At 41.8% G+C, this 72,089-nt stretch overlaps 2 protein-coding genes across 2 annotated transcripts in view; both read right to left on the minus strand.

Moving 5' to 3' along the window:
* Positions 1–10,665: 10,665 nt before the first annotated feature.
* On the minus strand, positions 10,666–56,869 carry prrc1 (proline-rich coiled-coil 1). The gene is made up of 9 exons (XM_014143911.3): positions 56,575–56,869; positions 55,444–55,556; positions 53,950–54,360; positions 37,463–37,611; positions 25,928–26,030; positions 19,938–20,101; positions 17,625–17,728; positions 13,411–13,513; positions 10,666–12,738 (listed from the first exon to the last, which is right to left on the minus strand). The coding sequence occupies exons 2-9, from the start codon at positions 55,538–55,540 to the stop codon at positions 12,529–12,531; spliced, it is 1,341 nt and encodes a 446-aa protein (XP_013999386.3). The 5' UTR covers positions 55,541–55,556; positions 56,575–56,869; the 3' UTR covers positions 10,666–12,528.
* A 6,319-nt stretch (positions 56,870–63,188) lies between these two features.
* The window catches only part of megf10 (multiple EGF-like-domains 10), a 116,864-nt gene continuing 107,963 nt past the window's right edge, over positions 63,189–72,089 (minus strand). The window contains exons 15-25 of the mRNA XM_045693502.2: positions 71,715–71,849; positions 71,228–71,356; positions 69,475–69,603; positions 69,169–69,297; positions 68,740–68,868; positions 68,139–68,366; positions 67,685–67,824; positions 66,725–66,848; positions 66,514–66,558; positions 66,205–66,408; positions 63,189–65,999 (exon numbers count right to left, since the gene is read on the minus strand). Of these exons, the coding sequence (XP_045549458.1) occupies positions 65,833–65,999; positions 66,205–66,408; positions 66,514–66,558; positions 66,725–66,848; positions 67,685–67,824; positions 68,139–68,366; positions 68,740–68,868; positions 69,169–69,297; positions 69,475–69,603; positions 71,228–71,356; positions 71,715–71,849 (1,559 nt within the window). The 3' untranslated portion in view covers positions 63,189–65,832. The remainder of the gene's footprint in view (positions 66,000–66,204; positions 66,409–66,513; positions 66,559–66,724; positions 66,849–67,684; positions 67,825–68,138; positions 68,367–68,739; positions 68,869–69,168; positions 69,298–69,474; positions 69,604–71,227; positions 71,357–71,714; positions 71,850–72,089) is intronic.

Genomic DNA, 72,089 nt, shown 5'->3' on the forward strand with positions numbered 1-72,089 from the left:
CACGGTGGCTAGGAAAAACTCCCTAGAAAGGCCAGAACCTAGGAAGAAACCTAGAGAGGAATCAGGCTCTGAGGGGTGGCCAGTCCTCTTCTGGCTGTGCCGGGTGGAGATTATAACAGAACATGGCCAAGATGTTAAAATGTTCATAGATGACCAGCAGGGTCAAATAATAATAATCACAGTGGTTGTCGAGGGTGCAACAGGTCAGCACCTCAGGAGTAAATGTCAGTTGGCTTTTCATAGTCGATCAATACATACATCTAGCGACCGCAATGGAAATAAGGGACAGGGTTCATACACATTTTGACAGATGGAATTTCATGACTTTTCCATGACTTTTAACCAGATTTCCATGGCCAACCATTAGCAGCGTCGTAATGTACGTATAAAAAGGTATGCATAATGTGGTATTGACACTGGGATGCTGCTCTCTGATCCCATGTTTCATGTCCTGTTGTTGTGCTAGGCACTTACCCCCCCCCACAAAGTAAAATACCTGTTAGGGCAACTGTGTAAAACATTAACCCTCAGTCTGGAAAGTGGGTGTGGAGGCTTTTGTTCAAGCTCTGCTCAAATACAGGTAAACTTCCATTTGTTATTCATTTTCAAGAGAAGAAGACATTTGAAACCCAATAGATCAGCACAACCCTCTCAATTAGCACACCAGTTTATTAGTGCCCAAAATCACTAGCTAGTTCCATCTCTGTTTGTCAATTAAGCTAGTAGCTAGCAGGCACGTTGAGCAGGCAGGCCACGTTAGCTAAATCATCTTATCACTGGCGAGTGGCTAAGTGCTTCTGTGCCGTTTTGTTTTTACACCATTCTCACTATCTATTAGTGGACTATTTTGGAATATTGACAAGTGGCAGTTGGGATGCAAGTGCACATCGTCTCAATTCAAATCTTTCCCAAAACAGGCAGACTCAAGTGATCACTATCAAACACATCAGCAAGTGGTCACTTGATAAAGGGCTTAGGGGCAAGGTGTTATCTCAACATAACATTGGCGACTTGTCTTATGTAAACAAGTCCATAAGCTCTGTACGACTGGATAGAGCCTAATCAGTGCAGCTGTTTCTCCATGCATGAAAATTCTCCCCAGGTGTTACCAGGTGTTAGTGGGCATGATCAAAATGAAAGCCAAACCCTCAAATATCCAATTGATATAGGAACGTAATAGCTTCCATAAGTCTCGCAAATCTCTGTTTTGGAAGATACTGACTTTATGACCAATGTCAATGTTTCTGATTAATATCGATGACATTTTTTTATTTATTTTACCAGATAATTTTTTTTGGGGGGGTGAGCTGGTCTTTAACAAAACCCACTACCATTGGTCTTAAACCAGAAAGTGAACTTATTCATTTTCAACAGAAGACTTTTGAAATCGAATCGATTAGCCCACTTGTTAACAAAACACCTCTCATTGGTCTCAAACCAGAAAGTGAACGTATTATTAATTTTCAAGAGAAGAAGACTTTTGAAATCAAATCGATTAGCCCACTTGTTAACAAAACTCCTCCCATTGGTCTCAAACCAGCAAGTACATTTCCCATCGTGTTTACATCTCCACTTGGGTTTCAGTTCCTATTCCACAGCTTTCACTCAGACTCCCGCACAGCTGTTAAAAGAGAATAAGAAGTGATCTATTTATTTTTAACAGAGTGTGTTCAGCGCGAGGTGTGTGTGTATTTGCTTAATGTTGAGGCCTCGCTGCAGTAGATTGTTACATAAATCTTCCAGGAGGGCCCAAGCAGTTTCTACTGAGCCTGTATCCTGCAATATTCCGTGCTCGGAATATTGCTAAATGTCACTGTATCTCCGAGGTCCTGGCACTTGAACAGATACATAGAGAAACATTTGAAGGGTATCTCAGTAAATAAAAAGGAAAATGTCTACACATCAACGTGATAGGCAAAAATTACCCCGGACAATATCGTAACAGCATAATATCCTGATGAAAAGATTCTGCTACATAAAGACTTTATAAATTAGTGTCTCCAATGTCTTCAAGTGCTGCTAAGGAACTCCCTGAGTTGATTTCAAGAAATAGAAGTTAATACTGTAACAGCATAATTCCAACACCCTGATAAAAATATACTGCTGCATCATAAAGACTTTAACAACAAATGATTTGAACCCAAGTAATGCCTCCAAGTGCTGGCACTCCCTGAGTGGATATTGAAAAATAGAACTTGGGGAACAATAAGGGGCCTAAGGAGGAGGAATGAAATAGTTAATTTGACATGCCTTGTTCCACAATGGTGTAGTAATTGGTTTTCTGTCTTACAGCGGGAGCTACACTGAAATCAGCCAGGCAATTAAGACCACTCGACAATAGGTGAGGAATCCCCATTGCCTTAGACAAGGGGGATCTTCTATTCTGCAACTTCTTTAGTATACTTAATATATTCAACCTTGAGAGAACATAAACTGAGCCAAGAAATCTGTTGCACTGGGGTTTAGTTGAATAGGGATTATATTGCAGTATGACTGTTATTCACTGTAGAGAGATGAGGGTGGAATCTCATTCTTATGAACTGCAGAGCCAATGACTGGCAATAAGCGCAATAGACTCTGGGTTGTTGCCATGGCAATGTTAATCACAGGTCCCTCCATGCTCTGCCACACGCACCACTCGTGAAATTGTAATATTTCATCCACATCTTTAAGAGGCCGATCCTATCACACACCTGGTGTAGAATGTAATTACAGTGGACAGTGTACACAGTTGAAATCTGAAGTTTACATACACCTTAGACAAATACATTTAAACTCAGTTTTTCACAATTCCTGACATTTAATCCTAGTAAGAATTCCCTGTCTTAGGTCAGTTAGGATCACCACGTTATTTTAGGAATGGGAAATGTCAGAATAATAGTAGAGAGAATGATTTATTTCAGCTTTTATTTCTTTCATCACATTCCCAGTGGGTCAGAAGATTACATACACTCAATTTGTATTTGGTAGCATTGCTTTTAAATTGCTTATCTTGGGTCAAACGTTTCGAGTAGCCTTCCACAAGCTTCCCACAATAAGTTGGGTGATTTTTGGCCCATTCCTCCTGACAGAGCTGGTTTAACTGAGTCAGGTTTGTAGGCCTCCTTGCTCGCACACGCTTTTTCAGTTCTGCCCACAAATTTTCTATATGATTGAGGTCAGCGCTTTGTGATGGCCACTCCAATACCTTTACTTTGTTGTCATTAAGCCATTTTGCCACAACTTTGGAAGTATGCTTGGGGTCATTTGTGACCAAGCTTTAACTTCCTGACTGATGTCTTGAGATGTTGCTTCAATATATCCACATAATTTTCCTCCTTCATGATGCCATCTATTTTGTGAAGTGCACCAGACCCTCCTGCAGCAAAGGACCCCCACAACATGATGCTGCCACCCCCGCACTTCAAAGTTGGGATGGTGTTCTTCGGCTTGCAAGCCTCCCCCTTTTTCCTCCAAACATAACGATGGTCATTATGGCCAAACAGTTCTATTTTTGTTTCATCAGAACAGAGGACATTTCTCCAAAAAGTACGATCTTTGTCCCCAAGTGCAGTTGCAAACCGTAGTCTGGCTTTTTTATGGCGGTTTTGGAGCAGTGGCTTCTTCCTTGCTGAGCGGCCTTTCAGGTTATGTCGATATAGGACTCGTTTTACTGTGGATATAGATACTTTTGTACCTGTTTCCTCCAGCATCTTCACAAGGTCCTTTGCTGTTGTTCTGGGATTGATTTGCACTTTTTGCACCTAAGTACGTTCATCTCTAGGAGACAGAACGTGCCTCCTTCCTGAGTGGAATGACGGCTGCGTGGTCCCATGGTGTTTATACTTGTGCACTATTGTTTGTACAGATGAACATGGTACCTTCATGCGTTTGTAAATTGCTCCCAAGGATGAACCAGACTTGTGGAGGTCTACAATTTTTTTCTTAGGTCTTGGCTGATTTCTTTTGATTTTCCCATGATGTCAAGCGAAAAGGCACTGAGTTTGAAGCTAGGCCTTGAAATACATCCACAGGTACCAAGATGGCATAGCAGTCAGATGTCTTTGTCCTTCGTCTTGTCGTTTCCCATGTATATATCCTTTTATATCTTTTTCTTCGCATATCTTTTTTATATTTTTCTAAACCTCAACTTCAAAATACTCTCCTGCAACCCGCCTCACCCAATGTGGTGTGGATCTGTTTTTTCTAAAGTATTTTTTATTTACCTCAGAACCGGAATCCCCCAACAGTAGCTAGCCAGCTCACTAGCTACTAGCTAGTAGTCAGCTAACCACTGCTAGCGGTCAGCAGCTAAACTTTAGCTCGGAAAGCTCTCGCCAGTTTGTACACCGCGACTCAAACCAGAGAATACCGGACCTATTTTCTCTCCATATTCCCGGATTCCTATCGCAAGCTCTGGACCTTTTCACCTGGATCATCGCAGCTAGCTAGCTGCTATCCGAGTGACTACTCCTGGCTAACATCTGTCTCGAAGCAAGCACAAAGTAGCCTGGAGCTAGCCCATGCTAGGCCCATTCTCCTGGCTAGCTGAAGAGGCTCATCAGCCACTCCTGGGCTACAATACCCGGACCACTTCTACTGCCGGTACAGGGCACGGAATCCCGCCGATCATTCACGACTGGACTAGGAAATAATCTGCTCGAGGGGGTACTCAACTGGCCACTACATCGCAACGTCCCCTGAATGCCCATCTGCTAGCCTGCTAGCCGCGGCCCGCTAGCTGCAGCCCGCTAACTGTCTAGAGCAGAGCATATTGGACTGTTAGCTGAATAGATCCATCGGCCAATTTCTTGGGCCACTATACCTATTTTGCCAATTGGACTTGGACCCCTCTGCTACTCGGGACCCTACTAATCCATCACAACTGGTCTATCGACGTCACCGCACGTGGAGGCTAAAACAGACTTTCCTCGAGAAGTCGAGAAGTCCCTCTAAGGCCCTTGTGCTAGCTTGCTAGCCCCGGCCTGCTAGCTGTCTGAATCGCCGTGTCTCCAGCCAGCCCAACCACTCACTGGACCCCTATGATCACCCGGCTACGCATGCCTCTCCCTAATATCAATATGCCTTGTCCATTACTGTCCTGGTTAGTGATTATTGTCTTATTTCACTGTAGAGCCTCTAGCCCTGCTCAATATGCCTTAACCAACCATTTAGTTCCACCTCCCACATATGCGGTGACATGACCTGGTTTAAATGTCTCAAGAGACAATATCTCTCTCATCATTACTCAATGCCTAGGTTTACCTCCAATGTACTCATATCCTACCATACCTTTGTCTGTACGTTATGCCTGGAAACTATTCTATAGAGCCCAGAAACCTGCTCCTTTTACGCTCTGTTCGGAACGTACTAGACGACCAGTTCTGATAGCCTTTAGCCGTACCCTTATCCTACTCCTCCTCTGTTCCTCTGGTGATGTAGAGGTTAATCCAGGCCCCACAGTGCCTAGCTCCACTCTTACTCCCAGGTGCTCTCATTTGTTGACTTCTGTAACCGTAAAAGCCTTGGTTTCATGCATGTTAACATTAGAAGCCTCCTCCCTAAGTTTGTTTTATTCACTGCTTTAGCACACTCTGCAAACCCGGATGTCCTAGCCGTGTCTGAATCCTGGTTTAGGAAGACCACAAAAAACCCTGAAATTTCCATCCCTAACTATAACATTTTCCAACAAGATAGAACTGCCAAAGGGGGCAGTGTTGCAATCTACTGCAGAGATAGCCTGCAGAGTTATGTCTTACTATCCAGGTCTGTACCCAAACAATTCAAGCTTCTACTTTAAAAATCCACCTTTCCAGAAACAAGTCTCTCACCGTTGCCGCTTGCAATAGATCACCCTCTGCCCCCAGCTGTGCCCTGGACACCATATGTGAATTGATTGCTCCCCATCTATCTTCAGAGCTTGTTCTGCTAGGTGACCTAAACTGGGACATGCTTAACACCCCGGCCATCCTACAATATAAGCTTGATGCCCTCAATCTAACACAAGTTATCAATGAACCCACCAGGTACAACCCCAAATCCGCACACATGGGCACCCTCATAGATATCATCCTAACCAACTTGCCCTCCAAATACACCTCTGCTGTTTTCAACCAAGATCTCAGCGATCACTGCCTCATTCCCTGCATCCGTAATGGGTCTGCGGTCAAACGACCACCCCTCATCACAGTCAAACGCTCCCTAAAACACTTCAGCGAGCAGGCCTTTCTAATCGACCTGGCCCGGGTATCCTGGAAGGATATTGACCTCATCCCGTAGAGGATACATGATTATTCTTTAAAAGTTCCTTCCTCACCATCTTAAATAAGCATGCCCCATTCCAAAAATGTAGAACCAGGAACAGATATAGCCCTTGGTTCTCTCCAGACCTGACTGCCCACATCCTGTGGCGTTCTGCATTAGCATCGAATAACCCCCGTGATATGCAACTTTTCAGAGAAGTTAGGAACCAATATACACAGGCAGTTAGGAAAGCTAAGGCTAGATTTTTCAAGCAGAAATTTGCATCTTGTAGCACAAACTCAAAAAAGTTCTGGGATACTGTAAAGTCCATGGAGAATAAGAGCACCTCCTCCCAGCTGCCCACTGCACTGAGGCTAGGAAACACTGTCACAATCGATAAATCCACTATAATTGGGAATTTCAATAAGCATTTTTCTACGGCTGGCCATGCTTTCCACCTGGCTACCCCTACCCCGATCAACAGCCCTCTACCCCCCCACAGCAACTCACCCAAGCCTCCCCCATTTCTTCTTCACCCAAATCCAGATAGCTGATGTTCTGAAAGAGCTGCAAAACCTGGACCCCTACAAATCAGCCGGGCTAGACAATCTGGACCCTCTCTTTCTAAAATTATCTGCCGAAATTGTTGCGTCCCCTATTACTAGCCTGTTCAACCTCTCTTTCGTATCGTCTGAGATTCCCAAAGATTGAAAAACTGCCGCGGTCAGGGGAGACACTCTAGACCCAAACTGCTACAGACCTATATCTATTCTACCCTGCCTTTCTAAGGTCTTCAAAAGCCAAGTTAACAAACAGATTACCGACCATTTCGAATCACACCGTACCTTCTCCGCCTGGCAATCTGGTTTCAGAGCTGGTCATGGGTGCACCTCAGCCACGCTCAAGGTCCTAAACGATATCATAACCGCCATCAATAAGAGACATTACTGTGCAGCCGTATTCATCGACCTGGCCAAGGCTTTCGACTCTGTCAATCACCACATTCTTATCGGCAGACTCAACGGCCTTGGTTTCTCAAATGATTGCCTCGCCTGGTTCAACAACTACTTATCTGATAGAGTTCAGTGTGTCAAATCGGAGGGCCTGTTGTCCAGACCTCTGGCAGTCTATATGGAGGTGCAACAGGGTTCAATTCTCAGGCCGACTCCCTTCTCTGTATACATCAATGATGTCGCTCTAGTTGCTGGTGATTCTCTGATCCACCTCTACGCAGACGACACCATTCTGTATACCTCTGGCCCTTCTTTGGACAGTGTTAACTAACCTCCAGACGAGCTTCAATGCCATACAACTCTCCTTCCGTGGCCTCCAACTGCTCTTAAATGCAAGTAAAACTAAATGCATGCTCTTTAACAGATCGCTGCCCGCACCTGCCCACCCATCCAGCATCACTACTCTGGACGGTTCTGACTTAGAATATGTAGACAACTACAAATACCTAGGTGTCTGGCTAGACTGTAAACTCTCCTTCCAGACTCACATTATGCATCTCCAATCCAAAATTAAATCTAGAATTGGCTTCCTATTTCACAACAAAGCATCCTTCACTCATGCTGCCAAACATACCCTCGTAAAACTGACCATCCTACCGATCCTTCACTTCGGTGAGGTCATTTACAAAATAGCCTCCAACACTCTACTCAACAAATTGGATGCAGTCTATCACCGTGCCATCCGTTTTGTCACCAAAGCCCCATATACTACCCACCACTGCAACCTGTACGCTCTCGTTGGCTGGCCCTCGCTTCATACTGGTCACCAAACTCACTGGCTCCAGGTCATGTACAAGTCTACGCTAGGTAATGCCCCGCCTTATCTCAGCTCACTGGTCACCATAGCAGCAACCACCTGTAGCACGCACTCCAGCAGGTATATTTCACTGGTCACCCCCAAACCAATTCTTCCTTTGGCTGCCTTTCCTTCCAGTTCTCTGCTGCCAATGACTGGAACGAACTGCAAAAATCACTGAAGCTGGAGACTCATATCTCCCTCACTAGCTTTAAGCACCAGCTGTCAGAGCAGCTCACAGATCACTGCACCTGTACATAGCCCATCTGTAAATAGCCCATCCAACTACCTCATCCCCATACTGTATTTATATATTTATCTTGCTCCTTTGCACCCCAGTATCTCTACTTGCACATTCATCTTCTGCACATCTACCATTCCAGTGTTTAATTGCTATATTGTAATTACTTTGCCACTATGGCCTATTTATTGCCTTACCTCCCTTATCCTACCTCATTTGCACATACTGTATATAGACTTTTCTACTGTATTATTGACTGTATGTTTGTTTATTCCATGTGTAACTCTGTGTTGTTTTATGTGTCGAACTGCTTTGCTTTATCTTGGCCAGGTCGCAGTTGCAAATGAGAACTTGTTCTCAACTAGCCTACCTGGTTAAATAAAGGTGAAATAAGTTAAAAAAAATAAAAAGGTACACCTCCAATTGACTCATATGATGTCAATTAGCCTAACAGAAGCTTCTAAAGCCATGACATCATTTTCTGGAATATTCCAAGCTGTTTAAAGGCACAGTCAACTTAGTGTATGTAAACTTCTGACCCACTGGAATTGGGATACAGTTAATTAGGAGTGAAATAATGTCTGTAAACAATTGTTGGAAAAATGATTTGTGTCGTGCACAAAGTAGATGTCCTAACCGACTTGCCAAAACTATAGTTTGTTAACAAGACATTTGTGGAGTGGTTGAAAAACAAGTTTTAATGACTCCGACCTAAGTGTATGTAAACTTCCGACTTCAACTGTACATCTATTTACTTGGACACATTAAAAACCTATGGTTATTATTTATAATATCATGTGTCAGGATAATACAATAATCCAAAACAGAACATTTCATTGGAACCATTATTTTCATTGTTTCATCTCCGACATAAAATAACACTGTACACTACATGGCCTCAGCAGTAAGTCGAGAGTTCATTGGAAGTGAACACACTACCACTAAATCACTGCGAACAAGTACAGTCAGTGAACTTGCTTTCATAAAGCAATTATCCTTTTGACTTCTGTCATTTTGTCCTCTGTGTTCACCCTCTGAGGTCATCTCTCCTGATAGTTGTCTCTTCACCAGCGTCCCAAATGGCACCCTATCACCTATTTAGTGCACTACTTTTGACCAGGGCTGGTCATAAGTAGTGCACTATATAGAGAATAGGTTGTCATTTAGGACATAACCTAAGATGTGTCCAGTACTTTGTACTGTCTCCCCAGGCTGATGACAGAGCTGAACGTTTTCACTGTTTTCTGACACTCCGGGACGTACCTTGTTCTCTGTAATTACATTTTAAGGGGAAACGTTCATTTATGCAGTGTGAATAACTAATGAGTGTAAATGTCTAATCATTTATTGAAAGTGTAAGAGAAGTTGAGAAGATACAGCCGGTGTTTTGAAAGATTGTGAAAGTTATTGTTTTGAAAGGGACTCTTAAAGGTCTCGAGGTCTGTAAAGGAAGTCTTAGAATTGGATCCTTATTAGTTTAACATATGTACTGTAGTACCATATCAATATTAGTATCTTGGTGATGCCATTGGTGAATATATGCATTTCTCAATGAATCATTAAAATACATTTAACTGAACTTAACACTATTTACTTTCTGACCTGCTAGCTACTTCATTCCAAGGCCACCTTATGTTCTACATTGAAATTTCTTAGTCATAAAATTCAAATTTTTGCTTTTCATACCCCTTGAAATCCAACATAAGGACAAGGGCCTTAAGCAAGGAAGCAGAGAGGAGCGTGGAAAACATGTCTTATTCTAATGTTCATAACGAAAGCCTTTAACTACAACCAGGGTTCATAACCATAATATTTTTCACAACCTTAAGCGAATTCTCCTAACCTGCGACGAAAAGTCAAATCTAACGTTAATTTGACAAGCTGGATTCTTTCTTGCCGAGAAACAGCCCAATCGTCTCGCACACATGCAGGTGATCCGCGCGAACGCAGATGTCACCCCGATCCTGGCTGATATGTTAATTTAGTTGATCAAATATTTTAAAACAGTACCTGAATACATTACACTAAAAAATTACTTAATTTCCATGACTTTTCAAATTTGATCATTTTCCAAAACTTTTCCAGGCCTGGAAAACACCATTTCAAAATTCCATGACTTTCACAGGATTTTCTTGACCTTACCAACCATGTACAATAAGCAGAGCGAATCCAGCGATGGTGCATCGATCCGTAGGTTAATTGTGTCTCTGGAGCCCGATTCAGCGCAGAGTTGCTGTCAATATCTTTATATCTTACCCTGAGGCATACACACATCTCTGCCCTTCACAACCAGTGTATGTATGTGTGGTGTGAGTTTCTTAAATATTGACAGTGACATTGACTATGTGGCAGTTCTTACCGAAGCCAAATAACCAGGCAAACCAGAGACAAACCATTATGAAAAAAAAGTGATATTTACTCTCCCCATGAAGGCACATTTAGGAATCAAGAAAAGCCCAACACAGAAAATCACTATGTTTTGTACATAAAACCAGTTAAAAAGCAAAGAGTTTAGACAAAGTCCTAGTATTTCTCTGGTATAGTTGAATAACTATCTGAGAAAAGTTGTTTACTGACCTCTTGATCTAGTAGTGTTCCATCCCACTACCATGGGACTTCCATGTTTTGGACAACAGAATGTACTACGGCCTCAGACAGCAGCAACGAATAACAAATGGATTGCCTTCCAAACAAAACCCCAGAGGTCATATACAGCTTTGTGTTTTGTTGTTGCACTACTGTTAATACTCGAGTAAAAAATACAAATAAATGTTTTTCTTGCAAGGGGTGCGTTCACACAGTATAGTACAGAATGGTAATGTTGGACAAACTAAAGAATTGACTTACGATAAACTGAGCTCCAATAAATCAGACAAGTAATTTTCAATCAGGAAACACCTTCCAAGGAATCATTCCAATTCGTAGATCAAGGAATGTAATTTCACCCTTCTCCATTTGAAAATCATTGGACTCCACTAACATGTAAAGTATGTGTACATGTAATAACCTATGTAGCGTTAATGTACAGACAACAATTGTTATATTCCACACACACACACACACGAATACAAGTATACATACAACAAAAAAAGTACAAAACATTACAACTAATGGATTTTAAGGCCCTGATATCTTGGTGCACACATTACAGCTCATTCAGTCCAAAGCCTCCATTGAGTTACATAGGCTAAGTGTGAAATTGACTTTTACGTAAATCCCAAGTTGACGTCAATGAGAGATTTGCATAAATATACGTTACATGCAATGATCTCAAGATAGCATTTAGCCTGCAGGTAATTCATACGGAAAAAAACATTTTTCCCCCCCCAAGTGGTAGGGAGAAAGAAATGGAAGGTTGGTGGTTGACATACACCAACTAGCACTGGCTATACTCTCTAAAAACAGGGGTGTCAAACATACAGGGGTCCAATCCGGCCCACAGGTGGTTTGAGTAAATGGCTGTGTTTATACAGGCAGCCCAATTCTGATATTTGCCCAAATATTGGCAAAAGAGCTGTACTGACAAAATCAACACTTTAAAATGACTAATACCAAAAGCGAAAATGTGTAGAAATTATAATTGACCAATAATGGAAATATAACCAATTTTCAGTGATGAACTCCGGACCTGGCAAAATGAGTTAGTCCCCTGCTCTAAAAAGAGACAAAGCACTGTATCGTTCCCCATTTACAAAACGCCTGCGTGTTCATCCAAAAGTAATACAACACCGCATTCTGCATATTTACATGACTTCAATACAATTTGTTGAACAACAAACTAAGTTAACTAGATCTCAGATATTTACCATCAAGGACCACAAATAATACTTTCTCAATAAAAGGGGGACAATCGACAAAATTCAAATAATCAATCATTACTTTAATGAGCTAGTGTGCTACGATATCTCTAAAATGGCATTTCTTTCTGGGCCTAAGCTGGGGAAAAAAAGTTGATTTAGAAATAAATTATGATTTCCTGTTTTTGAAGAAACAATCCATTTCCGTCGTTCTCTCCATCCAGTTGGCACGTGGGAATGTTTCAACCCATAAAACCTTGCTACACACAAATAATAAAACATAACGTGAAAATTGCATTTGGCTTTTTGCCCAATCAGGACGGACAGCTAGAAGCAGAGTTAGAATCCCATTTTGTGAAACGGCTGCCACTTCTGCCCAACCCCCTCTTCCCTCCTCTGGTTCTCCCTCCCCCTAGTTGTCAGTTTAAAGACGTGGTGGCTGGGGGATATGGTGCCACCTCACATTGTCCTGGGTGGAAGCTGCTGCTTGTACATGCCCGCCAGGGCCTTGGCGGTGCTCTGGATCATCTGGCGGCGGGACATGCCCGTGAAGGCCTGGTGCCAGTCCGTGCGCGACACATTGGGTATGTTGCGCTCCAGCACCTCGCCCACCGTCACTAGTAGGCCCGACCAGCGAAGGCTGTAGTCCGGCGGGGTCAGGGACTGGGCCTTTGGGGACAGGTGAAAGATAGTGTTCCTATCACTTGACATTTACATGCATTAATTTCACCAACACCTGTTCATACAACCACTCTCCTTACAGTGTCTAGTCCATATTCTGTAGACTAACAACAATTTACACTCAACTCAATTCACATTTAATAAATAAACATTATTTAATATTTCATGTTTAGAGACTGCTTAAATTATAACAATTCGGAAAGCAATTTGCCTTCAAACCCTTTCACGCTTTTACTTTGAAGCAATGTTCCAATTTCACCAGTGACACAGCATTGACCGAAATACTCATTTTCACAGAGTTTTAAATCAAGGCAATTAAGTTGACATGATGAAATTCTATTTCAATACAACACCACGCTACAGCTTTGACAGGTCGAATTTGAAAAGGGACACTTATGGTACAATGGGTCATTACACTGATGTCTTTTCATCCAGAGGGAAAGACTAAAACTCCCCCCAAAGTTCCATTTGACTTTTTCAATAGACACAAGTGTATGGTATGTGCTAACATTGAGTTCTAACTGCAATCTAACATTGATAACACATGCAACCACATTAAGAGATACGGTAAATACATGTAATTAATTGAGCGTCATTGTGTTGTGGGGCAAACTGTACTGTTAACATGAGGGTGCAGTAGTGGCAGCTGTGAGCTCCTACCTGCTGGACGTGCTCCAAGGCCAGTGGCGTAGCCTGAGTGAAGGTCTCAATGTGAATGCCAGCTCCGGGATCCTCCAGGATTAGACAGCCAATGTCAAACCATCTGGAACGCCACAGAATAACAGCACTGTTAAAGCTGCAATATGCAACTTTTTGGGCAACAGTTTATTAGGTACACCCATCTAGTACTGGGTCGGAACCCCCTTTGCCTCCAGAACAGCCTGAATTCGTCAGGGCATGAAAACGTTGCTCAAATGGTATCAAGGGACCTATCGTGTACCAGGAGAACATTCCACACACAATTACACCACTGCCAGCAGCATGTACCATTGACACCAGGCAAGATGGGGCCATGAACTCATGCTGCTTACGCCAAATCCTGACACTGCCATCAGCACGACACAACAGGAACCCGGGATTCGTCTGACCAGGCAATGTTTTTCCCACACCTCAATTGTCCAGTGTCGGTGATTGCGTGCCCACTGGAGACGCTTCTTGTTTTTCTGATGAAACAGAAAACCGGGTGTGGTCTTCTGCTGCAATAGCACATCCGTGACAAAGACCGACATGTTGTGCGTTCCGAGATGCCGTTCTACACCAGTTGTACTGTGCCATTATTTGCCCGAATGTGGCCCGCCTGTAAGTTTGCACGATTCTTGCTTTTCTCCTTCAACCTCTCATCAACGAGCTGTTTTCAACCACAAGACTGCTGCTGACTGGATGTTGTTTGTTGAACCATTCTCGGTAAACGCTAGACACTGTCATGCGTGAAAAGCCCAGGAGGCCGGCCGTTTCTGAGATACTGGAACCGGCGCGCCAAGCAGACGATCACACCACGCTCAGTCACTTAGAATAGGCAAAACGAGTGACCTAACGTTCAATGGAACAGTAACTGGATGCCTGTCAGCCTGCTTTATATAGCAAGCCACGGCCACGCGACTTAGTGTCTGTAGGAACAAACCATTTGTGTGAACGGGGCGATGTACCTAATAAACTGAGTGTAGATCTGTCATTCTCATTGAAAGCAAGTCTGTATGTGTATTATTTCTATACTTTGTTCTTAAGTGAAGTTTTTGCATCTTTTACACCAGCTTCAAACAGTTGAAAAAAATACTGGAAAATATATTTCACAGAGGTTTAGATGGCACAATGATAATCTACACTACACTTACTTGTTGTGTCACAAACTGAAATTAGACAAACTATTAGAATTCTTGCAACCAGGAAATGGTAGAGCAATTTCTGCACATTGCACCTTTAAGTATGGCGTATGCATCACAATGCAGGCAAGACAGATTATGACAAGAGTGAAACTAAGCAATAAGCAGACAATGAGCAAATCACACTTTTGGATTTAGGTTGACAGGAAGTAGCAGGGAAGGGAGGGGGAACCGTTAACTAAATATTATGGTCCATCAATTGCAACCCTCTGATAAAGCAAAGCAGTGAGCAGCACCAAATACTGGATGCTAGAGAAGATATTCCAGACTAGCAATAACATACCTGATACAACTAACAGCCACACCTTCACCTGCTCGACTGACAACCTGAACACAACCCTGATCTAATTAACTGTCCATGCTCCTCCATATAGTATTCTACCCTTGTGATGACAATCTTATTCGGTTCATTGACCCTAGCGGAGTCTAAAACGACTGGGAGCTGGTCTAAGCTATAAAGGCTGCGTTTACACAGGCAACCCAATTCTGATCTTTTCCCACTAATTGGTCTTTAGACCAATCAGATCAGCTCTTTTGCCAATAATTGGGCAAAATATCTGAATTTGGCTGCCTGTGTAAACACAGCCATTTTATCCTTGGCTTGGCCCGCAACATTCTGGTACTTGGCTTGGAATGCAACATTCTGGTCCTTGGTTTGGCCAGCAACATTCTGTTCATTTGAGGAAGCCCTCTGGGAGATTGAGCCACTCTGCTACTTGGTGATAAAGGTAAAGGCATTCAAGGTCGAGGTCAGAAGAGCTCATCTGTTTTAATGCCCTAAAGCACATTACTGGCCTTGTGGGGAGATCAGCAGTCTAGCTAAACTGCACAGGTCTCACAGTTGATTTTCTGAGGGGGAATGGGAGTTTTGACACATGTAGCAAGGTGAGGTGAGGTATGCTAGATTAGTAGAGCCTTCTGGGGACATTGGGTTGTTTTATCTGATTTCTGAAAAAGTCTCAAGAAGGCTCAGAGTGCACCACACCCTAGCTCAGTATTTTCCAAATGTGGGGCGAGAGAAAAGGGAAGCATGGGTGTTGAAGTCACAATCAGTTGACCGATTATGGCCTGAAAGCAATAGTCTATATCTTAAAATTGCGATTTTGTGGTACTGTATCAAATAGATGCAGACTAATAAAAACAAAAAAAAAATGCATTTTCAAAAATCTATTATTAGAAAAGTTCCAGATTGATAAACATTTTTTAAAATTGCAATACATACGTAGCATAATGTAACCAGCATGCCACGGAATTGTCAAATGCAGTCTGACTACTTTGTTATATAGACTACAGGCTGTTATGATAGTTAAAGCCACATTTCTTAGTCCTTAAAGGGGTACCCTGTTCGACTTTGGCGTCATTGTGGTTCATGTTGTATATAAATGACATTGAATAATACTGTTCACACCTGTAACATTCACCTCAACGCAGAAGAGTTATTTATCCCTGTGCCTCTTCAGTGCAGCAGGCCATTCATGACCTTCAGCATGATTCTGACTCAAACCCCCCCCCCCCCACAAAAAAAAACCACTTACTGAGCTTAAATTACTGTTAACTGCAAATAAAACCAAGTTTATTCAGTTCCCTAGCTCTCGTAATGTTGATCCTGAGGACTTGCTTATTTGCACTTCAAATGGAGCAAGTTTCTCACTAAGTACTTGGGTATCTGGAATGATGATAAATTGTCTTTTGAAACACACATTGAAAACTTTAAAAAGAAGCTGAAATCTATTATTTAACTTTTTATTTTATTATATAGAAATAAATCCTGCCTCTGTTTAAACAACGCTGCTCCCTGTAATAGACTATGGTGACTATATATGCACGCCGCAGCCTCGGTTTTGAAACCATTGGACTCAGTATTCCATTCAGCAATATATTTTATCACTGGGGACAGTTTTAGGACTCATTGTCTTATTTACAAAAATGAGGGATGGACCTCTGTAAGAAGAGAGCTGCACTCTTATTTACTTACAAAGCAGTCTTGCAGAAACTTCCTCTGGACATAACATCATTGATTCAATTTAGACGTACAAATTACCAAACCCGTTCTCAGGGATGGATAACTCCAGAGATCCCTTTAGTCTCCACAGAATTAGGAAAATCTGCTTTTAGTTTTGCCCCTTATGTGTGGAACCTTCAGGCATTTAAAATGATTGATTGGAGACTTACGTTACAGAACGCCATTGCATTTCTTAAATCTGTTTAATGTTGTGTATTGTGTTTTATAGTGTGTTTATTTGGAATGATTATGTAGGGCTGTTGTGTTTTATTTCTAAACGTATACAAGGCTCTCTTGTAAAAGAGTCTTATCTCAATGTGACTCCCTGTTAAAATAAAGGTTCAATTATACACATTTTCTGTAAATCTATCATCTTAAACATAATCTTTGATATTTTAAACAAATGAAATGCTTTTGGAAGAGGTCAGAATCAGCATTTCAGAAAGAAATAAACGATTACAGCTTAATAAAGTAAAGATAATTAATAGGAGGTACACACAGAAAGAATAGTAAAATTCACACATGAAAAATGTATCATTTCCATCTCACTACTCATCGATTGCTATAATCCTTGGCGTAAACATTCATTTCAGACCATTCCAAAATTATAATCCATTTTAAAAGGGATAATGGGAAAGCTTACAAAACAGCATTCATTATCTATGATGAGGTTTTTGGACCCAATGGTACATATGAGGGGAGATAAGCAGGCTGTTTGAGAGAGTTACACAAGTGTGTAACAAGGGAGATTAAAAATAGAAAAAAGCTAATTTGGTCATTCGAACACGTTCTTACATATGAGGCAGCTGGCGATGTGTGTGTGTGGAATGCTGTGAGTGTGTACAGTGAAATGAGTGAGTGCGAGAGGGTGTGTGTGTGTATGCGTGCGTGAATGAGGGTGTATGAAAGTGAGTGTATGAAATGCATGTGTGTGAAATGTGTGTGTACAGGGCTTTTGAGATTTAAGCGGTCTTTTCTCCCGCTGTGCTTACTTGTCGGGGAAAAGCTCGGCGATGAAGTTCTCCACAGAGACCACGGGCTGCTTCTCGTGGATGACGCCTGCCCGCCGCAGGCTGTCGATGCGCTCCTGGGCCCCCTGTGGAAACACACACCTCAGAATCAGGCAGAACTCATTTATCAATAATAAAGACCTTTATTTGAACAACTGCAAGGAAGCTCACAACCTGGAGAGTAACTTCCAGGACATACAGGAAAGAAATTCTCAGGATATACCGGAGTGGATCTCAAAGATTTTACATACTTCATCTACACAAAGAGCTGCATACCCCTCCAAGGGGGAGGAAAGCTTATAAAAGAGAGATATGGGGTAATTGGCTCCACTTCCTTAGAAAAAGAAAACAAATGAGAACAGGTTCTAGCTGGTTCTCACAGCCTATATGTCTAAGATAGTGTGATAGGATCTTTAAAGCCTAACCAGAGGAAACTAGATTTCCACCTGGCTAGGCTTTTAGTGCCCTATAGATAATGAGCCAGTAGTAAATTAGTCCTCTGTGCGGTTTGTAAAGAGGTTACTGGACAGATGTGCAAAATTAGCAGTGAATAACACTACTCAACTCAAGCATTTACATAGCATTAGGCTGTAACAAAACGGTTTTGCGCCAACAAGTGGAAGACACCCATTGCTGGATATGAGCAAGTCAGACCACACACACGTTGCCCGCCACCATTCAGCCTGTTGCCAAACATCTCTCTTGTTGTGAGACATCGAGAATCAAAAGGAAATGCACACACAATCTCTTGAACACACGCATACACACAAAAAACTTCTCTGGATGACTTAACACTGATCAGAGTGTTTATCGCATGCAGTAGAATGAGCTCAAGGCATTTTCAATACAAAGCTTGTTGCTGCAGTATAACAGCATTTGTCAGTCTGGGTCTGCGGTGCTTTACATGGCACTGTTCGTAAAGCAGAGTACCCCTGTGTCTGTTTGTTGATTCTTAAGGAGTTTCCTTCACTGAGAGGATGATGCATTGCTGCCTAAATAGAATTGGACACAAACCCCATCTGCTTCCATAGAGAACAGGTGTGTGAGGATAGCCATTAAGACCAATGGCTACCTGTTTGTTAAAACACACACTAGGGCTGGGAATTGCAAGGGACCTCACGATATAATTATATTGTGATTCAACACTAATTTCATTGTGATTCCATGGACCAAACATATTGCTCACCATATGTCTGCTGCAGAGGGACAAGAGAGAGCCATGAGAAAACAAGTTGATCAGTCATTGAAATAAGGGCTGAAAACAAATAGGCTTCCTATTTAAAAACTAAATGGAGAACAAGCTATGAATTAAAAATACTGGAGTTTTTGGTGCAGGAACAGCCAACTTGCGCAAAAATAATATCCCAAAATGTAACTGCTATTTTCAAAGTATTTCTGCTGTTTTGTTTCATAGCTGGTAAAATTGATCTCACCTAGTCAAATAACTACGAATCCTATAGCCTATCGCACCTCACGCAGCAACCCCGCCTGGCTGGGGGCCGTGCGCACGTGAACACCTGAGTGAAAGATTCGTTTTTAGAAGTGCTAATTTACTTGAAGCAAAAGAGACTTAGTCCTTATGTTTCTTTGACTATTTACATTGTTTTGTTCACAAGCTAGGTTGTTTTTCCATGTTTGAATTTCAACTGCTAGGGAAGACAACACTTTCTACTAGTGAGACTCAAATCTCACAGGCACAAACATGACTAGTCACGTTACTACAACATACCACATCACTTCTTACTAGTAATACATTTATTTTTATAGAAACATTACAAAGCATGCTCACCTTTTTTGTGTTTTGTTGGTTTAATTTTAGCTGGGAAAAATATTTTTTGCTGGTAAAAAAAAAATCTGAGTGGCTGGTAGATTTTAAAATCTACCTGCCAGAATGGCTGGTAGACCAAAAAGTTTATTTTATGGCCGACCCCAGTTGTAGTTGAATACAATCTTATTGCTGTCAGTGACTACTGGTGTCCTATTACATGGCAGCACATTCACAGTCTAAGGGTATCCTTTCTACATGAACACATTTGCTACATTGTTGCTAGAATTTGAGTACTAATGACTTCAGTAAATAGGTGTGACAGAAGTGGGAATTTTTTACATTTCCAAAACCTGAGCAATAACGTATGTTTTAAATACAGTCTACATATACATATATATAAAGAACTGCAATACATACCCAGATCACACTTTAAACAAACTATAAAGGCTTTATATATGTCTTCATTAGCACTAATACATAAATGCACACCAGTGTCTGAGATATTGGAAACGTGATAGACAGCTGACCTTGACTCCGGCTGCGTAGCCAACGGGCTGCGGGGCGATGTTGGACTGGCCGGCCTCCCCGGTCACCATGGCCATGCCAAACACCTCTTGGAAGGCATCTCTCACTGCCCCCACCTTCACCTCTTTGTCTGATGTCACCACGATGTCCAAGTCCCCGCCCGACTCTAAAAAACACACAGACACAGTTAATACAGGAATAATCTCATTACCAGACACTTCCGCCCATATGTGTGAAGTCTGGTGGACCAGACTTTATTTACCAACCAACCAACCAACCCACACAACACCTTCCCCCTAACCCTACCCCGTACAACAAGTTCCTGCCTGGGTCCTGCCTCCATTAAACTCACTCACTTCTCTACATCAATCCTCCCAATCTTTTATTTTTATTCATTCTAATTCATTTTATATATATATATATATATATATATATATATATATATATATATATATATATATATATATATATATATATTCTATGAGCCCTATACCCCTGAAACCACTGATAGTCCAGAGAAATGTTGCCATCAGATTGACAGAGATTCCACTGAGAACTCTATCACTCTGTATTCAACTGCTGAAAATGCAATTGAGTCGCTGATGCCAATGTGTGTAGCCTATATTGTTAAATCATGCCTGTTTGTGTCTCAAGGTTGACTTGCCCGGATCATTGTACCGCTGCCTGTTTGCCAGGACATCTCAATAGAACAAGAGAGCTGGTACATTTTAAAGGCAGTGGTCATCCAATCCTGAACCTGGAGACTCAGTGTGTAGATTTTGGCTTTTGGTGCATCAGAATGAACACCACCTGATTTAACTGACAACCAGGGATGTAGTGCTGCTGTAGCGGGAGGTCCTCACTTTTTTTCAATTTGAGACTACCCAGAGATGCATGGTAAAAATACACTACATGACCAAAAGTATGTGTCCACCTGCTTGTCGAACATCTAATTTCAAAATCATGGGCATTAATATGGAGTTGGTCGCCCATTTGCTACTATAACAGCCTCCACTCTTCAGGGAAGGCTTTCCACTAGATGTTGGAACATTGCTATGTGGATTTGCTTCCATTCAGCCACAAGAGCATTAGTGAGGTCGAGCACTGATGTTGGGCGATTAGGCCTGGCTCGCAGTTGGCATTCCAATTCATTCCAAAGGTGTTCGATGGGGTTGAGGTCAGGGCTGTGTGCAGGCCAGTCAAGTTCTTCCACACCGATCGACAAGCCATTTTTGTATGGACCTCGCTTTGTGCACAGGGGCATTTTCATGCTGAAACAGGAAAGGGCCTTCCCCAAACTGTTGCCACAAAGCTGGAAGCACAGAATCATCTAGAACGTCATTGTATGGCCTAGTGTTAAGATTTCCCTTCACTGGAACTAAGGGGTCTAGCCAGAACCATGAAAAATAAAAGTCCAATGGCGCCAAAATTTACACCACTCCAGCCGACACTTGGCTTTACGCATGGTGATCTTAGGCCTGTGTGCGGCTGCTCGGCCATGGAAACCCATTTCATGAAGCTCCCAATGAACAGTTATTGTGCTGATGTTGCTTCCAGAGGCAGTTTGGAACTTGATAGTGAGTGTTGCAACCGAGGACAGACGATTTTTACGTGCTACACGCTTCAGCACTCGCAGGTCCCGTTCTGTGAGCTTGTGTGGCCTACTACTTCGCGCCTGAGTTGTTGCTCCTAACGTTTCCATTTCACAATAACAGCACTTAGTTGACCGTGGAAGCTCTAGCAGAGGAGAAATTTGACGAACTGACTTTTAAGTCACTGAGCTCTTCAGTGAGGCCATTTTACAGCCAATGTTTGTCTATGGAGATTGCATGACTGTGCTCGATTTTACACGCATCTCAGCAATGGGTGTGACTGAAATAGCAAAATCTACTAATTTGAAGGGGTGTCCACATACTTTTGTATATATAGTGTATTTCTGGAAAATGTATTTTGATAAATTATAATTACCACAAACATTCCATGAAAACAATAGAGTGACAAACTAAATAAATATGTAGGCTATAGCAGCCTAGAGGTAAATAGTGGTTTATTCCCAGTCTTCTCTCACTCTGGTGGTGGAGTGAATGATGAATAACTACAGGCGTGTGCAGACGTAACCAGAACAGCCACAGACCGAAAACTCTATCAGGGGTTGCTCAAACAGCTGTCCTCAAAACAGTTTGTTACGGACTTGGAACTCTTGTACGACGTACCCTACTGTCCGATTGCTTGGCTTACAGAAACACCTCTATTGCATATGCAGACGAACTGATCCATCACATGAACCTTATCACATCCAAATTCACTACGGCTGCCTTGATGTTCATAAAAAAAATACAAAAAAATGAATACAGTTGAACCCAGAACGATGACCACTTGGTTACGTTGCTGTCCTTACAGCACCACGATTAGAAGAGCGCTCAAAACGCATAAAATAACTCAAGATCTGTTGCCTAATAGTCCTACTCATGACTTAATACAAATAGAAGACTTTCACTTCTCACAATGATGCTGGTTTAGTAAAGTTAGATCAAAGCTGAATCAATGTCTTGCAAGATCTCACAGGCTAATGATTAATTTGTATTTTACATAACAGACCCAAATATAATAGCATATAGGCCCTACTGTAGCACAGTAGGCCTATAATATGTTAAACCAAAAACACCACCTAAGTAATTTCTTATCTGAAGTTGAACAGTAATATTTGTTTCCTCATGCGGCCAAAATGCAACAGCACGCTCCGCAGGAAATGCTTTGATTGAAACAGAAAACACTTATAAGAAAGGCTTATAGTTTGCATGCAGTTTGACCGGAAAAACATGAAGAAAAATGTTTTTTTTTTAAATCACGATTGACAGTGATAATGGCCTATTTTGAAATTAGTTAGCGTATGCCCAACGGTGTCTGATGGTATTAAAAATAAACAATTTTCTTGAGATAAGATGTGTGGGCATAGGCAGATGTTGCAATTGAAGGATGCATTTTTATCTATAATAATATTCAATAGGCTACATCTGTGGGTACAACCTGACTGAAACGATAACGTTTCATTGTTAAATGTTAAAGCTGGAACGGAAGAAAAGCCTGCACACCCAGTGGGTTTACAGCAGTGGTGGAAAAAGTACCCAATTGTAAGAGTAAAAGATACCTTAAAAGAAAATTACTAAAGTAAAAGACTACTAGGAGTAAAATTCTAAAAGTATTTGGTTTTAAATATATGCAAGTATCAAAAGTAATTGCAAAAATGTAGTTAAGTATCAAAAGTAAAAGTATACAAAATTTCAAATTCCTTAGATAAAGCAAACAGAAGGGAAAGTTATTTATTTCACAGATAGCCAGGGACACACCAACACTCAGACATCATTTATAAAGGAAGCATGTTTGTTTAGTGAGTCCGCCAGATCAGAGGTAGTCAGGATGACCAGGGATAAGTACGTGAATTGGACCATTTTCCTGTCCTGCTAAGTATTCAAAATGTAACAAGTACTTTTCTGTGTCAGGGAAAATGTATCGAGTAAAAAGTACATTATTTTCTTTAGGAATGTAGTAAAGTAAAAGTAGATACCCCCCAAAAACTAATTCAGTAGTACTTTAAAGTGTTTTAACTTAAGTAATTTACACCACTGGGTTTACAGCACCAGGATTAAAAGAAAAACAGTTTAGTTTTTATTTAATGTAGTACAAGGTCAAAAGAAAGAAAATGTAGTTTAAAACAGTGAAACAATGAGTAAACGAGTCGCTTACCCATTATCGATTTGCTATATCCATGAAGGAGAGTGCATGCTAGACGAGTTTGAAAATAGAGAGACTCAACAAGTGATTTTATCCTGTACATCCCGCAAGGAACGTTTAGACTTAAGTCAGCGGCAAGTTCTTATTTAGAGGAGGCAATTGCGTGTTGAGCTTATCTGTGATTTTAACCTGGCAGTGATTGGGAGTCCCACAGGGCGGTGCACAATTGGCCCAGCGTCATCAGGGTTTGGCCGGTGTAGGATATCATTGTAAATAAGAATTGGTTCTTAACCTGTTAGGGCTAGGGGGCAGCATTTGCACGTCTGGATAAAAAAAATGTACCCGATTTAATCTGGTTACTAATCCTACCCAGTAACTAGAATATGCATATACTTATTATATATGGATAGAAAACACTCTAAAGTTTCTAAAACTGTTTGAATGGTGTCTGTGAGTATAACAGAACTCATTTGGCAGGCAAAACCCTGAGACATTTTCTGACAGGAAGTGGATACCTGATGTGTTGTATTACCTTTAAACCTATCCCATTGAAAAACACAGGGGCTGAGGAATATTTTGGCACTTCCTATTGCTTCCACTAGATGTCACCAGCCTTTACAAAGTGTTTTGAGTCTTCTGGAGGGAGATCTGACCGAACAAGAGCCATGGAACGATGATGTCCCATTAGACACCTGGCGCGCGAGTTCATGTTGGGTACCCTCGTTCCAATACGTTATAAAAGAGTATGCATTCGTCCACCTTGAATATTATTCATGTTCTGGTTAAAAAAGGCCCTAATGATTTATGCTATACAACGTTTGACATGTTTGAACGAACGTAAATATATTTTTTCCCCTCGTTCATGACGAGAAGTCCGGCTGGCTTAGATCATGTGCTAACAAGACGGAGATTTTTGGACATAAATGATGAGCTTTTTTGAACAAAACTACATTCGTTATGGACCTGTGATACCTGGAAGTGACATCTGATGAAGAGAATCAAAGGTAATGGATTATTTACATAGTATTTTCGATTTTAGATCTCCCCAACATGACGTCTAGTCTGTATCGCAACGCGTATTTTTCTGGGCGCAGTGCTCAGATTATTGCAAAGTGTGATTTCCCAGTAAGGTTATTTTTAAATCTGGGAAGTTGATTGCGTTCAAGAGATGTAAATCTATAATTCTTTAAATGACAATATAATATTTTACCAATGTTTTCTAATTTTAATTATTTAATTTGTGACGCTGACTTGACTGCCGGTTATTGGAGGGAAACGATTTCCTCAACATCAATGCCATAGTAAAACGCTGTTTTTGGATATAAATATGAACTTGATAGAACTAAAAATGCATGCATTGTCTAACATAATGTCCTAGGAGTGTCATCTGATGGAGATTGTAAAAGGTTAGTGCATCATTTTAGCTGGTTTTATGGTTTTGGTGACCCTGTCTTTGAATTGACAAAACATTACACACAACTCTTGTAAATGTACTGTCCTAACATACTCTAAATTTATGCTTTCGCCGTAAAACCTTTTTGAAATCGTAAAACGTGGTTAGATTAAGGAGATGTTTATCTTTCAAAGGGTGTAAAATAGTTGTATGTTTGAAAAATTTGAATTTTGACATTTATTTGGATTCAAATTTGCCGCTCTTGAAATGCACCTGCTGTTGATGGAGTGCACCACGGGTGGCACGCTAGCGTCCCACCTAGCCCATAGAGGTTAACTGACTTGACTAGTTAAATAAAGGTTAAATAAAAACATTCTGGCACCAGCACACATTGTTTGCATCCCAAATGGCACCCTATTCCCTACATAGTGCACTACTTTTGTCCAGGGCCCATAGGAATAGGGTGTGACTTGGGACGCACCCATTGGCTTGCAGATATAGGGAGATAATGGATAAGCGGCTATTGGCTTCATCCCAATCCCACACCCTTCTCCCCAAAGTGTGCGCTTGTACACTTCCTGTACTGGATTTCAAAGCAAGGGATTGATGTAAGCATTGGCTAGCTAGAGTGCGTTTTCAACTGGGTTGGGCTCAATTAAAATGTAAGTCTCAATTCAGGAAGTGATTTTTTGGGGGGGAGAAGAAAAAAAAAATGCTTCTCCTTTTCAGTTTATTGAGAAGTCATGGGAAATAAAAGCCCGTTTTTTTCAATTTACTAAATTGGAATTTCAGTTCCTGAATTGATTAACCCCAACCCTAGTTCCACCACTGTTAAATTCATGATAAACGGTGTTGGTGTTAACTTACTGATGTATGGAGCCATGCCCGGGTCCAGAGTGGTGATCATGGATTCCACTGAGTGCTTGGTCTTATCCAGGACCGTCTTTACCATGTGGTTACCTGCCACGCCCTGAGGATTGACACACAGAGTTAAGACATGTTCTAAGACTGGATGTCATTTGCATCCCCTTAACTGACTGGTTAAAAATAAGACATTGTTAATTAGTGTGACAATGAATGCGCTAATGACCCAAGCTAATTAGTGTCATAGCTCATTACTTCTACAGGTGGTACAATGTTCGAAGGAAATTAAGTTAGGCTAAGCGACTGTTTCAAAGTACCTTTTTTACTTTACTCTGTATCTCAGTTGTTTCAAAAGCGTTAAAATGTAACTGAATAAAAACACACCATCACTAACTCATGAGTCCGTACACCAGGGTTGGTTTCGGGACAAAACAAAGTTGAGGGAACCCTGAACAGTTCCAATTTTTGAACCAACAGCTTGTGAGCGTTTGTGCCTGCATGCCCGACTACCTGCCAGCGCGCAATGTGCATGTAATCCTAAACAAGACTGGATGGCAGGGTTTCCGTTAGCCGGTAAAAGCCGGGCATTTGGCCGATAGAAAAAAGCAGATAAATTTGGCAGTGGCCAATTATCCGGGATAATGCTTTTTAGCCTATTCGTTGATGTAAATACCAGTCGATGTAAATACATTTGACTGGTCATGCTTATCGGTCTACAGGTTAATTTGCAAAATTGTGTGGAATTAAATTGGCGTGTGTGTACAATACAGTGCATTCTTGAAGTATTCAGACCCTTTCACTTTATACACATTTTGTTATGTTATAGCTTTATTCTAAAAGGGATTACATTTTTTTTTTTTTAAATACTCAACCTATGCACACAATACCCCATACGGACAAAGCGAAAAAAGGTTTAGCATTTTTTGCTAATTTATTCAAAATAAAAAATAGAAATACCTTACTTACATAGGTATTCAGACCCTGTGCTATGAGACTCGAACTTGAGCTCAGGTGCATCCTGTTTCCATCGATGTTTCCACTTGTGGTAAATTCAATAGATAGGACGTGATTTGGAAAGGCACACACACCTGTCTATATAAAAAAAGGTCCAACAGTTGACAGTTCCGGTCAGAGCAAAAACCAACCCATGAGGTCAAAGGTATTGTCGGTAGAGCTTCGAGACATGATTGTGTCGAGGCACAGATCTGGGGAAGGGTACCAAAAAATGTGGCACAGTTGAACACAGTTGCCTCAATCATTCTTAAATGGAAAAAGTTTGGAACCACCAAGACTCTTCCTAGAGCTGGCCGCCCGGCCAAACTGAGCAATCAGGGGAGAAGGGCCTTGGTCAGGGAGGTGACCAACAACTCGTCACTGACAGAGCTCCGGAGTTCCTCTGTGGAGATGGGAGAACCTTCCAGAATGACAACCATCTCTGCAGCACTCCACAAATCAGGCCTTTATGGTAGAGTGGCCAGACGGAAGCCACTCCTCAGTAAGGAACATGACAGCCTGCTTGGAGTTTGCCAAAAGGCACCTAAAGGACTCTCAGAACATGAGAAACAAGATTCTCTGGTCTGATGAAACCAAGACTGAACTTTTTGGCCTGAATGCCAAGCTTCACCAGGCACCGCTCATCACCTGGCCAATACCATACCTACAGTGAAGTATGGTGGTGGCAGCATCATGCTGTGGGGATGTTTTTCAGCAGCAGGGATTGGGAGATCAGTCAGGATCAAAAACTTGCTCCAGAGTGCTCAGGACCTCAGACAGGGGTGAAGGTTCACCTTGCAACAGGACAACGACCCTAAGCACACAGCCAAGACAACGCAGGAGTGGCTTCGGGACAAGTCTCAATGTCCTTGAGTGGCCCAGCCAGAGCCCAGACTTCAACCCGATCGAACATCTCTGGAGAGACTTGAAAATAGCTGTGCAGAGCTTGAGAGGATCTGCAGAGAAGAATGGGAGAAACTCCCCAAACACTGGTATGCCAAGCTTGTAGCATCATACCCAAGAAGACGCAAGGATGTAGTCACTGCCAAAGGTGCTTCAACAAAGTACTGACTAAAGGATCTGAATACTTACGTAAAATGTTTATTTCAGTGTTAATTTTTAAAATAAATTTGCAAAAATGTCTAAAAACCTGTTTTTACTTTGTCATTATGGGGTATTGTGTGTAGACTGATGAGGGAATAAAAACTATTTAATCCAATTTAGAATAAGGCTGTAACGTAACAAAATGTGGAAAAAGTGAAGGGGTCTGAATACTTTGAATGCACTGTATGAGGCTCGTCTTACCTTGCTTCAAAGTATCCTATTAAACCTCCTCTCTAAATTTCTAATAGATATTTTCATCTCTGTCACATGAAACAGCTCGCATGTGTAGTGCCCTTTCAACAAGTGTTTTTCCGCTAATTGCATTACGGAACGAACATTCGCACGTAGCCTACTGCCTCATAATGTGAGGATAAAGTAATCAAGATTAAGCTAAACATTCTGATCTGTTGCATCAGGACTCATTGCTTTAAAAAAAGCAATATGGAGCCTAGGCCTACTGGTTGGATGACTTTGGGATCCATCTTCCCACAACTGTCCCAGAGGCTGTTTGGAATAGGCTATTTATATATTGACAAGCTGACCAATAGAATAGGGAAACCTTTCTACTATGGGGGATAGTAGATTGACATAGGCTAGTGATTTTGCTGTTCGTTACTCATCTTGTTGGCTGAGGAAAAGTAAACGTGGACAGTTATTCTAACATGTTCAAAGTGCACATCAGAATTCGGTTTGAAGGACTGATCATAATCTTGATGTGATTGGCCTGACTGAAACATGGCTTAAGCCTGATGAATTTACTGTGTTAAATGAGGCCTCACCCCCTGGTTACACTAGTGACCATACCCCCCGCGCATCCCGCAAAGGCGGAGGTGTTGCTAACATTTACGATAGCAAATTTCAATTTACAAAAAAAAAAACAATGACGTTTTCGTCTTTTGAGCTTCTAGTCATGAAATCTATGCAGCCTACTCACTCACTTTTTATTGCTACTGTTTACAGGCCTCCTGGGCCATATGCAGTGTTCCTCACTGAGTTCCCTGAATTCCTATCGGATCTTGTAGTCATAGCAGATAATAATCTAATTTTTGGTGACTTTAAGATTCACATGGAAAAGTCCACAGACCCACTCCAAAAGGCTTTCGGAGCCATCATCGACTCAGTGGGTTTTGTCCAACATGTCTCTGGACCTACTCACTGCCACAGTCATACTCTGGACCTAGTTTTGTCCCATGGAATAAATGTTGTGGATCTAAATGTTTTTCCTCATAATCCTGGATTATCGGACCACCATTTTATTACGTTTGCAATTGCAACAAATAATCTGCTCAGACCCCAACCAAGGAGCATTAAAAGTCGTGCTATAAATTCTCAGACAACCCAAAGATTCCTTGATGCCCTTCCAGACTCGTCAGAGGACAAAAATCAGTTAACCACCTAACCGAGGAACTCAATTTAACCTTGCGCAATACCCTAGATGCAGTTGCACCCCTAAAAATTAAAAACATCTGTCATAAGAAACTAGCTCCCTGGTATACAGAAAATACACGAGCTCTGAAGCAAGCTTCCAGAAAATTGTAACGGAAATGGCGCCACACCAAACTGGAAGTCTTCCGACTAGCTTGGAAAGACAGTACCGTGCAGTATCGAAGAGCCCTCACTGCTGCTCGATCATCCTATTTTTCCAACTTAATTGAGGAAAATAAGAACAATCCTAAATTTATTTTTGATACTATCGCAAAGCTAACTAAAAAGCAGCCTTCGCAAATGGAGGATGGCTTTCACTTCAGCAGTAATACATTTATGAACTTCTTTGAGGAAAAGATCATGATCATTAGAAAGCAAATTACGGACTCCTCTTAAAATCTGGGTATTCCTCCAAAGCTCCATTGTCCCGAGTCTACACAACTCTGCCAGGACCTAGGATCAAGGGAGATACTAAAGTGTTTTAGTACTATATGTCTTGACACAATGATGAAAATAATCATGGCCTCCAAACCCTCAAGCTGCATACTGGACCCTATTCCAACTAAACTACTGAAAGAGCTGCTTCCTGTGCTTGGCCCTCCTATGTTGAACATAATAAACGGCTCTCTATCCACCGGATATGTACCAAGCTCACTAAAAGTGGCAGTAATAAAGCCTCTTGAAAAAAACGAATCTTGACCCAGAAATTATAAAAAACTATCGGCCTATATCGAATCTTCCATTCCTCTCAATTTTTTTTGAAAAAGCTGTTGCACAGCAACTCACTGCCTTCCTGAAGACAAACAATGTATACGAAACGCTTCAGTCTGGTTTTAGACCCCATCATAGCACTGAGACTGCACTTGTGAAGGTGGTAAATTTAATGACGTCAGACCGAGGCCCTGCATCTGTCCTCGTGCTCCTAGATCTTAGTGCCGCTTTTGATACCATCGATCACCACATTCTTTTGGAGAGATTGGAAACTCAAATTGGTCTACATGGACAAGTTCTGGCCTGGTTTAGATCTTATCTGTCGGAAAGATATCAGTTTGTCTCTGTGAATGGTTTGTCCTCTGACAAATCAATTGTAAATTTCGGTGTTCCTCAAGGTTCCGTTTTAGGACCACTATTGTTTTCACTATATATTTTACCTCTTGGGGATGTCAATCGAAAACATAATGTTAAATTTCACTGCTATGCGGACGACACACAGCTGTACATTTCAATGAAACATGGTGAAGCCCCAAAATTGCCCTCGCTAGAAGCCTGTGTTTCAGACATAAAGAAGTGGATGGCTGCAAACTTTCTACTTTTAAACTCGGACAAAACAGAGATGCTTGTTCTAGGTCCCAAGAAACAAAGAGATCTTCTGTTGAATCTGACAATTAATCTGGATGGTTGTACAGTCGTCTCAAATAAAACTGAAGGACCTCGGCGTTACTCTGGACCCTGAGCTCTCTTTTGAAGAACGTATCAAGACTATTTCAAGGACAGCTTTTTTCCATCTACGTAACATTGCAAAAATCAGAAACTTTCTGTCCAAAAATGACGCAGAAAAATTAATCCATGCTTTTGTTACTTCTAGGCTGGACTACTGCAATGCTCTACTTTCCGGCTACCCGGATAAAGCACTAAACAAACTTCAGTTAGTGCTAAATACGGCTGCTAGAATCCTGACTAGAACCAAAAAATTTGATCAAATTACTCCAGTGCTAGCCTCCCTACACTGGCTTCCTGTTAACCTGTTGGGTCTAGGGGGCAGCATTTGCACGTCTGGATAAAAAAAATGTACCCGATTTAATCTGGTTACTAATCCTACCCAGTAACTAGAATATGCATATACTTATTATATATGGATAGAAAACACTCTAAAGTTTCCAAAACTGTTTGAATGGTGTCTGTGAGTATAACAGAACTCATTTGGCAGGCAAAACCCTGAGACATTTTCTGACAGGAAGTGGATACCTGATGTGTTGTATTGACTTTAAACCTATCCCATTGAAAAACACAGGGGTTTAGGAATATTTTGGCACTTCCTATTGCTTCCACTAGATGTCACCAGCCTTTACAAAGTGTTTTGAGTCTTCTGGAGGGAGATCTGACCGAACAAGAGCCATGGAACGATGATGTCCCATTAGACACCTGGCGTGCGAGTTCATGTTGGGTACCCTCGTTCCAATACGTTATAAAAGAGTATGCATTCGTCCACCTTGAATATTATTCATGTTCTGGTTAAAAAAGGCCCTAATGATTTATGCTATACAACGTTTGACATGTTTGAACGAACGGAAATATATTTTTTCCCCTCGTTCATGACGAGAAGTCCGGCTGGCTTACATCATGTGCTAACGAGACGGAGATTTTTGGACATAAATGATGAGCTTTTTTGAACAAAACTACATTCGTTATGGACCTGTGATACCTGGAAGTGACATCTGATGAAGAGAATCAAAGGTAATGGATTATTTACATAGTATTTTCGATTTTAGATCTCCCCAACATGACGTCTAGTCTGTATCGCAACGCGTATTTTTCTGGGCGCAGTGCTCAGATTATTGCAAAGTGTGATTTCCCAGTAAGGTTATTTTTAAATCTGGCAAGTTGATTGAGTTCAAGAGATGTAAATCTATAATTCTTTAAATGACAATATAATATTTTACCAATGTTTTCTAATTTTAATTATTTAATTTGTTACGCTGACTTGACTGCCGGTTATTGGAGGGAAACGATTTCCTCAACATCAATGCCATAGTAAAACGCTGTTTTTGGATATAAATATGAACTTGATAGAACTAAAAATGCATGCATTGTCTAACATAATGTCCTAGGAGTGTCATCTGATGGAGATTGTAAAAGGTTAGTGCATCATTTTAGCTGGTTTTATGGTTTTGGTGACCCTGTCTTTGACTTGACAAAACATTACACACAACTCTTGTAAATGTACTGTCCTAACATACTCTAAATTTATGCTTTCGCCGTAAAACCTTTTTGAAATCGTAAAACGTGGTTAGATTAAGATGTTTATCTTTCAAATGGTGTAAAATAGTTGTATTTTTGAAAAATTTGAATTTTGACATTTATTTGGATTCAAATTTGCCGCTCTTGAAATGCACCTGCTGTTGATGGAGTGCACCACGGGTGGCACGCTAGCGTCCCACCTAGCCCCAAGAGGTTAAGGCAAGGGCTGATTTCAAGGTTTTACTGCTAACCTACAAAGCATTACATGGGCTTGCTCCTACCCATCGTTCCGATTTGGTCCTGCCGTACATACCTACACGTACGCTACGGTCACAAGACGCAGGCCTCCTAATTGTCCCTAGAATTTCTAAGCAAACGGCTGGAGGTAGGGCTTTCTCCTAGAGCTCCATTTTTATGGAATGGTCTGCCTACCAATGTGAAAGACGCAGACTCAGTCTCAACCTTTAAGTCTTTACTGAAGAATTCTCTCTTCAGTAGGTCCTATGATTAAGTATAGTGTGAAGGTGAACGGAAAGGCTGGAGCAACGAACCGCCCTTGCTGTCTCTGCCTTGCCGGTTCCCCTCTTTCCACTGGGATTCTCTGCCTCTAACCCTATTACAGGGGCTGAGTCACTGGCTTACTGGTGTTCTTCCATGCCGTCCATGGGAGGGGTGCGTCACTTGAGTGGGTTGAGTCACTGACGTGGTCTTCCTGTCTGGGTTGGTGCCCCCCCTTGGGTTGTGCCATGGCGGAGATCGTTGTGGGCTATACTCGGCCTTGTCTTAGGACGGTAAGTTGGTGGTTGGAGACATCCCTCTAGTGGTGTGGGGGCTGTGCTTTGGCAAAGTGGGTGGGGTTATATCCTCCCTGTTTGGCCCTGTCCGGGGGTATCATCGGATGGGGCCACAGTGTCTTCTGATCCCTCCTGTCTCAGCCTCCAGTATTTATGCTGCAGTAGTTTGTGTGTCGGGGGGCTAGGGTCAGTCTGTTACATCTGGAGTATTTCTCGTCTTATCCGGTGTCCTGTGTGAATTTAAATATGCTCTCTCTAATTCTCTCTTTCTCTCGGAGGACCTGAGCCCTAGGACCATGTCTCAGGACTACCTGGTATGATGACTCCTTGCTGTCCCCAGTCCACCTGGCCGTGCTGCTGCTCCAGTTTCAACTGTTCTGCCTGCGGCTATGGAACCCTGACCTGTTCACCGGACGTGCTTGTTGCACCCTCGACAACTACTATGATTATTATTATTTGACCATGCTGGTCATTTATGAACATTTTAACATCTTGACCATGTTCTGTTATAATATCCACCCTGCACAGCCAGAAGAGGACTGGCCACCCCTCATAGCCTGGTTCCTCTCTAGGTTTCTTCCTAGGTTTTTGGCCTTTCTAGGGAGTTTTTCCTAGGGAGTTTCTCCTAGCCACCGTGCTTCTTTCACATGCATTGCTTGCTGTTTGGGGTTTTAGGCTGGGTTTCTGTAGAGCACTTTGAGATATCAGCTGATGTACGAAGGGCTATATAAATACATTTGATTTGATTGCAAATAGTTGCACCCTCAACTTGCATGGTCTATTAATATAATTACCATAATCTAAATGTGATCTGTCATTCTGAGCACCGTGGGTGAACACCATAATCAGGTTACACACCCAATGCATATGGGTCCGGCAGATTTCTCAAAATGTCTGGTAAATTAAAAAGTTTCCGGTCAAATGTACGGTGCAACATTTTCCTAACAGAAACCTTGCTGGATAGATACCATCAGGCCTTATTCCCAGTAGAGACGGGATAGATACCATCAGGCCTTATTCCCAGTAGAGACGGGATAGATACCATCAGGCCTTATTCCCAGTAGAGACGGGATAGATACCATCAGGCCTTATTCCCAGTAGAGACGGGATAGATACCATCAGGCCTTATTCCCAGTAGAGACGGGATAGATACCATCAGGCCTTATTCCCAGTAGAGACGGGATAGATACCATCAGGCCTTATTCCCAGTAGAGACGGGATAGTTACCATCAGGCCTTATTCCCAGTAGAGACGGGATGGTTACCATCAGGCCTTATTCCCAGTAGAGACGGGATGGGTACCATCAGGCCTTATTCCCAGTAGAGACGGGATGGGTACCATCAGGCCTTATTCCCAGTAGAGACGGGATGGTTACCATCAGGCCTTATTCCCAGTAGAGACTGGATAGATACCATCAGGCCTTACTCCCAGTACAGACTGGATGGATACCATTCGGCCTTATTCCCAGTAGAGACTGGATAGATACCAGTAGAGACTGGATGGATACCATTAGGCCTTATTCCCAGTAGAGACTGGATAGATACCATTAGGCCTTATTCCCAGTAGAGACTGGATAGATACCAGTAGAGACTGGATGGATACCATTAGGCCTTATTCCCAGTAGAGTCTGGATAGATACCATTCAACCTTATTCCCAGTAGAGACTGGATGGATACCATTCGGCCTTACTCCCAGTACAGACTGGATGGATACCATTAGGCCTTATTCCCAGTACAGACTGGATAGATACCATTAGGCCTTATTCCCAGTAGAGACTGGATAGATACCATTTGGCCTTATTCCCAGTAGAGACTGGATAGATACCATTTGGCCTTATTCCCAGTAGAGACTGGAAAGATACCATTTGGCCTTATTATCAGACAAGCTGTGCTCCTGATCGCGACTGTCTCCCTAACTGTCTGAGGCATACCACAGTCCTCCTTGCCAGCCAGCCAGATGAATAGGAGGAAGAAGACCTGAAATGGCACCCAATTCCCTTTATAAGGCACTTAATTTGTCCAGGGCCCATAGAGAATAAGGAGCCCTTTGGGCTGCAGCCCTGGATATTACCAGACGTACTGGTCATCTAACGCAACACTGATAGCATTAGCAGACAATTTATGGGTGTAGTCCAGGAAAGTGTTTCCCCAATACAGGCTGTTGCGTATTGAGCGACTGGAGATTCGGTTCTGGCAGTACATTGACTGAAGGTTTATCATACAAAATGGGTCTGTGACGTGTTTGTGCCAAAATGGATGCGTTTACACAGGCAGCTCCACTTCTGATCTTTTGCCCAATTACTGTCAAAATAGCAGATCTGATTAGGCAAAATAATTGGGCTGCCTGTGTAAAAGCAGCCTAAATTACATTTGGACCGTGAGTGTTTTATAAAGTAGACTTATTAAGAGATTTAGTTAAATGTCAAGGGGCCGGTTTCCCCGGACACAGATTATACCTAGTACGCGGCTCAATTCAAATTCAACAAAGCATGATTTTTGTTGTGTAGGCGTCATCAGTGTCTGGGAAACAGGCTGGGAAAGTTCACTTGTTTTTTCTCTTTTGTGACGGAAGAAAGAGACAAGGAACTGTTTAATATGCAGGAAAGGTGTTTACGAAACTCAGTGCAAAGACATGAAATTGATCTGAATGCCTGATAGCATACATCAGGTTGAAATGCGCTATTGTGCTTTAGAAGAGCAAAGAACTCATATGTATCAAGTCAAATCATATTTGTCACATGCGCCAAATACAACAGGTGTAGACTTTACCGTGAAATGCTTACTTACGAGCTCTTTCCCAACAATTCAGAGTTAAAAAGTAAGAAAAATGTGCCAAAAACAAACAAGGAAATAGTAACACAATTAAATAACAATAACAAGACTTTATACAAGGAGTACTTGTACCGAGTCAATGTGCAGGTGTACGAGGTAGTTGAGGTAATATGTACATGTAGGTAGGGGTAAAAGTGTCTAGACAGTCAGGATTGATAATAAACAGAGTGGCAGCAGCGTATGTGAAGAGTGAAAGTGTGTTTATGTGTGAGTGGCCTCAATACGAGTCTGTGTTGGAGTGTCAGTGTAGTATGTGTAGGTAGAGGCCAGTGAGTGTGCATAGAGCCAGTGCAAGAGAGTCAGTGCAAATAGTCAGGGTAGCCATTTGATTAACTGTTCCAGCAGTCGCTTTGGTAATGTATTACTGTTATGTGATTGCTGTACCAGGCACAGTATGTAAAATATGTAAAGTGTGATATGTAAAATATATGTAGCAACAAAAAAAAAGCTGTAAAAAATACATAATATATTTGTGTGGAGAATGGGTAAAACATTTTTTTTTTAAATATTTCATCAGTATTATGGCTTGGGGGTAGAAGCTGTTCAGGAGTCTTTTGGTCCCATACTTTGCACTCTGGTGTTTGCCGTGCAGTAGTAGAGAGAACAGTCAATGACCTGGCTGACTTTCTTGACAGTTTTTCTGGCCTTCCTCTGACACCGCCTGTCTTTGCACTATTGACTTATGTTGCGTTTTGACGAAGGACACAAAAGACAGACTAACGGCAAAAGCAAGTCAGCACGACTGTATGTGTTGCTACAGTGATTTCAGCAAACAGTGCAAATCACATCAGGAAGAAAACAACGCTGCGGCAGATGGCAAAAGTTGAAATATTTTAACTCTGGCGGCAAGTCCTGTCTACCGTGGCTTCTGACAGCATTCACCGCCAGCCTTAATGGCATTTACCATTGCGCTCTCATTGAAACCAATGACATCCGGTTTACCGCCTGCCATCTTCCTCGTACATTTACATTTAAATCATTTAGCAGACGCTCTTATCCAGAGCGACTTACAGTAGTGAATGCATACATTTCATACATTTATTTCCCGTACTGGTCCCCCATGGGAATCGAACCCACAACCCTGGCGTTGCAAACCCCATGCTCTACCAACTGAGCCACACGGGACCAGCATTAGTCCTGTTTTTAGTTTAGTAAGCGTTTCCTGCTTTTAAAAAGGCAGCCCTGCTGTGTTGCCTGGGTTGTGTTCATTAGCCATCAAACCGAAGAAAACGGACTGAAACAGGGAAGGACTACCTGGGCTTGTGAAATAGAAAAGCCTATTTCCGTTGTACAACATTTTAAAACTTTCTCCTAATGAACACGACACTGATGTCCACTACTGTGTGTGTGTGTGTGTGTGTTCACATTACTTTGAGAGTGTCAGGTGCATAAAAACATCCACTGCACTACCGAAATTACTGAAAAAGACGTACCTTGAAGAAACCCCAAATGCCGCCGCCCGCATTGGCATCTACGGCGAGGCGGGGGTCCTCGTTTTCGACCTCAGGGAAGGTTATGGGGGAGCCGGCGTCTAGACCCCCTGACATCATTGGCTGTTGCACCATTGGGTTGGATACTACCCCTGGAAGAGAGACATCATGAATACCGTTACCACTCATCATAACCCACTGTATACCAGGGTTGTGTTCATTAGGCACCAAAAGGAAATGTTTTCGCAACAGAAAACATGTTTCAAAATGACGTTGAGGCGGCTTATGGTAGAGAAATTAACATTCAAATCTCTGGCAACAGCTCTGGTGGAGATTCCTGCAGTCAGCATGCCATCCCTCAACTTGATACATCTGTGGCATTGTTTTATGTAACAAAACTGCAAATTTTTGGTCCCCAGCACAAGATGCAAATGTGTAATGATCATGTTTAAATCAACTACTTGATATGCCGTCAGGTGGATGGATTATCTTTGCAAGGGAGAAATGTGACTCGTTTGAGGAAACTAGGCGTATGTCGCACGTCACTACTTCACAGGAGAGGCATTTGAATGTAAACATACCTTTATCAAAAACTTTCATGTGTCTTAATTACAAACTTGTACTCCATCTGTAAATACAAATGGTTAAATTACGAGTCTAGTTGGTTTAGCCACGGAAAAAGACAGGAACCTTCCTGCTAGCCATGATTGGCTGAGATAATGGATGGGCTGGACATGCCAGGAGATGAGTTTGGATTGGTCTGCCATTTAGCACAGTGTTGTCAACTAATTTTCAGGGGAAGTTGTTAGAGACAGGTTGATTTGTTGCTAAAAGTTGCTAAATGACATTGTGTGATAACGTAAAACTGCGTCATGATTTGCAATTTGCTGGCCTGCTGCTGCCTGTGCACGAGCTGAGCGCCTGCTGCTGACGTCACTCACAATGCACTTTTGCAGCGTGTGACAGAGAAGTGACAGAGAAAATCGTTTGTGTCATTTTGAGGGAAAATGCGTGCATTATAGCTTTGAGTCACTTTTCAAAAGTTGCTAAAAAGTTCCAAATATATTTTTTAAAGTGGCTAAATTTGTTGCTAGGTGCTGATTGAAAAGAAAGTTGCCAGGGTAGTCTGAAAAGTTGCTAAATCTAACAACAAAATTGCTAGGTTGGCATCACTGATGTAGCATGCTTCTGTTTATAACGTGAGCTGCTCAGTATGGTGATAGTCCTTTATTTTATTTCACCTTTATTTAACCAGGTAGGCAAGTTGAGAACAAGTTCTCATTTACAATTGCGACCTGGCCAAGATAAAGCAAAGCAGTTCGACACATACAACAACACAGAGTTACACATGGAATAAACAAACATACAGTCAATAATACAGTAGAAAAATAAGTCTATATACAATGTGAGCAAATGAGGTGAGATAAGGGAGGTAAAGGCAAAAAAGGCCATTGTGGCAAAGTAAATACAATATAGCAAGTAAAACACTGGAATGGTAGATTTGTAGTGGAAGAAAGTGCAAAGTAGAAATAATGGGGTGCAAAGGAGCAAAATGCAATAAATAAATAAATACTGTAGGGGAAGAGGTAGTTGTTTGGGCTAAATTATAGATGGGCTATGTACAGGTGCAGTGATCTGTGAGCTGCTCTGACAGCTGGTGCTTAAAGCTAGTGAGGGAGATAAGTGTTTCCAGTTTCAGAGATTTTTGTAGTTCGTTCCAGTCATTGGCAGCGGAGAACTAGATGGAGAGACAGCCAAAGGAGGAATTGGCTTTGGGGGTGACCAGAGAGATATAACTGCTGGAGAGCGTGCTACAGCTGGGTGCTGCTATGGTGACCAGTGAGCTGAGATGAGGGGGGAACTTTACCTACCAGGGTCTTGTAGAGGACCTGGAGCCAGTGGGTTTGGCGACGAGTATGAAGCGAGGGCCATCCAACGAGAGCGTACAGGTCGCAGTGGTGGGTAGTATATGGGGCTTTGGTGACAAAACGGACGGCACTGCGATAGACTGCATCGAGTTTATTGAGTAGGGTATTGGAGGCTATTTTGTAAATGACATCGCCGAAGTCGAGGATCGGTAGGATGGTCAGTTTTACGAGGGTATGTTTGGCAGCATGAGTGATGGATGCTTTGTTGCGAAATAGGAAGCCAATTCTAGATTTAACTTTAGATTGGAGATGTTTGATGCGAGTCTGGAAGGAGAGCTTGCAGTCTAACCAGACACCTAGGTATTTGTAGTTGTCCACATATTCTAAGTAAGAACCGTCCAGAGTAGGGATGCTGGACGGGCGGGCAGGTGCGGGCAGCGATCGGTTTAAGAGCACGCATTTAGTTTTACTTGCATTTAAGAGCAGTTGGAGGCCACAGAAGGAGAGTTGTATGGCATTGAAGCTCGTCTGGAGGGTTGTTAACACAGTGTCCAAAGAAGGGCCAGAGGTATACAGAATGGTGTCGTCTGCGTAGAGGTGGATCAGAGATTCACCAGCAGCAAGAGCGACATCATTGATGTATACAGAGAAAAGAGTTGGCCCAAGAATTGAACCCTGTGGCACCCCCATAGAGACTACCAGTGGCCCGGACAACAGGCCCTCCGATTTGACACATTGAACTCCATCAGAGAAGTAGTTGGTGAACCAGGCGAGGCAATCATTTGAGAAACCAAGGCTATTGAGTCTGCCGATGAGGATGTGGTGATTGACAGAGTCGAAAGCTTTGGCCAGGTCGATGAAAACGGCAGCACAGTATTGTTTCTTATCGATGGCGGTTACGATATCGTTTAGGACCTTGAGCGTGGCTGAGGTGCACCCATGACCAGCTCTGAAAGCAGATTGCATAGCGGAGAAGGTGCGGTGGGATTCGAAATGGTCGGTAATTTGTTTGTTGACTTGGCGTTCGAAGACCTTAGAAAGGCAGGGTAGGATAGATGTATGTCTGTAGCAGTTTGGGTCAAGAGTGACCCCTCCTTTGAAGAGGGGGATGACAGCAGCTGCTTTCCAATCTTTTGGAATCTCAGACGACACAAAAGAGAGTTTGAACAGGCTAGTAATAGGGGTTGCAACAATTTCAGCAGATAATTTTTGAAAGAAAGGGTCCAGATTGTCTAGCCCGGCTGATTTGTGGGGGTCCAGATTTTGCAGCTCTTTCAGAACATCAGATGACTAGATTTGGGAGAAGGAGAAATGAAGAAGGCTTGGGCAAGTAGCTGTGGGGGGTGCAGTGCTATTGACCGCGGTAGGGGTAGCCAGGTGGAAAGCATGGCCAGCCGTAGAAAAATGCTTGTTGAAATTCTCAATTATAGTGGATTTATCGGAGGTGACAGAGTTTCCTATCCTCAGTGCAGTGGGCAGCTGTGCCGTTTTTGAAATGGATAACGTTAGCCATCCAGAACTACAAAGGTTTTGCTACTTTTCTCAACAACATTGATACCGTGAATTTATCAGGTGCTATAGACAGATGTGTTGGAAAACGTGAAATACTACTTTCTGCACAAGCCAGACATTGTGAACCGGAGTGACTTGACCAGTGGAGGCTCCTCAGAGGACCATCCTCAATGACATTCCATAAAAATAGTGAAACTATACTAAATATATTCATATGTCACCAAATAATGGATAGAAATACACTGTTTTGCAATACTGTAGCACCATAGAGTAGCCGGAGGACAGCTAGCTTCCGTCCGCCTCTGGCTACATTGACTTCAATACAAAACCTAGGAGGCTCGTAGGCCTCAACCCCTTCCATAGACATACACTACCATTCAAAAGTTTGGGGTCACTTAGAAATTCTGAAAGAAAAGCAAAGTTTTGTCCATTAAAATAACATCAAATTGATCAGAAATACAGTGTAGACACTGTTAATGTTGTAAATGACTATTGTAGCTGGAAACGGCAGATATTTTATGGAATATCGACATAGGTGTAGAGGTCCATTACCAGCAACCATCACTCCTGTGTTCCAATGGCACGTTGTATTAGCTAATTCAAATTCATCATTAGAAAACCCTTTTGCAATTATGTTAGCACAGCTGAAAACTGTTGTGCAAATTAAAGAAGCAATAAAACTGGCCTTCTTTAGACTAGTTGAGTATCTGGAGCAACTGTGGGTTCAATTACAGGCTCAAAATGGCCAGAAACAAAGACCTTTCTTCTGAAACTCATCAGTCTATTCTTGTTCTGAGAGATGAAGGCTATTCCATGCGAGAAATTGCCAAGAAACTGAAGATCTCGTACTATGCTGTGTACTACTCCCTTCACAGAACAGCGCAAACTGGCGCTAACCACAATGGAAAGAGGAGTGGGAGGCCCCGGTGCACAACTGAGCAAAAGGACAAGTACAAGTACATTAGAGTATCTAGTTTGAGAAACAGACACCTCACAAGTCCTCAACTGGCAGCTTCATTAAATACTACCCGCAAAACACCAGTCTCAAAGTCAACAGTGAAGAGGCAATTCCGGGATGCTGGCCTTCTAGGCAGAGTTGCAACAAAAAAAGCCATATCCAAGCCTGCCCAATAAAAAGAAAAGATTAAGATGGGGAAAATAACACAGACACTGGACAGAGGAAGATTGGAAAAAAGCGTTATGGACAGACGAATCTAAGTTTGAGGTGTTCAGATCACAAAGAAGAACATTTGTGAGACGCAGAAAAAAATGAAGATGCTGGAGGAGTGCTTGACGCCAAGTATGGTCATGGTCAAGCATGGTCAAGCATGGTGGAGGCAATGTGATGGTCTGGGGGTGCTTTGGTGGTGGTAAAGTGGGAGATTTATACAGGGTAAAAGGGATCTTGAAGAAGGCCATCAGTCAATTTTGCTACGCAATGCCATCCCCTGTGGACGACGCTTAATTGGAGCCAATTTCCTCCTACAAAAGGACAATTGCCCAAAGCACAGCTCCAAACATTGCAAGAACTATTTAGGGAAGAAGCAGTCAGCTGGTATTCTGTCTATAATGGAGTGGCCAGCACAGTCACCGGATCTCAACCTTACTGTGCTGTTGTGGGAGCAGCTTGACCATATTGTACATAAGAATTGCCCATCAAGCCAATCCAACTTGTGGGAGGTGCTTCAGAAAGCATGGGGTGAAATCTCTTCAGATTACCTCAACAAATTGACAACTAAAATGCCAAAGGTCTGCAAGGCTGTAATTGCTGCAAATGGAGGATTCTTTGACGAAAGCAAAGATTGAAGGACAATTATTTCAAATAAAAATCATTATTTATAACCTTGTCAACGTCTTGACTATATTTCCCATTCATTTTGCCACTCATTTCATGTATGAAAACAAGGACATTTCTAAGTGACCCCAAACTTAACGGTAGTGTACATGGTAATTATGACCACTTCCGGAGAACATCCTCGAAACAATCAAAGCTTTCGCAGTATGAACTGACATATTGCTCATCCAATCACAGGATTAGGATCAGAGAATGAACCTAGTGTGTTGCATTGGGATTGTGCCACAGAGCATTATGGAGGTTATATGTGTTGAGAAGCTTGGTGACATTGTTGGATAGAGATTAAGAGTGATTATGTTTACATTTAACTAGGCAAGTCAGTTATGAACAAATTCTTATTTACAATGAAGGCCTACACCGGGCAAACCTGGACGATGCCGGGCCAAATTGTGCGCCGCCCTATGGGACTCCCAAACACGGCCGGTTGTGATACAGCCTGGAATCGAACCAGGGTGTCTGTAGTGACGCCTCTAGCACTGAGATGCAATGCCATAGACCACTGTCCCACTCGGGAGCCCGAAGAGTGATAGTTGAGCATTTTTTGGATATTCAATTCTAATTCGTTTTTTTCTAATTACAGGAGACTGAGGTATATACAATTATTTTATTGGTTTTAGAACTTAAATTGTATTAACTGGACAAAAAAAATATTTACATTTGCCTTACTAACTTCAGTAGCAAGTAGCAGTAGCTAGCTAGCAGAATGAGCGTACAGTTCCCTGCCTGAATGACTAACGCTACTGAAAATGTTGTGGACTTTTTGTTGAAGAACCCCTTTCATTCTCTGGGGTACACAGAAAAGGTGCAAATTAAAACCGAGAGTCAACCTCTGACTGAGATCAGTTTCATGAAGGATGAAAAGGAGAGGGCGTTCAGTACCAATTGGTATCAAAAGTATAGCTGGTTAAAAGGGAGCCTTTCATCAAGCCTCCTGTATTGCCTTCTTTTTGAAAAGTCTGAGCATTGGGCAAGGTGGGGGGTACTGTGACTTGAAGAACATTGAGTGTTCAGCTAAACGGAATCACAAAAGTGGGGAGCATATAAATGCCTACATCATATTTAAGATTCTGGGAAACAGCCACATCGATCATGTAATGGACGAAGCTCTGCGTATTCAAACTGAGCAACACAACGAGAAAGTAAAAACAAACAGGGATGTACTCAAGTGGCTTAACGACACCACTGCATTTTTGGGCATGCAAGAATTAGCTTTGAGGAAACGTCGAGAGGGAAAGGTACGCTAACAAAGGCAACTACAGGGAGCTTGCAGAGGTAATAGTGCTATTAATCTTAAATAAATGAAAAGGCCATCGACCAGTATGCCAAGTAGACTATGAGTAGAATGGACTAGAGGTCGACCGATTAATTAGGACCGATTTCAAATTTTCATACCAATCGGTAATCGGTATTTTTGGCCACCGATTTGCCGATTAATTTAAAAAAGTTATATATATATATATATATTTTTTTTACACCTTTATTTAGCTAGGCAAGTTAGATTAAGAACACATTCTTATTTTCAATGATGGCCTAGGAACGGGGGTTAACTGCCTTGTTCAGGGGGGATTCGTTTTTGCAACCTTCGGTTACTAGTCCAACGCTCTAACCACCTGCCTTACATTGCACTCCACGCGGAGCCTGCATGGCAGGTTGACTACCTGTTACGCGAGGGCAGCAAGAAGCCAAGGTAAGTTGCTAGCTAGCATTAAACTTATTTTATAAAAAACTATCAATCTTAACATAATCACTAGTTAACTACACATGGTTGATGATATTACTAGTTTATCTAACGTGTCCTGCGTTGCATATAATCGATGCGGTGCCTGTTAATTTCTCATTGAATCACAGCTTACTTCGACAAACGGGTGTTGATTTAACAAGCGCATTTGCGAAAAAAGCACTGTCGTTGCACCAATGTACCTAACCATAAACATCAATGCCTTTCTTTAAAATCAATACACAAGTATATATAGTGCTCAAAAAAATAAAGGGAACACTTAAACAACACATCCTAGATCTGAATGAAAGAAATTTAGTTAATATTGCCTGCTAACATGAAATTGTGTCACATCTCTAGCGTTCATTGCACGCAGAGTCAGGGTATATGCAACAGTTTGGGCCGCCTGGCTCGTTGCGAACTAATTTGCCAGAATTTTACGTAATTATGACATAACATTGAAGGTTGTGCAATGTAACAGGAATATTTAGACTTAGGGATGCCACCCGTTAGATGAAATACGGAACGGTTCCGTATTTCACTGAAAGGAAAAACTTTTTTTTTTTTTTTGATGATAGTTTCCGGATTCGACCATATTAATGAACTAAGGCTCGTATTTCTGTGTGTTTATTATATTATAAATAAGTCTATGATTTGATAGAGCAGTCTGACTGAGCGGTGGTAGGCACCAGCAGGCTTGTAAGCATTCATTCAAACAGCACTGTCGTGCGTTTTGCCAGCAGCCCTTCGCTGTGCTTCAAGCATTGCGCTGTTTATGACTTCAACCCGGGTGGGTATAATTTGTGGAACGTTCTAACAGGAATCTATTCCAAAAACTTCGTAAATAACAAGGTTGCCAAAAAACAACGCATACAAAGTTGTATAGCGGCAGAATAAGATACCGGGTAGGGAGTGGTCTATTTCATTGCGTTTTTCACTCATCGCGTTTATTCCGAAAAATGTCTGTCCTCACTCTGGTTGCCTATGGACAAACATTAAGAATAAGCTACGTGGTGAGTTGATGCCTACTCGGCAGCTAGTTAGCTAGGTTTGTATGCGTTGCTACTTTGTATGCGTTGTTGGTTGGCAACTTTTTACTTTACGTTTTTTGGAACAGATTCCTGTTGGAACGTTCCACAAATTATACCCACCCCTTCAAGCCTATCAACTCCCAAGATGAGGCTGGAGTAACCGATGTGAAATGGCTAGCTAGTTAGCCGGGTGCGCGCTAATAGCGTTTCAAACGTCACTCGCTCTGAGACTTGGAGTAGTTGTTCCCCTTCCTCTACATGGGTAACACTGCTTCGAGGGTGGCTGTTGTCGATGTGTTCCTGGTTCGAGCCCAGGTAGGAGCGAGGAGAGGGACGGAAGCTATACTGTTACACTGGCAATACTGAAGTGCCTATCAGAACATCCAATAGTCAAAGGTATATGAAATACAAATCGTATAGATTGAAATAGTCCTATAATTCCTATAATAACTACAACCTAAAACTTCTTACCTGGGAATATTGAAGACTCATGTTAAAAAGAACCACCAGCTTTCATATGTTCCCATGTTCTGAGCAAGGCACTTAAACGTTAGCTTTCTTACATGGCACATAATGCACTTTTACTTTCTTCTCCAACACTGTGTTTTGCATTATTTAAACCAAATGGAACATGTTTCATTATTCATTTGAGGCTAAATTGATTTTATTGATGTATTATATTAAGTTAAAATAAGTGTTCATTCAGTATTGTTGTAATTGTCATTATTACAAATTTAAAAGAAACAGAAAAAAGAAAGATGTTAAATTTTAAAAATATAAATATTTTTTTTTTTTTTTTAAAAGAATAAAAAATAAAACAAATCGTCCGATTAATCGGTATTGGTTTTTTGGGGTCCTCCAATAATCGGTATCGGCGTTGAAAAATCAAATCGGTCGACCTCTAGAATGGACTTCTTTAATTGGGGCTAGGGGGCAGTATTGAGACATTTTGAAAAAAAGATGTACCCATATTTAACTGCCTCCTACACCAACTCAGAAGCTAGGATATGCATATTATTAACACATTCGGATAGAAAACACTCTGAATTTTCTAAAACAGTTTGAATGGTGTCTGTAAGTATAACAAAACTCATATTGCAGGCAAAAACCTGTGAAAAATAGATTTTAAAAAAAATGTGAATTTTGTGACTGTACTATTTAGTGTCATTGTTTTATAGATACCATAGTGAGAAAGGATTCATTTCGCAACACCTACGGCTTCCACTAGATGTCAACGATCTTTATAAAGTTGTTTGAAGCGTCTATGATAAACAGAGAGCAAATTAGAATGCAAGGAAGTTGACATGTCGTCACTTCATTTTTTTGCACCTGCGCATAAATCTGAGAAGCGTGAGTTTGTCATAATTGTTTATCTAGACATAGGATAGGTTGTGTGAAAATATTACTGATGTTTAACGTTAAAAATGGACCAAAAGATTAATGCTAAACAAGGTTTGACATGTTTGAACGAACGTAAATAGATTATTTACTAGGTTTTTTTAGCTTTTCGGCGTGATTTTACACCCCCCCCACCACGTTTTGTGGGAGCATAATGAACGCTAACTACTTGGTGTTATTTGGACATAAATTATGAACTTTGTCAAAAGAAACCACATTTGTTCCGGACCTGGGATTCCTGGCAGTGCCTTCTGATGGAGATAATCAAAGGTAAGGGGATATTTACAATGTTATTATCGATATTAGATGATGCTAACTGTATAGCATAGCTTATTGTTCTTAGCATAGCACCCCGTTTATTGCAAAATGTGATTTCCCAGTAAAGTTATTTTGAGATCTGGCCATTCAGTAGCAATTACGAGATGATAATATATTATTCTTTGAATGACAATATTATAATTTACCAATGTTTTCGAATAGTAATTTTGTTATGTTCACCGGAAGCATTTCAGAGAAGAAAAAAAATCTGAATTTCACGCTACTGTAAAATGCTGTTTTTGGATATAAATATGAACTTGATGGAACAAAAAATGCATGTATTGTATAACATAATGTCCTAGGAGTGTCATCTGATGGAGATTGACAAAGGTTAGTGCATAATTCTAGCTGGTTTCTGCTTTTGGTGACGCCTGACCTTGAATTGAAAATGGATGTTTGTACTTTTGTGGCTATGTACTGTCCTAACATAATCTAACTTTATGCTTTTGCCGTAAAGCCTCTTTGAAAATCGAACAATGTGGTTAGATTAAGGAGATGTTTATCTTTTAAATTGTGTAAAATAGTTGATTGTTTGAGAAATTGAAATTATTAGATTTTTGATGTTTTGAATTTCCAGCCTTGTTAGCAATCCCGACTCGGGGTTCATTGCTAACCTGTAGCCCCAACAGGTTAAGCGCACCTGAATATAAGCCGCACCCACTGAATTTAAAAAAAAAGTATTATTTTGAACATAAATAAGCCGCACGTCTATTAGCCGCAGGTGCCTACCGGTACATTGATACAAATGAACTTTACACAGGCTTCAACGATACACGGCTTGTAACAAAAAAATAAATTAGCAGTAAACAGTAGCCTACCAAGAAAGTCATTGGTCACTATCTTCCTCCTCCTGTGCACTGAAACCACTGAAGTCCTCTCCTTCGGTGTCGGAGTTGAATAGCCTCAGAATTGCTTCATCCGATATTGGATCGTTTTCATTGTCGCTCTCGTCACTTTCATCCAGAGGCAAATCCCCCGCTGAGCCCTCTTCAACACGCAGCAGTCCAGCCTTTCGAAACCCGTTGACGATAGTGGATTTTTTGACAATGCTCCACGCTGTCAGGACCCACTGGCAGACTTGACCATAAGTTGCTCTTCGCATGCGGCCCGTTTCAGTGAAGGATTTCTCCCCACTTGTCATCCAAGCCTCCCACTGAACACAGAGCGCCACCTTAAATGCACGATTTACACTGATGTCGAGTGGCTGCAAATACTTTGTTGTGCCCCAGGAATCACAGCTGGAATTGAGTTTGTCCTATTGATGGCTTCTTTCACCGAATCTGTTATGTGGGCCCTCATGCTGTCCAAAACGTGCAATGCCTTGTTCCTGTGAAAGAATCCTCCCGGTCGCTTGCCGTAACACTCCGTATGCCATTCACGCATTAGGCTTTCCGTCATCCATCCTTTCTTGTTGACTTTCACAACAATTCCTCTTGGGAATTTTTCTTTTGGCATCGTCGTGCGTTTAAAAAAATAAAAAATAAAATCACCATCGGTGGAAGCTTTTCTCCCGATGCCGTGCAGCTCAGAACACAGGTGAAGTGCGTTTTTTCATGCCCAGTTGTTTTCAGCTTGACGGATGATTCTCCTTTCCTGTTGACAGTCCGAGTGAGAGGCAGGTCAAACGTCAGAGGAACCTCATCCATATTTATGATGTCGTGCAGGTCAATGGAATACTCCGCTATCTTTGCATCAGTGAATTTGCGGAAGTTTGAAACTTTTTCCTTGTAGTCGGAGGGAGCTGCTGACACAGACTCGTCTGTACCCTGATGGACAGGCCTTTACGTCTCATAAATCTGAGACACCACGATGGTCCACCTCTAAAATCCTCAAACTTCATTGCGGTGGCGATTGTTTTGGCTTTCAGTCGGATCTGCACAGTTGAAACACCTCGGCCGTCTGCTCTCTGTGTGTTGACCCAGTCTTTGAGCTCATTTTCTAGTTTGGGCCATCTGCTTTTCTTCCCTCTGAAAGCTTTAGTTGTCTTTTTGCACTGAGTCAATTCCTCACGCTGCTGTTTCCAACGTCTTATCATCGACTCATTAAGACCAAGCTCCGGTGCAGCAGCTCCATTTCCTTTTCCAACAGCCAGATCAATCGCCTTCAACTTGAAAGCTGCATCATATGCATTTCTCCGTGTCTTTGCCATGATGAGGGTGACAAAATGACTACCGTAATCAGAATGATGGGAAGTTTGAGAGCGCTTGATTTAATCTAAACAGTAAACAAAAAAGTTGTTTGACCTTAACCCGTTCGGCAATTTCATTGGTCTAATGAAAGCTTCATGCCGGCAAAAAACTGAGCACGTCACAGAATGTTTTTTTGGAGAAAAGAAATTTGAAAGCGGGAAAAATCCATATATTAGCCGCGTCATTGTTTAAGCCGCGAGGTTCAAAGCCTGGGAAAAAAGTTGCGGCTTATAGTCCGGAAATTACGGTAATTGATATTCATTTAAAATTTTGTTTTCAACAGTGTTTCCCCCATGCTCCACCCATGGCCCTCTGAAGAACTGAACAGCCCTGGTTCTCTGCTGTCTGTTATTCCCCATAATCCCTTTCATCCACCAGCACATTGAATATTTCCTCTACAAGCACTGCGAGTACCCCTATATATTTTATTTAATTACTATGTAGAGTCAATCACATACACAATGTGATTTCACTCCTTGCTTAGACTAACTCATTCTTAGCTCTTTAGTCTAACTGTGTGTTAAAGTTTTGCTTTAACAGTCAAATCCTGTCCTGTCCTTAGTGGAGGAGTTGGGCTCTTTTCCAACACAATCCATGATGAGCCTTTTTCCTGTAGTGAAGCCTCAACCCTGTCCTGCACTGAAGTCAATCCTCTGAACACCTCTATTCATGCCTCATACAATCACTGCTGCCCTTCCCAACGCTGTAAGTAGCCCTCTTGTTCCCACTCCCCATAATATTTTATTATAAATGTCTTTAAAGTTTTAGGTTAAAATCATAGCTCTTTGATGATTTTTCAAATACGCTTTGTCGTTCGTTCTGCGACTATACCATGGGTCTTCCATCCTCAATTTTTCAAGTCACCAGCCTCCACTGGACTTGACAACGCTGGCCAAACGAGATGTAGCTACAAACAAAACAGAGTTAAATGGTTGCAGTCTGCCGTGAAGCGTTCATCCATGTATACGGATAAGAGTCTAGCTACATTTTCAGATATTATACATTTCTAACTTCGTCAGAAAGTTGTTTTCATTGCAAGTTAAAGCGTACTGTTAGCTAGCTAGTGAACGTTAGCTTGCTGGCTCGCTGTGTAGTAATATTATTCAAATCGCAGAACTATTTGCATTCTTAGTTATAGCCTAATGTTAACTAGCTAACATTGAACCTGGTTGGTTATCTTTAGCTACCTGCAGATTCATACTACAGCTATGACATCATTTGTAATGGTTGGTAGTAGTAGTACGACTTGGGATTATGCCGGTTCATTATTTAGTTAGCTACATGTCTAAACGAAACACTTCGCCAAATGATTAAATGACCCATCCACTTAGCCTGATGTGGCTGGGGGTTGGTTATAGCATTTCCTTCACATGACCCATCAATTCAGACAAGTGTGTCAGGTAAGCGTCGTCTAATAATTATAAAATATTTTTATCTGGGCACTTTCTGTTTTTGATATTGCTACTATGCAAGTAACCATTTCACTGTACTGTTTACACCTTCTGTATCCTGTGTATGTGACAAATCAACTTTTTATTTATATATAGTGTGTGTTTACCAGAGACAGTAATGTGGAGAACAACATGACCTGCACCAAAGTCAGATTAGGATATAGGCCAAGGACTAGACAAAGTGTATTTTTACATGGAGTTTTTCCTTATAGTAGGCTACTTTCACCACTTTTAGTCTTTGGTTGTTTACTAAACTAATCACTGTTTAGCAAATATCCTCACATGTGAAGCCTTAGAGGTGGGTGGGACTAAGGCTTAAGATATCATAACCACCATCGATAAGAGACATTACTGTGCAGCTGTATTCATCGACCTGGCCAAGGCTTTGTCAATCACCACATTCTTATCAGCAGACTAAACAGCCTTGGTTTCTCAAATGACTGCCTCGCCTGGTTCACCAACTACTTCTCTGATAGAGTTCAGTGTGTCAAATCAGATGGCCTGTTGTCTGGACCTCTGGTAGTCTATGGGGGTATTCAGGGTTCAATTCTCGGGCCAACTCTCTACTCTGTATACATCAATGATGTTGCTCTTGCTGCTGGTGATTCTCTGCTCCACCTCTAAGCAGACGACACCATTCTGTATACTTCAGGCCCTTCTTTGGACACTGTGTTAACTAACCTCCAAACGAGCTTCAATGCCATACAACTCTCCTTCCGTTGCCTCCAACTGCTCTTAAATGCAAGTAAAACTAAATGCATGCTCTTTAACAGATCGCTGCCTGCACCTGCCGGCCCGTCCAGCATCACTACTCTGGACGGTTCTGACTTAGAATACGTGGACAACTACAAATACCTAGGTGTCTGGTTAGACTGTAAACTCTCCTTCCAGACTCACATTAAGCATCTCCAATCCAAAATGAAATCTAGAATCGACTTCCTATTTCGCAACAAAGCATCCTTCACTCATGCTGCCAAACATACCCTCGTAAAACTGACCATCCTACCGATCCTTCACTTCGGTGATGTCATTTACAAAATAGCCTCCAACACTCTACTCAACAAATTGGATGTAGTCTATCACAGTGCCATCCGTTTTGTCACCAAAGCCCCATACGCTACCCACCATTGCGACCTGTACGCTCTCGTTGGTTGACCCTCGCTTCATACTCGTCGCCAAACCCACTGGCTCCAGGTCATCTACAAGTCTCTGCTAGGTAAAGCTCCACCTTATCTCAGCTCACTGGTCATCATAGCAGCACCCACCCATAGCACGCGCTCCAGCAGGTATCTCGCGCCAGCGCGTGCTACCGGCGGCCAATTCCTCGGTTGGCCGCCTTTCCTTCCTGTTCTCTGCTGCCAATGACTGGAACGAACTGCAAAAATCACTGAAGCTGGAGACTTACATTTCCCTCACTAACTTTAAACATCAGCTATCTGAGCAGCTCACAGATCGTTGCACCTGTACATAGCTCATCTGTAAATAGCCCAACCAACTACCTCATCCCCATACTGTATTTATCTTGCTCCTTTGCACCCCAGTATCTCTACTTGCACATTCATCTTCTGCACATCAATCACTCCAGTGTTTAATTGGTATATTGTAATTACTTCACCACCATGGCCTATTTATTGCCTTACCTCCCTTATCTTACCTCATTTGCACACACTGTATATAGATTTTTTCTACTGTATTATTGACTGTATGTTTGTTTATTCCATGTTTATTCCAAAGATGACTGCTATGGTGTGTGGTCATCCACACCCCCTCCCAAAATGGCTGCTGTGCCATTTCTTCACCTTGCATTACTTGACATAGATCCAGAAAAAGTCCAGAAGTCCATGTGTTGTTGTATGTGTCAAACTGCTTTGCTTTATCTTGGCCAGGTCACAGTTGCAAATGAGAACTTGTTCTCAACTAGCCTACCTGGTTAAATGAAGGTTAAATTGAAAAAAAATTAAAAAAGGTACACCTCCAATTGACTCAAATGATGTCAATAAGCCTAACAGAAGCTTCTAAAGCTATGACATTTTCTGGAATTTTCCAAGCTGTTTAAAGGCACTGTCAACTTTAAAGGCACAGTCGCACTTGTAAATGAGAACTTGTTCTCAACTAGCCTACCTGGTTAAATTAAGGTGAAATAAAAATAAATAAAAAAAGAGGGTGTGAATGATGCTGAATGGGTGTAGACAAAGAAGAGCTCTCCAGTAGGTGTACCAAAACATTTTCTCCAAAGTGGGGTTATAAGTTTATCAACTTTCAAAGCAGAATTTATTTCCCATTGTTCTTCAACTGCAGTGTATGATATACCATTTTCTTGCTCTGAGTCTATACTTTTATCCAATGTAAAAAATACAATTTCAAATTTTGCTACATAAGACCGAATCGAGGCAGTCGGTCACAAATGCTCACTAACAGAGATGTAAACAAATGTGCGCATAACATTTGAGAGACATACGCTCTTTGTGCATATGGAAAATTATATTTTTGTTTAATGTATATACATATTTACAACTGACAAAAATAGATATCCATTGGGGTGTGGGCAGGCTAAATAAAATGTCCATATGGAGAGTGGGTAGGACTAGTGGAGTAATTTGTGTGTATCTCTTCTCCATGTGCGTTTCTGTGTGTGTGTCAAGCCCTAGAGAGGGCCAACCCGGAACCTAGCAGTCCACTGAGCCGCTCAAATTGGTGGGCTTATTTCCCTCTCTGCTTGACCACAGATAATAGCTTTCCCTTTAGCCTACTGACCCCTTCCCCATCTCACACACACACAGAGGGCAGAGTAAAAGCGCCAGACTGATGACCAAGTTTGAATGTGCATTCTAAGAGATCCAAGTCAGAGAATATCTTAAGGTTTTCACCTGAAATTGTTCACCTTTCCCCATCACCATAAATTGCAATGACAGTTCAGTTTAGCACTAAAAGGCATTGGAAGAGAGCACCTTGGACACGCATTGACTTCCATTCAATTTCCACTTTACAACTCTTGTGTTGGGAATGAAGTCTCAGGCACTTTTCATCAAGAGAGGATGACCTAACAGACCAGAAGCTATTGATAATACCGAGGCCTTTGCAATCAGTTCAGATCGGCAAATATAGCCTACACCACGTGGCTACTTTAGTTCCAGCCAGTCGGCATCCTTACCTGTCATCGGGGCGGCGCTGGAGAAACTGGGCATGAGAGGCGTCTGCGGTGTGCGTCCGGCGTGTCCCCGCGTGATGTCATAGCCCGCACTCATGGTAAAGCCTGTGGTGGGCGGGCCCATCGGTGGCGCCGACATCACCGGACCGGTCGGAGGCAGGGCCACAGAGCCCATCGGGGGCGCGGAGGGATAGGGGGAGGAGAAGGCCATGGGGCTGGGGGTGTAAGGTGCTCCCCCGATGGGCGGAGGGGGGAAGGACAGGGTGGGTATGGGGCTGCTGAAGGGAGGGGGCGCAGAGGAGTGGATAGGGGGGATGGAGGTGGAGACAGCGAGAGGGACGGGGGTTGAGAAGCCCTCGGGGGTGAAGGTGGATATGCCGGTGGTTCTGGGGAGGGACAGGGGACTGGACAGGCCTGGATGGGAACAAGAGAGTATCATTGAGTAACTAATAATAAGGTAAGTATGAGAATGTTTAAAGGGATAATTCACCCAATTTACAATGTACATGAAAGTAGGAGCGAAGACCATACTCAACCAAATCTTAGCGTAGCTATATCTTCGAGTGTAAAACAATTCTCTATCACTAGCTATTGTTCCTTTAAACCCAACATAATGACTTGATAATACCCTAAGCACTACTGCATTGGCTGAAATGAATGGCTCGTTGTACAGCCTAGCCTACGTCGACATTCTGAGGATCTTCAGGATGTCATTTCCATTGTAAGAAATACAATGGACAGGCAGTGTTTCCATTGCACTGTAACTTCAGAGAACATAATTTGCCCAAGGCTCCAATTATTTCTGTGAGAAGTATTGCTGTGTTACTGCAAAGTTATACAGTGAGCAGGTGATTATCAGAATTGACTTGCACAGTTCTGCCTAACAGCCGACCTTGTCCCTTTGTCCCACACAAACTCAAGGACAGACAGTCTCTCATGCCAATGTTCCAAGCACTAATCCCCTCCGCTGCTTTGCATCCCATTCCAACAACTGACAAACTATAACCTCAAGCCGTTGACCTATCTCTTGCTTGATGTTGTGACTACAGAGATACATACTGCTAGAAACTGAGGCTGTGTTTCATTGCAGAATGACACTCTCTCCCCTCTGCTCTCATTGTATGCCCTCCTTACATTTAGAGATGTGAAAGGATTGAAATAGGTGAAAGCAACATGGAGAAGTCTAGGTGGAGCTTTTGATAATAGACTACTCTGTAAAGGAGAATGAATGAGGGCAAAAAGGAGTGGACAACTTCATGGAATGAAATGCAGCCCAGAAGATTGAACAGTTTTAAGATAGATATTTAGCATTAAAATTTAAGGCTGCATTTTGTGCCTTGGCTTAGGATATAGACCTAGCAGATTTGTAGTAGCAATTTCATGCTTTTGGTAATCTACCGAACCAAAGCTGGACGAATAGCCTACATTTTGTGCCGTTGGTGGAGCTACTAACATAGGTTGGAAGCCATGCATCCACTGTATCAATGAGTGACTTACCCATAGTCAGGGGAGGGGAGTTGACTGTGGCTGCCATGCTAGGGGGAGGCAAAGGGGAGGCGGGTGGGGTGGTCTCTATTCCACTTTCTTCCATCATCTTCCGGGCCTTCGGTCTGCCACATCAAAGAAAGGACACATTATTAGACAACATAGCTTGAGTTCTTAGTATGAGAGGCAGTTCTGAGATGAGGCACGTTTAATGGTCTCTATACAAGACTAAGTGGGAATGGGTAGAGGTCAGAAAACATGGGGGCTAAAGCTCGTAACTGGTTTGATAATTGATATCCCATTGGCTCATGGCCCTCTCTCCACTGTAACTCGTCAGTTTTCTGGATAGGTTGGTATTCTTTATTCCAATGAAACGTAAGAAGCCGATGTAAGCCTGGTAATAAGAGAACTACTGGAGAGCTAGGGATAAAGGTGAGTTATGTATACACACACTGACACTTTGTACACACAGGACGTGGCACTTTCATAACAAGCGTAACGTTACATCGTTGACATGATATTGCTAGAGTTACTGTTTTTGGTTATTGTATTATTACCTACTTTCATTATTCTGTCGTGTTTTTTAAAATTGTATAAAGATAAAATAGTGACTGTCTGGGCTGTGCCAATACAACTCTTGGCAAAATGCCGGTTGTTAGCCAACGGGGTCAGCTGTTGCCACGTCTTCATCATGTAGAGGCGCATGAGTGTGCATCCATGGACAGTGTGCATCCATGGACAGTGTGCATGCATGTGTTTTGCATGAAATTGTGGAGTGTAGACTGCTGTGCCATCAATAATGATTCGCCTGTGATGTAACGTTATAAAATAAACAAATGCAACTAGTTAACTAAAGGCAACAGCTAACGACCTCGTTTAGTCAACTGCAACTGTTTAGTCAACTGTCAACTGCAACATAACGTTATAGCTAACTAAACGCACAATTATTTTATAACTTTTAGGTTGTTTGCGAGCCTGAGGTTTTAGAACTACTGTTAGCAAACTAGAGCTAGACGTGTAAGTTAGCTAGCAAACGTTAGTTATGCTGGTTCATGCTAGCTAGACTGATTTACCGCACTTACCGCAAGGCATTCATGTAATGACTGACTTATTTGCACTTGGCTAAAGTACATGCATTCCTACCTGAAATCTTGATATTCCAGAGAAACGAGTGGGGTGGAAAATCGATCACTTTCCAATGTATTGAGCCAAAAGAGAAGTAGCAAACGCACTAACTGTGGAAAGATGGCCGCGTTCTAATGACGTCAGACATTGCCACGTATTACCAAAGTGGGATGAGCAGTCGGCTCGTGTTACTAATCCAATGTGTTCCTTTTTTTTGTACCCTTTACTGTGTATACTTTATTGTATTTATACTTGGGATATCGCTTTTCAACAGTAAAAGTTCCAAAATCGCTGGAGGAAGTAAAGTGACAGAACTATAGGTTAAAAATGTAACCCCGGTTCTCTGATAGTATGAGTGAGGTATTTAGCTATGGGATACGCCTCCAGTTTATTCTTCAGAAGCCTTATTACACTACGCCAGCCATGATTGGCTGGACTTCGAGATGTGTGCGTCGGGGAAGGGTGTCCCTCCTACCCTATGCGGCTTCTCTGAGTCATTCAAGAATAAGCCACACCTCTTCCGCGCTCATCCAAGGAGGGTGTTCTAGTGAAATATCTCACTCATACAATCAGAGAACCGGGGTTACAGTCGTAACCTATAGTTCTCTTTCAAGTATTTGTTTTGGTATTTCACTGACTTCCAGACAAGCTTATCCTGACGACTGACTGCCCTGTGCTATATATCACACAAATGGGCATTGCCCCTCAGAAGATCCTACACGTAAAACAGTATACTCCAGGGTCGGTGCAGACATCGAGCCTATAAAACTTTGCAAATGTATGAGGCAAAGCCCAACTCGCTGCTGAGCAAATATCTCAGATAGAAATGCCCTTAAATAAAGCCCAGGACGTAGCCATTCCTCTAGTGCAGGTATTCCCAAACTGGGGTACGCGCAATGCCGTCGGGGGTCCATCACTCAAAGACATGTAGTACTGAAAATGTATATGGTTATATTATGTAAGAACAATGGTGCAACACTAATAAAAATATTATTTCATAACAAACGCGCTTTGGATTGCGGTCGCTGTCCACTGTTCTGAAACACATCAGTACACTGTTGAATTGTCTACTTTTCCTAGACCAGATAATTCCAAACTGGATGCCGTCGGGGGTACGCAAAATAAAAATGTGATTCCCATATAATTTATTTTTTGTAAAAACAAAAATCTTTACATTTTCAAACAGTCCATTTATATTTTCCAACGGGGCTATACATTTGGGTGAGTTTTTTTTCTCACCTGAGTAGCCTCGTTTCACTGCCAAAATAATGTCAAATACAGGTAGCCTAGTCAAATAATTAACATTCAATCACATTAACCGTGACTCTCTCGTGGGAATTCCACTAACAGTTTGTATGTAGCCAAACGTAGCTGCAGCTCATGTTGGTATCTGTACTGATGGCGCAAAAGACATGACAGGGAGACATAGTGGAGTGGTAATGCGTGTGCAAGCAGTTGCTCCCGACACCACTTGGGTACACTGCAGCATCCACCGAGAGGCTCTTGCTGCCTGACAGCTTGAAAGACGTTTTGGACACTACAGTGAAAATGGCTCCTGAACTCGTGTATTTTCTGCACTATGCAACGATATTGGCAGCGACCATGTAACACTTTTACAACATCCAGAAGTGCACTGATTATCAAGGGGCAAAGTATTGACACGTTTTTTTGAATTGAGAGACGAGCTTAAAGTTTCTTTACTGACCATAATTTTCACTTGTCTGACTGCTTGCATGGTGACGAGTTTCTCACACGACTGGCCTATCTGGGTGATGTTTTTTCTCGTCTGAATTATCTGAGTCTAGAATTACAGGGACTCTCTGCAACTATATTCAATGTGTGGGACAAAATTGAGGCTATGATTAAGAAGTTGGAGCTCTTCTCTGTCTGCATTAACAAGGACAACACACAGGTCTTTCCATCATTGTATGATTTTTTTGTGTGCAAATGAACTCAAGCTTACAGACAATGTCAAATCTGATATAGCGAAGCACCTGAGTGAGTTGGGTGCCCAATTACGCAGGTACTTTCCCGAAACGGATGACACAAACAACTGGATTCGTTATCCCTTTCATGCCCTGCCTCCAGTCCACTTACCGATATCTGAACAAGAGAGCCTCATCGAAATTGCAACAAGCGGTTCTGTCAAAATTTAATTTAATCAGAAGCCACTGTCAGATTTCTGGATTGTGCTGCGCTCAGAATATCCTGCCTTGGCAAATCGTGCTCTTAAGACACAGATGCCCTTTGCAACCATGTACCTATGCGAGAGTGGATTCTCGGCCCTCACTGGCATGAAAACTAAATACAGGCACAGACTGTGTGTGGAAAATGATTTAAGACTGAGACTCTCTCCAATGCAACCCAACATTGTAGAGTTATGTACATCCTTTCAAGCACACCCATCTCATTAACCTGTGGTAAGTTATTAACTATTTTCAGTGAACAAATAAGGCTTTATATGTAAGATGGTTAAATAAAGAGCAAAATGATTGATTATTATTATATTATTATTTGTGCCCTGGTCCTATAAGAGCTCTTTGTCACTTCCCACGAGCTGGGTTGTGACAAAAACGCACACTCATTCTTATGTTTAATGAATGTATAGTGTGTGTGTGGCAGGCTTACAACGATGGCAAAAAACAACAGTGCGCTGACCCTGGTGCTAGAGGGGGTACGCAGCTGGAGGTTGAATGTTTGAAGGGGTACGGGACTATAAATAGTTTGGGAACCACTGCTCTAGTGGAATGAGCCCATAGGCCAGCATGAGACTGAAGACCCTTACTTGTGTAGGCCAAAGCAATAGCGCCCACTATCCAGTGGCAGAGGCATTGTTTAGTGAGCGCCTTACCTGTGTGAGGTTTCGCCCAGGAAACAAAACTACAGAATTGGTTCATATGTAGTTTTCCGTTTTATTTTGGTAAATTAGTTGCAAGCCTGAAGATGTAAAATGCATGCGCTAGCCCAGGGCCACGTTCAGTTGCCAAACGTTCTTGAACGTTGCAGATAGAAATGTGATGAATAGAGCTGATGTGATTTCTTATTCTACATGTCAGAGACATGTTTGTTCTACATAGCCTATTTCTATCTGAACGTTCCAAAACGGTCTGCTCTATCTTGGGATGTCCATACCCCATTGAAGTTGACATTTAAGGGGTTTAGTAAGAGTGTGGTGGTTAATTTCTGTATTACCAAATGAGGAGAAACAAACTTCACACACCAGTCAGAGTTATACTTAAACTACATATTTTATAATAAGAGCTTTGCAATAGCATTGACTTTCAACGATTCCCTATTTCTAATGAACCGTTGAGAGTGACAACACAAAAGTACAAAGATCTTTTATAGCCAAGATACACCCCTCTCAACCTATATGACGAACAACAGATACATAGAATGGTTACAGGGTTAAGATTTGTATGAAAGATATCTATAATACATAGCAGACAGCATCTGCTATGTCAACAGTTTTCATTGTACAGACCAGTGTCTGGTCCTCCTACTCCAAACTGGAACCATCTCTCCCTGGTATGGTATAGAACAGAAACATTAGCTCATCCAATGGCATAACTCAATTGTCAACTCTAAATACTCTGAAGTAAAACCCCTTCTTGACCCCACTCCTGGACAAGCTCACTGAGGGGAGTGAATCTCTAGGTCATATACTATCCCAGGAGAAGTGCAACATCAGAGAGGACATACAATGGTTCCATACACTGCCATACACCTCCCCCCAATGCCAAAGGAGGGAGTGACTTGCGCACAGACATTGTGGAGACAAGTAATTGGTTCCCCATTAATCACGCCATCCCTTCACATGGTTTAAGAATAGGTAAAGACACATTCACATATGAAGACAATGTTCCATCCTGTCCTCTTCCCTTTCTGATATTCTGCATAGCACCAGAGACATGTAAAAGACAGGTCTGACCTCTCCCCTCTCTGGGCCCCAAGTGACTGAGCCCCAGCTGAGGGAAGAAGTGCAACTGCCAACACCAGAGTCCAAAGAGATACATTCTAATAAGTATATCACATAAGCATATTATGCAGGTAAGACATATTAATTATCTATGTTACCCAACTAATTCTGATTCATCCGCCACAAGAGTTAAGGTTAGGGTTAAGGTAAGGGTAGCAGTGTTGTGGTCGAGTCACTTAAACTCGAGTCCCAAGTCCCCTGTGCTTGAGTGGAGTCACTAGTTCCTATGGCTGAAATCAAGTCTAAGACCATTGAGTTACGAGTCCATCAATTTAGAACAGGTCTTTATTATGCAATTGTTTCTAGTCACCACCATGGCAGTATATTGCCACTCCTTAATGAAAAACCTCACCTAATTTACTATTCATCACTACCTCACAAGTTATACTCAATACCTGTGCTTGAATACTTACACTGAACAAAAATATAAACACAACAGGCAAAAACTTACAGTTCATATAAGGAAATCAGTCAATTTAAATAAATTCATTAGGCCCTAATCTATGGATTTCACATGACTGGGAATACAGATATGCATCTGTTGGTCATAGATACCTTATAAAAAAAGGTAGGGGCGTGGATCAGAAAACTAGTCAGTATAAACCACCATTTGCCTCATGCAGCTCCATTTACATACAGTTGATCAGGCTGTTGATTGTGGCCTGTGGAATGTTGTCCCACACCTCTTCAAATGCTCTGTGAAGTTTCTGGATATTGGCTGGATAATGGAACACACTGTCATACACATCGAGCCAGAGCATCCCAAACATGCTTAATGGGTGACATGTCTGGTGAGTATGCAGGCCCTGGAAGAACTGGAAGATTTTCAGCTTCCAGGAATTGTGTACAGATCCTTGCGACATGGGGCTGTGCATTATCATGCTGAAACATGAGGTGTTGGCGGCAGATAAATGGCACAACAATCGGTCTCAGGATCTTGTCACGGTATCTCTGTGCATTCAAATTGCTATCGATAAAATGCAATTGTGTTCGTTGTCCATAGCTTATGCCTGCCCACACCATAACCCCAACGCCACCATGGAGCACTCTGTTCACAATGTTGACATCAGCAAACCGCTCGCCCACATGACACCATGCATGCTGTCTGTCATCTGCCTGGTACAGTTGAAACTGTGATTCATCCTTGACGAGCACACTTCTCCAGCGTGCCAGTGGCAATCGAAGGTGTGCATTTACCCACTGAAGTCAGTTACGACGCCAAACTGTAGTCAGGTCGACATGCAGATGAGCTTCCCTGAGATGGTTTCTGACAGTTTGTGCCGAAATTCTTCAGTTATGAAAACCCATAGTTTCATCAGCTGTCCCGGTTGCTGGTCTCAGACAATCTCGCAGGTGAAGAAGCCGGATGTGGAGGTCCTGGGCTGGCGTGGTTACACGTGGTCTTCAGTTGTGAGGCCGGTTTGATGTACTGCCAAATTCTCTAAAACGATGTTGGACGTGGCTTATGGTAGAGAAATTAACATTCAATTATCTGGCAACAGCTCTGGTGGACATTCCTGCAGTCATCATGCTAACTGCACGTTCCAGCAAAAGTTGAGACATCTGTGGCATTGTGTTGCCGGACAAAACGGCACATTTTAGAGTGGCCTTTTATTGCCCCCAGCACAAGGTGCACCTGTGTAATGATCCGCTTCTTGATATGCCACACCTGTCAGGTGGATGGATTATCTTGGCTTGGTTAGAAATGCTCCCTAATAGGGAAGTAAACACATTTGAGCACAACATTTGAGAGAAATACGTTTTTTGTGCAAATGGAAATTTTGGGGATGTTTTATTTCAGCTCATGAAACATGGGACTTTTATATTTTTGTTCATTGTATTTACTACACAAGTCAAACTCTTAGCTACTTATTTGTAATCACCTACTGATATTTGTGTAGGTTTTTTATTGCATACTGAAGACTAAAGGTTGACTTGTCAGATCCTGGCTATGGGGTGCAGGGGGGAAAGTGGGAGGGTCGAGAAAGATGACGTTCAAAGACAGACTACTTTTCTATAGTCAAGGGGAGAGAGAGATAAATAGCTAGACTGTTGCTTTACTATTAAACTCAATACTAGTATTGTTTTCAATTTCGTAAAGAAGTTTCTGTTTCTCAACTAGGCAAAGCAAAATAGTAAGCTGCTGACTGGTGGTTACGGGGAAGTGTATGCTATGATCGGAGGCGGTGCCGGAACATAGCCTGCCTTGCCACGATCATTTCTTGCCCCCCTCCCCCCCGCAGCTCATCAGCTGATGTCGGCTAAGTGTGCCGGGTGTGGCACGTCCTTGCCACTGCTAGAAAACAGAACCCTCGTTGCTCTGGGCACCTAGTGCTGCTAATATTCTGCTTATCGTAACCTATCCAGTCCAAGTGCAAATCCAAGTCACGAGAAGGCAAATCCAAGTCACCGATGGTTGAGTCCAAGTAGAGTCACAAGTCATGAAAATCGGGACTCGGGTAGAGGTTAGGGTTAAGGCCTCCCAAGGATCCCAGATAGCACTGACTGTTCCAAAACGTTGTGTCAAAGACAGTACAGTATTGGGTTAGAAACTCTGTAATTGCGTCCTGTGTCCCCAGGTGATGCCATCTTCATCACTTCTCACTTTTTTTGTTAGCTTATGCATCATTAATTTATGTGCCATGAACGCAGGTCACATTTTTGTCATTTTATTGAAAAGCATTTGCAAATACAGTACATGTAACCTATTAAAAAACAAAAAAGAGACAAAATGCATTATTGAGCATGTGTAACAAGTGGTATTAAAATGAAATCATTGTCATGAGATTTCTTTGGGGAGGAAAAATGTGTGAAACTTTTTGAAAAAGTCTAAGTAGAATAGGGTGATTGAAAAGAAACAAGCAAAAATATGTGTATATACATTTAGATTTACATGGGTCCAATTTGTCTGAAAAATATCAATAGCCTACATTTTCAATAACACTATTCCTGAATTGTATTGTTTTTTAGTGACATGTTATTTATAACGCATTATAAACAATTAATGCTATAAAACAATATATTGTTTGAGTGAATAGTGTTGTCAGCCTTCAAGAAACCAATGTCAAGCCACTGTCAAACTGTCATCTTGCTTCCTTGTGAACCTTGCCATTTGTAAGAGAACAGGGATTTAATTATTATGGAATTCTTTGTAATGAAAATAATTGAGTGAAATCTAGTCTTATCTACAGTTTCATATTTATGCTATTCTGATTGGACCTCGAAGAACAGAGCACAGGGTGTGATATATTAATAACATACAAAAAGGAAGGCATGGTGTGTTGTTGATTTATTTTTTTTACATCAACACCAAACATCACTTCTCGTTTTCAAGTGATTACAGCTATATACATCATTTTTGTACAAATACATTTCATATCTGGCTCAGAATAGTTTAAGACTTGTGGATGTCTTTTAGGCCATTCATAATGCGTGAAAAGACATGCAGAATACACAGAGTTCTAAATCTAATGTTGAACAAATCCAGTATTTATGGAAATGTAGGCCTATACAGTTTTAATGGAAATGTAGGCCTATACAGTATTTATGGAAATGTAGGCCTATACAGTTTTTATGGAAATGTAGGCCTAGACAGTTTTTATGGAAATGTAGGCCTATACAGTTTTTATGGAAATGTAGGCCTAGACAGTTTTTATGGAAATGTAGGCCTATACAGTTTTTATGGAAATGTAGGCCTAGACAGTTTTTATGGAAATGTAGGCCTATACAGTTTTTATGGAAATGTAGGCCTAGACAGTTTTTATGGAAATGTAGGCCTATACAGTATTTATGGAAATGTAGGCCTATACAGTATTTATGGAAATGTAGGCCTATACAGTATTTATGGAAATGTAGGCCTAGACAGTTTTTATGGAAATGTAGGCCTAGACAGTATTTATGGAAATGTAGGCCTATACAGTATTTATGGAAATGTAGGCCTATACAGTATTTCATGTGAATCTTGAATTTGTCTCATTATATTGTTTTTTGATCAGGTCTTTCATGTCATTGCGATGCAAAAGTCCAGCTTATGCATTATTACTACAAATTATTTATTATTTCTTTCTTTAAATGATACTGAGCCCTTTTAATTGCACTGCATAAAAGTTCCATTACTATTACATACTTTAACAACAGAGTACATCATATTAATAGTTTTCCTGTTCTAAATTTTATTAAAAGTCAAAACACAATTTCACAGGTAATTGCCAATGAACTCATAGTTTATCTAATTATCTAATATTGGAGATATTTAATAATCTGGAGATATTTTAGTGGTCCTCCTTCAACATGCCCTCATAACCAGGAATAAAACCCCACTCTTTTTCACAATTGAATTGACATAATGGTGACATGGAATGTTACGGTGTTCTGCAGTCAGTTGTATGACCTTCCAGGAGGTTATAACAGGCTTTATGTAATTCTTATGAAGTATTATGGCAATACATTTGAACTTGTTCTCACAACAGTAACTGACACAAAACTCTAACTGCTTATAGTAACAGACCTTTAACAGACCTCAAACTGTGCGATTGAATGCTTGCCACAATTCAACTATTTGCTCATAATCCACCACTAAAAGAGCAAAAGGAACTTAAAAGAAAAGTTTTACTATGACTTACTATGGCACTTAAACCTTTGGTTACTTTAGTATTGATGTCAGACTAAAAAAAGATTAAGATTTGTCAACAACAATAACAGTTACATTGTCTAACAAACAAACAACAATGCTCAATCGTACAGTACTAATAACAAAAAACAAAGGGGGGAAAAAAATTACGGAAAAAACGGTCTAAAATACTGGTAACTGGTTAATTAGCGGATTCCTAATACTGTTAAAATTCACTTTCAGTGTTACAATAATAAATTGAGGTTTGTTTTGTATACTATAGATTTTAAAAGGCAGGTGATGAGTCCCCAGTGATTGAAATGATTTACTGAACACTTCATATAGGAAAACCTGTAAAAAGCTGTATATCGATATTACTCAAGCACCTCAAAATACCAAACTTTTCACAAATAACAGTCATGTCTAAATTGATAAAGAAAATTGTGAATGTGACACTTGAGGCAACATAAGAGTTCCTCTCTCTGAAAAAAAACGTGATTAAGAATGATTATAGTGATAATAAAAAAACAAATGCAAGAAAACAATGGTGCAGCGAATGAGCATACAGTATGCCAGCAAATGAGGAGCATTCATTGGCTGAGCCATGGGTAGAGGGGGTGGGGTCCTTGTTGAGTCTCTGGAAGCACATTCGCTTGTCCAACTCCTAGTGGCGGGATTCTCTGGTAGCTCATTCGCTGTCTAGTTCCTTGTGGGGTGACGGGGGGCTGTCCCGCGTGGGCAGGAGATCATAGTGACAGGGGATGTGGCTGTTTTTTGGTAGGTCGTACGGGTCCTGGCCAAAGGGGCCGTGACCGTTGCTGTTCCCAGGTGAGTGGATGGCGTTGACAGTGGGCTCTTGAAATACAAGCATTTTCAGATACTGTTAGCAACATAGCAATGACACTATTATTTTCAAACTTTGGGAATACTCATTTAATCTGAGTTTGTCTAACAGTATCACCCCCTCCCACATTTTTTTTTACCAGACAGGACCTTCAATGGTCATAATGGATAGGTATAGGCTAAAAATAAGAGAAACAAAAATCCTACTGTTCCTCACCGACTTCGTAGACGTTCTTATTGGTGGGGCTGGTGTTGTTGATTTCAGCATAGGGCGAGTCTCGCCGTGCGGGTGACTTCATCTCAACGTAGCCGCACTCTACTTTGGGCATCAGGAGGGGTGGGTCCTTGATGGTGGCGTAGGGATTCTCTGAGCTGTTGAGGGAGCAGGAGCTGGCGTGATAGGGCGTTCCCTTCACCAGGTCTGAGTGACAGAGAAAAAGTCAGATATGGAATTCAAATTCAAACTGACCAACCTGTGTTTTATTATATACAGTATATGATATGATATACAGTAATAAGAGCCTACCTCTCATGGATTTCCCCATGTATCTTCGGTCCACTCCATAAGCTCCTGGTACAATAAAGAATGATATGAGAAATATATAAGTACATTATAATGATACATACAGCATTAAAACCACTCACTTTAAAACAAGTGTGCAATATGTTTGTGTGTGTGTGTGTGTGTGTGTGTGTGTGTGTGTGTGTGTGTAGTGTCCTGGTGTGTGTGATCTCACCCAGCTCGTTAAAGCAGCCCCCCTGTTTCCAGTCGGCAGGCAGGGTTCCAGTGTGGTCCGCTATGGGAAGCCTCTTCCTCTGGTCCACGTTCTTCAGGTTCACAAACAACTGGTTGTTCTTAGCCTTAAATACATCCCAGAACACCGTGGTTATGGTAATGATCCAGGCTTTTAACACATTATATGGAATTAATGATAATTATTGTTAGCTGTATGCTTTTGTTTTGGAAAAATGCTATTAGACAAAGTACAGTACCTCCATATATACAGTACCATAAGTATCAGCATGCAAGTTTCAAGATCTTTATTGTCACGTGCTGTGCAGTTTTTTTATATGAAGTACAGTGAAATGCCTGTCTTGTGCAGTAGTACTGTATCTTATGTCGCCCTTTCCTGTAGTCAATGACCAAAAGTGACCTCTTTGGCCTCATGGGTGGAATGTTATTAATATTTTTCATAATTTCATAATTAATAAATATACTTAAAAAAAAAAAGAAAATACAGTGTTTCTTTGTCAAACAGTTTTGTTATATTTCAGTCTTCTGTGATGTATATAAAGTGTAATATTGGGATGCAAACTCAAAATGGAATATATTTCAACTCTATATCTGACACGGCACAGGTGTTTTCTTTTCTTAAGCCCATAACCATGTGTGTGAAGTTTATACTTTTGTTTCAAAGTAGATTTGTTTAAGCTACCAAGACTGTGTGGCCCTGATTCAGCCCACTGCAGTAAAAGGTTTTAACGTTGAAAAAAACAACTGTATCATCTCTATGATTCCATGAAATAAAAAAATCGATTATATTTTACCTAGCGCTTTTCACCCGTCATGAAAATGTAGTTCAATAGGGAGGGTTTGTAAATGGTGTACTAAGGGAATTGGCAAACTCAGTACACAGTTAAATGGCAAATATACCATCAAGCTAAGCTATCACAAGTCCATTAAAAAGGGGTCTCACCTTTCCATAGGGTAGGTTGTTGACATGTGGGGGACTAGTGCACTGGGTCAGAGTGTGGTAACTGGGGTTAGAGAAGTAGTTGCTGTTGGGATGTCTGTTGGGATGTCCGGGTGTCTGACTTGTTTGTGGGTGCGATGCATCTGAAAGACAGAGATAGACTGCATACTTAAGTCAGAACTAAAAACCCTTTCATCACAAGTATAGCCACATTAGAATAAATGCTAGTAAGGGGCAGTGGCTATTCATTTCTGTTGCAACTGCAGTAGGAATTTAAAAAAGGGCTATTTTAAATGTATTTCCTGAACCGAGCAGGGACAAAAAATATTTTCTCAGCACTGTCATAGTGATATAATTTGACCACAGGATAAAAGTATGTGCAACTGAATTAAAAATATAGATAAAAGATGAGGCTATAGTACCGCCAAATCACTAAGGCAATGGTGCCTATGCTTACCGGTGATGGCGTAGTCGGCGGCGACGCGGATGGTGGGTGTGTAGGTGACAGCGGGCATGGTGGTCTCCTTGCCCTTCTGCTTCTTCCTGTACACAATGAAGAGGAGGAGAAGGAAGAGCACCAACAACACCAGGATGATGATTCCCGCAATGACGCCGATCTGGTAGGAGTCCACGGGCACTGCAGCGCTAGTCAGGCTGTTGGGGTTTCCCACGATCACCACCCCGGCTATGAAGTGGAAGAAGGATTAAGTTAGGTCTAGGACATATTCAATTCAACTAACTCAACTTTATTCATCCCCTCAGTAGCTATTGTTAGAGTGCAGGTGCCTTAATGCTACTTATCTTACTTTTACAGATTTGCAAGGGGACACTAACAAGGGCCTAGTGGTAGGGGCTAAGGATCAGTTTGGTATTGGGCCAGTATATTGATATTGTTCTTTGAGCAGCCGTTACGTGTCTGAGTCTGATCCTAAAGGTGCCAGGTTTGAATCACGCCTTGAAACCTTGCACCACCAAATAAACGCCACATTGGTGTCAGCAGTAGGATTCAAAACCATCTTATCAATGCCAGGTTTGTTCTAATATGTAACGGTCTTCACCTTGGTCACACCTCACCCCCTTCCAGCCGGGGTTGCAGTAGCAAGTACCCGTCATGTGGTCACAGGTGGAGTTGTTCAGACAGTCGCAAACCTGACGACAGCCGTAACCATAGGAACCAGGGGGGCATTCTGGGAGCAAGCAAGGTAATCGACAAGCATATTACAATCAAAGTTACTCACTTATTCTTTAACCATGCATTACTGATGTACAACACTGTACAGGAGAACTTGTCATGCTTCTCTGAGTTAGAGTCAAAATCACTACAATGCCAGTTAATTTAGGAGAATAATTGTAACATAAAGAGACAACTATTTACATTATGAGAATATTTCAATAACATGATTTTTATCCCAGCTCTCATTCCTATCATGTATACCCTGTGTTCTGTAGTTATTCTGATGACACATAATCCTGTGGGGTAAACTCACTTTGCTCACAGTGGCGTCCCATGAAGCCGGTCCGGCAGGTACAATGGCCAGAGATGTGGTCACAGTCGGCTCCGTTCTTACACTGGCAGGTCTGGGAACAGTCCTTACCATAGAAGCCCAATGGACAGCCTGTCATGGATTGATATACTATCAGTCTTAGGTCAGCATTTGATTGAAGTGTGGTCACATACAGCCTGTTATGAAATATATTTTTACACAGGATCTAAATACAAAGTTTTATGACACTGTGTCATGATGAGGTGGGCAGTGCTAGATGGGGTGTGTGCTTGTGTGTGTGTGACTCACGTTGTGTACAGTAGAGGCCCGTCCAGCCCGGGGTACACTTGCACTCCCCGTCATAGGCACTGCAGTAGGCCCCGTTGTGACAGTTACACGTATGGATACAGTTGGGCCCCCACTGACCAGGGGGACAGGCTGAAAGACAAGGACAACAACCACAGTATGAGAGACACTGACCAGGGGGACAGGCTGAAAGACAAGGACAACAACCACAGTAGGAGAGAACGACACAACAATAGCCTCCTGGCTAGTGGCTATAGCCTCAAATATATCATATCATACACGTCAGCAGTCCCCCAGCCAATAGCCTGGGGGCGATGTCACAGTACACTAAAAGATGTTTACAGCACACACTATACAGAGTGGGGATTGAAAGCAGCAAGGTGTGTGAACTATCTTGCTAACCAATGACAATATTTGAGCCAATGAGCAACGAAGAACCAGGACGAATAGAAAACCAGCGGACCCTAGGTATTGAAAAGTCTCAACCAAAAAGACGTATTTTCAACGTCTTGTGCTCATAGGGTAAGGACTAGGAATGAACCACAGAAGTATTTCTATGGGCTGAAAATCCATGTATCATGAACCAACACCAGAGGGAGCCATAGTACATCAATCCCCAGACTGTCAGACACACTACTACACCCAATAGTGCCCTATTATAAACAGAAAATGTTCTCTCTCAGAATGTCTTCCCAGGAATTCGTCCTGGAAAGTCCATGATGTAACATTATGCTGGGCGAAAGTTATCGGGCTACACAAGTGGTCGGCGTCAATACTACTTGACACTCAGAATGCGAAGCATGTCGCCCCACGTCTGTGATGATGAGGCAGCCCATGCAGGGTATCCCAGGGTCCTTTAAGACTGTGATGAGTTAGGGGGTCATGAGAGGTCAAAAGGGGTCACGGAGGTCTCCTCACTTGGCAGTAATGTGAGCCAGGCCGAGGGGCTAGCGAATGTCAGCGCCTTAGATAATGGTGTCAGAGACAGGTAAATCTAATGTGGAGAGTGTCTCACTAAAAACACGTTCAGAGTCAGGGGTCGCAGTAAGTAGCACCTGTGGTCTGTCTTAATGGGCATTAATGGAACTAGGGAGTTTAGTGGAGCTGGTGAGAGGCTTGTCAAGTAGATTAGCAGAGATGGTAAATGTATACAAAATGGAAGTGTTAAAAGTGTTTTTGGTGTAATTAATCTAATGGTTTTGTAATTTGAGTTGTTTTGCTAAATTTATTCATTTTCTGTTATAGAAGATTATGACTTGCAGGACTTCTGACATGACTTGGTAGAACAGAGCAGGGAAATACTGGATTAGGAAATGTTCTTTAGCATGGAATGTTATCCAGATTCTAAGGATAGGATATACAGTATGTTCAACATATTCTGACATATTCTACCAATCCTAAGAAACAAACCTAACCCACAAAAGAAACAAGTTAATGTTAGATCCATATTAAATCTAAGAAAACAATAGGATATCTCTCCAAAATTGAATTTCAACTAATTTGCTGAATTTACCTAATTAAATAAGATGAACTCTACCATTCTGGGGATGCAGATAGACATGGTCACACAGGCTTTTTACAAGACATTTCTGTGCCGAAACCAAGCCAAACCAAGCTGTAACGAGCTGTGGTGGATGGTTACACATCCTGTATAGTTTCTTCAACAATGCTAAAAGGACATTGTGGGGAAACGTGAACCAGCATAGTTTGGTTCAGAATGGCACAATAGTGTGAAAAGTAATTTGAGAGTTCTCACGTTGTGAACAGTCGCTTCCAATCCAGCCGGGGTAACACTGGCACGAGCCGTCGATGGGGTTACAGGTGCCGTTGTTGGTACAGGTGCACCCCCACGCACAATTCTTCCCAAACCTACCACTGGGGCACACTGGGGGAAAAGGGCAAGAGAGTGTGAGACACAACCTTTAAATCAACATGTGAGTCAACAACCCTTACTGGCCAAAGAAGAGTCAATGGTATTTTTCATAGCGGAGAGTTACGCCATATCACATTCATGAATAACTCGAGGCAATGTTTTCATATCTACTGCCACATGACCACTGTATCACTATAATGCACATTAATTATCCCAGTCTATCAGGTAAGTAGCCTTATGAAGGAAATAATTTATAAAAAAAACACATTTATGGAAATTACTTGGATAAAGCACTCGGACACGGTATAGCCTGTACTGAAAAAGGTGTCATACAAGGTTATGTTTGAGTGTCATACTGGGTATCACTCACCTTCGTTGCAGAGGGCTCCCTTGAACCCTGGGAGGCAGTCACACTGGCCAGAGACATGGTGGCAAGGTCCAATGCTGTGGACACACTGGGGACAGGCCTGGCTGCAGCGGTGGCCAAAGTAGCCTGGTGAACAGACTGGAAGGACAGGTTGAGAATAATGAGTCAGACTTAAGAGTGAGACACATACTGACTTGAGATATTATACTGTATGTAACTGTAGTATGAATCACGCATTGATGTCAATGGAAGGATTTAGGACATTTCTAGTACAAAATGGTTGCTGCATATCACCAAGCTGGGTGCCAGGTGGACAGGGCGAGTTAACCCTCTATCGGGTTGCAAAATTCCAGTAACTTCACAAAATTCCCAGGTTTT

This window comes from Salmo salar, chromosome 01 (assembly GCF_965601325.2).
Source record: "Salmo salar chromosome 01, fSalSal1, whole genome shotgun sequence".
Lineage (NCBI taxonomy): Eukaryota > Metazoa > Chordata > Actinopteri > Salmoniformes > Salmonidae > Salmo > Salmo salar.

What these genes read in the sequence shown, in the direction of transcription:
- prrc1 (XM_014143911.3), bottom strand. Translation starts at nt 55,540, where the DNA reads ATGATGGAAGAAAGTGGAATAGAGACCACCCCACCCGCCTCCCCTTTG. An exon ending in CTCCCCTCCCCTGACTATGG is followed by an intron (nt 54,361 to 55,443) that starts GTAAGTCACTCA and finishes GTTCCCATCCAG; the next exon opens with GCCTGTCCAGTCCCCTGTCC. An exon ending in GCCGAGCTTTTCCCCGACAA is followed by an intron (nt 13,514 to 17,624) that starts GTAAGCACAGCG and finishes GTGGCGTTCCAG; the next exon opens with ATGGTTTGACATTGGCTGTC.